Source organism: Benincasa hispida, chromosome 3 (genome assembly GCF_009727055.1).
Source record: "Benincasa hispida cultivar B227 chromosome 3, ASM972705v1, whole genome shotgun sequence".
Classification (NCBI taxonomy): domain Eukaryota; kingdom Viridiplantae; phylum Streptophyta; class Magnoliopsida; order Cucurbitales; family Cucurbitaceae; genus Benincasa; species Benincasa hispida.
Window position 1 is genome coordinate 16687243 of NC_052351.1, and position 62300 is coordinate 16749542.

At 31.8% G+C, this 62300-nt stretch overlaps 1 protein-coding gene across 1 annotated transcript; it reads right to left on the minus strand.

The window, feature by feature from the left end:
* Positions 1-34945: 34945 nt before the first annotated feature.
* On the minus strand, positions 34946-56022 carry LOC120074482 (cytochrome P450 84A1-like). Its single transcript, XM_039027617.1, has 4 exons — positions 55680-56022; positions 54807-55463; positions 53688-54135; positions 34946-35397 (listed from the first exon to the last, which is right to left on the minus strand). Exons 1-4 carry the CDS (start codon positions 55965-55967, stop codon positions 35222-35224), a joined length of 1569 nt encoding a protein of 522 aa, XP_038883545.1. The 5' UTR covers positions 55968-56022; the 3' UTR covers positions 34946-35221.
* Positions 56023-62300: the final 6278 nt, after the last annotated feature.

Sequence of the window (62300 nt, forward strand, 5' to 3'; positions counted from 1 at the left end):
CAAGACTTTAGAAAGACTTGTCAAGATGTAGGCTTGAGCCTTCTCATTCGCCCTTATCCATCGCTCGTATGCCTCCTGAACATTTTGAGCGGCATTTAGAGCTGGAATAGGAGGACAAGCCTCCATGAGAGCGAACATGAGATCCTCGATGATTAGGATCATCATGATCATGTGTTTCCATGTTGAGAAATTATCGCCAGTAAGTTTTTCGGTGATTAACAACGATAACGTGGTTGTTGCCATTTGAAAATGTTGTTGAAAATACAAACAAAACTTTATTAGATTTTGCTAAACCACTTTTAAACCAATCATTTTTGCAAAACAGTTTCAAGTACCTTAAGTTATAGACTTCTATTTTGCAATGATACCCCAGTGAGGCAGGACAAATGCCACCGGTGGGGTAATCAGTTGCCCCTTCACTGCGATGAGACATTCTCAACCATTGGGCAGAACCAACTCTTGGAACTGAACTTAACAGCCACCATTTTTCGGTAATGCAACCTCTCGCTTTTGGTGCCAGAGTCCCACCCTAATGCGCTTACCAGAATTTGGTAAAGGACGGAGGACAAACGAGTCATGTAGGTGATAAGTAAGTGGGAGAGAAAACAGTGCTATCGTATAGCAGAAATGCTTATCGCATAGAGGAGCTACACGATCGTGTAGGATTTGCTGAACGATCATTTAAGAAAAGGTATATGATCGTTTAGCTAAATCGACACACTATACGATCATTTAGAGAAGCTATCCGATCGTTTAGGAAACAGTGTGTGATCGTTTAGCGCGAGGTGGACGATCGTTTAGGCGGAGAAGATCTATCGTATAGTCTCTCGAGCGATCGTTTCACAAATCACCAGTGCGCTTTCGATTGCATGTATTTTGGTGTTGGCCCTAAGTTCGGTCATAGGCTAAAGTAAAGAAAATGGGAGATGATACCAATTTCTTAGTTAAGGTATTGTTGGTGGAGAAACTTGTTTTCCTCTTCTGAGCTTATCTTGATAGATATCCTATATGTTATTATCAAGCTTGGGAGAGTTCGAAAAAAAATATTTATGTGGAGAGTTCGAAAAAAAATATTTATGTGGAGAGTTCAAAAAAAAATATTTATGTGTATAATATTTTTTTTGGAATTATTTTTGTAGGTGGATAGAATGAGGCTTTGCATATTGATGAAGAATGAAGATGACAACTCACTTAACCCTTAAATGTTGTACTCATTACGAAAATATTAAAAAATTGGTGAATCTTGTATTTTGCTCATCACTTTGTAGGAATTACTTTGTAACTTTCTTTCATTGTATTACACTAATTAAATGTATTATGAAAGGGATTAAAAAATTTCAATTATGAGATGAGACTTGTGATAATTTACGTGTCTTGATACTTTATTATATATAATCCATGTATATTTTCTAGCTATCATTTACAAGAAATTTGTTGAATATTAGTAAAATGGTTTGCTATATTGTTATAAAATAAGGAGGCTAAAAATAGCCATTATGGCAATTTGTAATTTATCATCAATGAGAAAAGGCTATAAGTTTTTTTAATAACATTAAGAAAAGACTATAAAAGCCTCATAATAGTGTTGGGTTTTATGTCCTAAAACTCGCAGTTTATAAAATGATAAACATTTTTTTATTATCAATATACTTGTTATTGATCTCATAAATTGTATGAAAGTCTAAATCCAATAAACTAAGACCCATGACTATTATATGAGTACTTGAACTTTATGTGGAGACATAAGAGTGGATCGGGATCGAGTAAATAGTCAAAATGATCTATGGTACATGAATGAGGTTGGGTACCTTATTTTGGTAACACCATTGGATGCGGCCTACTCTTTAGTTGTTACAAAGAGTTGTAAAGTACTACATACGATGTGATCCTAATTCGTACATGTTAATGACAAGAGGAGTGAGGGTGTCCTAATGAGTTTGCATAAGATCCGGACGAAGAAATAAGTCACTCTTACTTTATAACGCTGTCTACTGTTTAAGACTGACTATTTCACCTAGATGACCTAGGTAACTCGATCTTAATCCCGATCTAACTATGAACTCCTATTTATTTGGGATTTCCCTTAGATTTATATAGTTGAGGGTTGGCTCAACAGCGCCGACTCAATAAGACTCCCATTTCAAGGGTAAGACTGGATAGATAGCTGGGGACATAGGGTGCAAGACAGAGTTCACGCCTACCCGATTTAGGGATAGAAGAAAGGTTCTTCTCTCAAGACAGAGTTCACGCCACCCTCTCACTGAGCTGAGAGAGTTTGGTTTGGTGATTGGATCACAAACCAGTTGTTCATTAGAGGATTAGAAGGGACTTGAAGAATATGACGTAATCTCGGGGGTAAAACAGATATTTGACCCAACCGTTATTACGAACAACCTGTGAAGGGTCGACTTGATGATTATGGTTAAATCATGTGGAAAAAATATATCTACAGTGAGGGGAGTGCAACTATGGGCTTTAGTGGAATGACCCATTAGTTAACGAATGGAGATTAATTTGGTCTAATGAGTTTAGCCAATTAATCTCGTATCGTTGGAGCCCATGATCTGTAGGTCTGCGAGGTCCCCTTATTAGCTTATAACGGACTAGCTCTAGAATAGCGTGATAAGTTAATTTGAAACGTTTAAATTAGAATTAAGGAAATTTGTAATTATATGAGATATAATTATGTTTAATTTTAGAATTAAACGGAATAGGAGAATTTATATATTTAAATATGATTTAAATATAAAGATGGATATGTGTTAAAATTAATTTAATATTTGATATTAAATTAATTAAGTATTATTTAATAATTAATTTATGAAATTAATTCATTTTTCATTTTAAAAATCAAATAGATTTTTTAAATAAAAATTTTATTTTTAGATAAAATTGAAAAAGGAAAAGAAAACTAAAACACAAAATGGAAAAATGGGTTTTTCCATTATCTATCTTTGAAGTAGCTCACACATGAAGCAACCATTTGCCTTGTCTTCTCCAAGCATGAGCTGCAACTCATGCAACTCTTCTCTTTGCATGTTGATCTACAATATAATGAGAAGATTGTAGTGAAAATCGGGCATGCAATCTACAGAATTTTGAGAGAAAATTCAGTTTGAAGAATGGTTCTTCAACAAGGTTGCTACAGTGAGCTTTTCTCCTTCATCCCTTGATTCAAGCTTGTTTTGAGTCCCACAACTCAATCTAGAGCACCAAGAGAATAGTGGGGAAGATCTTGTGCTGGCCTACAACAAGATATGAAGAAGAAGCTTTGAAGAAGTTCTACAAGAGGTATGTCTTGAAACCCATTTTTCTGCAGAAGCATGCTTTATATTATGCCAAAATTAGTAAATTTGAGTGCTTAGATGATTCTTGTGTTTCCGCTGCGATTGATAAAATCCTACAAATAGTGCATGCAAAAGACTTCTAAAGACTTATAATAACATAAATAAAATGCTATTACAAAGTTATAATAGCTCTCTTTATAAGCTATAGAAACTTATTATAGCTTTAACTTGTAATGGCTATAAGATATTTTCATAGCAAGGTAAATATGTTATAGTTTTTAGGTTTTCAATAGCATTTTGCATAGCTAACAAAAACTCTATCAAAAGTCTTGGACTTTTAATTACATGCACTACTACAAAATCTACATTACTTGACACTTGTAGCTTTTAATTACTTGACATTTCTGTGGAAAAAACGTCATGTAATATGATTTTGGACAAAAAAATGTCAAGTAAAAGGGTTAAAAAAGCGGAGATTGACATAATATTTTGGATATTTTCACGCGAACCTTTACTTGACACGATTTTCGTGTCAAGTAATATAAGGTTTTACTTGACACATTTCACGTGTCAAGTATAAGAAGCTCTTACTTGACATTTTTTTTGTGTCAAGTAAAAGGATTAAAAAAGCGAATATTGACGGAATATTTCGGATATTTGATAGGCCTCCAATTACGTGACAATAACAAGAAAGAAAGAATAAAGGAGAGGCAGTTGAATCGGTTAAGGAGGACGTCCAATTCCGCTGGGAGAAGTGGAGGTTTAAAAGAAGAAGGAAATGGAAAGAGAGGGCAGTGAAATCTGAATATCAAGAGTGAGGAAGGGGAGCTCTTGAGAGTGGGAGTTCAGAAGTCTCTGTCGTGTAGAAGTCATCGCAGTGTGTCGCTCATCGTCTACTTCTACTAAGAAATCGTGTAGCAAAGCTACGCAATCGTGTAGCAGAGCTCAGCGATCATGTAGCATTTGGTAGGCGATCGTATAGAAACTAGTAAGCGATTGTGTAATGTTTTGTAAGCGATCGTGTAGTTCTGGGTAAGTGATCGTGGGGTGTTTGTGGGCAATCGTCTAGTGTTACTCAACGATCGTGTAGTAGAGCTAAGCGATCGTGTAGCAGAGCTCAGCGATCATGTAGTATTTGGTAGGCGATCGTATAGCATTTGGTTGGCAATCGTTCAGAAACTGGTAAGCGATCGTGTAATGTTTTGTAAGCGATCATGTAGTTCTGGGTAAGTGATCGCGAGGTATTTATGGGCGATCGTCAAGTGTTACTCAGTGATCGTGTAGAGACTTTATGCGATCGTATAGTATCTTGTAAACGATCGTTTGGAGTTGTTAAGCGATCGTCTAGTCTCTGTTTGTCAATTATCGTTTAATAAAGAGTTCATTCATCGTTTAATTGCTATTCCGGAAGATTGTACCAACTAGTTACGACAATAAAGATTTTCAAGAATTAGTTTCCTAATAATATTTTCACGCGAACCTTTACTTGACATGATTTTCGTGTCAAGTAATATAAGGTCTTACTGACATGTTTCACGTGTCAAGTATAAGAAGTTCTTACTTGACATTTTTTTAGTTTCAAGTAAAATATATAAAAAAAATACCTAATAATATTTTTTTTCTTACTTTAATAAAAAGCCCTAAATTTATAATTCCATTTTCTCCATTTCTCTCCTTCCCCAAACCTTTGGTCGTTCGCATTTCTCCTAGTCGCCACCGTTCGTATTTCTTTAGATCGTCAATGTTGCCGTCCGTGGTCGTCCGCTGCCGATGGTGTCGTCTGGTGGGTCATCCGCTGTCGGTGGTGTCGCTGCCGCTGAGGTCTGCTGGCCGTGGTGTCGTCCGCTGCCATTGAGGTCTACTGTCGGTGGTGTCATCTGATGGGTCGTCCATTGCCGGTTGTGTCGTCTGCTGCCGGTGATGTCGTCCGATGGGTCGTTGGTCTGAGGTGCTGTTGGGATTGTTCGCATTGAGTAAGTATTTTTTTAAATATTTTTTTAAATTAAAAAAATGAGTTTAGAACTTTAGTTTGCATTTTTGTTATGTGTACATATTTTTTTAATTGAAATTTGTATATATTTGTTATGTGTATGTATCTTTTTTTTTTTTTAGTTTGAGGATGCAATTTGTGATTAGATTAGATGATGCAGTTAGGGGATGCACTTACGGATGATGTTTCGTTTTTTAGTTTGAGGATATACTTTGTGATTAGTTTGTGATCCTGAGTTTGTGATTGAGGATGCAGTTTTTTTTTTCTTTTTTTTTGTTATGTGTATGCAGTTTGGACTTTTGAGTTTGGTTGGAGTGTTGATTAGATTAGATTGGTTGTTTATTATTATTATTATTACTGATATTTTGCTGATTTGCTTGGTTTTATGGGTTTTTGTGATTCTGTTGGAATATAATGTTTGATTATTTGGACCAAATTTTGGTGGGTTGTTTATGTTTTAGATGTTAATTTTACTGATCTGCTTGGTTTTGATGTCTTCAATCACCTTCTGCAAATAAAGATTCTTAAGTTCTTTATAAATATCAATTCCATACAAATTTTATAAGTTGTATGAGTTATCTAATTTGAATTATTGTATTATTTTTTTTGTAGTTCCAAGATTAGCTTATTATAATTATGGATAAATCATAGATGACAAAGAGTAGATTATCTAAAGAGTTTGAGTTGGGTGTGGAAAGCTTCATCAAATTTAGATTTTTCAATACAAATAATATTACTATACGTTGTCCTTGTTTGAAATGTGAAAATTGTCAAAGTCATAATAGCAATGATATTAGAGATCATTTATATTTTAATGGGATTGATGAAAGTTATAAGATTTGGTTTTGGCATAGTGAGGAACTTCCTAGTTCATCCTTGCATGGAAAATCTTCCGAGTGTAGGTATGAAGAGAATGATGTTGGAAATATAAAAGAAATGGTTGAAATTGGTCATGAGCAATATTCAAAAGATCCCAATGGGTTTGAAAAGTTGTTTAATGATGTTGAGAAGCCATTGTATGAAGGATGCAAAAAGTTCACCAAGTTGTCTACATTAGTGAAGTTGTATAACTTAAAAGTTAGACATGGATGGAGTGACATTAGTTTCTCAGAACTACTAAAAGCATTAAAGGATACCTTACCTTCTACTAATGACCTCCCTACATTAATGAATGAAGCAAAGAAAATATTAGGTGCACTAGAAATGGAATATGAAAAGATTCATGCATGCCCTAATGATTGTTGCTTGTATCGAAATGATTGTTGCTTGTATCAAAAGGAATATGCCAATCCAATTGTGTTTCCTGAATGTGGTGAGTGAAGGTGGAAATATGGTAAAGACAGAAATAAGAAGAAGAAAATCCCTGCCAAAATAATGTGGTATTTTCCTCCTATACCACTTTTCAATGGATGCTTAGAAGAGTTGAATAAACCTAACTTGGCATGCTAATGAGAGGCAAATGGATGATAAATTATGTCACCCTACAGACTCCCCAGCTTGGAAGTTAGTTGACACCATGTGGCCGAACTTTAGTTTTGAACCTAGGAATCTTCGTTTAGCATTGTCAGCAAATGGAATAAATCCACATAGTGGTATAAGCTCTAAGTATAGTTGTTGGCCAATTATTATGGTCATTTATAATCTTCCTCCATGGTTGTGTATGAAAAGAAAGTTTATGATGTTATCAATATTGATTTCAGGTCTAAAACAACCAGGGATGACATTGGGATATACTTAGAGCCATTGATTGATGATTTAAAACTTCTGTGGGGAAGTATTGTGCAATATTATGATGCTTATCAAGAGGAACTATTCAACGTAAGAATAGTTCTATTGTAGATGATCAATGATTTTCCAATTCTATTGTGGATGATCTATTAGTTATGATAATTTTTAACTTGTTTAATTTGTACTGTTATATTTATATTGTAGGAGAAGGAAGTTGTTAGTACATCCACCACATATGAGGAAGGGAAGAAGGTGAAGGAGATGGAAGTTATTACTATACAACCGATCTTGAAGGTGAATTGTATTATGAGGTAAATTTATGAGGTAAATTTACTATTAGTTACTTATAAAATTATAATTTGCTATTAGTGTACCACCAATCTTGAAGGTGAATTGTATAAGCCCCATATTCTTCTATCTTATTTAGGAATGAACATTTTACTCATGTTCTATCTTCATTGTGCTAGGAAAAAGCTTCAAAGACGATGCCGAAAGAGAATGAAGTTACTAGTGCACCATCCAATTTATCAATATCCTTGAAGTCTATTCTTAGGTACGCTGAAAAGGTAATGGTTGATGGGACTAGTATTTCCTTCCAACTACCTGTTGAGCTCTTTGGTTTTGGCCGAAAGAGTTATGTTTTGCGAGAAAATGTGATCGAGTTTTGTAGCATGCAAAAAGTGTAGACTTTATCAATGGTGGCTTATATCATGTAAGTAAATGTTATTTGTTTATGATATATTATCACTTTATTAATTAGTAGTAAGTTAATGTGTTCGATCTACTATTGTAGGCACCTACACTCGTTCATTGTTGATTCAAATAAAGGGTCGAAGTATATTTTTGTAAATCCATCTCTTATATCTGCGGGCCAAAATACTCGAGAAGTTAGAGCTCGAAATCTTTGTAGTAGATTAATGGCTTTTGAACACGGTCAATTAGTTATTGCTCCTTATAATCCCGGGTAAGTATAATTAGTTATACTCATGTTCAAAACCATAAACTCATGTTCTACCTTTTCTTGTTTTGTTCCAATGTAGAATTATGTTGGGATCATTGTACTTGAAAGCTTTTTGTACTCTGTTCTATCTTAATGTAATGATCTATCTTCATGTTCCATACTAATTAGTAGTTATATTTATTTAGTGATCATTAGTCGTTAATTGTTATCAATGCGTATGATGACGTGGTGTACTACCTTGACTCATTGAGAACAAGTTCACGAGAAGATATCAAATACATAACAAATATGTAAGCTAACTTTGCTTGAGTTTTTTGTTTCGGTGTAAAGTTTATTTCATTCTGAATATTATACTATACTCTTTGACGAATGTAAAGCAATGACCATTTTTCAGTCTCAAAAAAATTTGCAAAGGACTCGAAAAACCACATTCTGGAAAACAGTAAAGGTAAGTATAAGAGCATTGAAAAAATTAATAGAATGATGTTTATTTAATGCATCTATATGATATGTGTATTAATTATTGGCTTTATATTGTAGTGTCCTTTACAAGTGGGAACTGTCGAATGTGGGTATTACGTTATGAGATATATACGAGAAATCGTGACTAAAGAGAATAATATTATAACAGATGTGGTATGTCTTTAAACTACTTAAATATATTGTAACATTATAGATAGAGTAAATAGTAAAGAAATATGTATATCTAACTTTCTATGTTTTATAGATTGATATGAGGAGCTCGTACTCGGAATGTGAAATGGGCTAAATATTTAGGTTGCTATATCTGGTGGACTTCCTATAAATTATATATGTGGCTACATGGGAATGCCCAATTTTTTTTTTGTGTAAATGTTTTGTTCAGCCATTATAGGTTATATACTTCAAAGAAATGTGTGGTAGAGGATAGAATTGTAGTCTTGTGATTTGTTGAAATGCCTTGAATTTGTTTGTTGGCGTTTTGAAACCTATTCAGATTTTGTATTCAACATATGTATTTATTTGCAGTTATTTACGATTTTGACCCTAGGGTTTAAAGTAGTGCGCTATATAAACTCTTTAACCCTAGAGGTGTTGTTTTTTATGTAATTTTGAAAACATTCTCTCAAATAATGTTGTTCTCCCTCTGTCTGTGGACGTAGCTAACACACTTAGTGAACCACGTACATCTGTGTGTCGATTTTCCCTACTCTACGTTCCTTTTATGTTCTTTAATTGTCAATTTCACAACAAACTATCAGAGCCTTGTTAGGGTTTTTTCGAAATTCCACATTTGTTCGACAATTGAAGATGTCTGGCGTGAATGTAAAGATCGACAAATTTACCAGGAGGAACATTTTTGGTTTATGGCTGATCAAGATGCGATCCCTGCTAAAGTAGCAGGGGCTGTGGGCGCCGCTGACAAGTAAGTCAAAGAAGGTTGCCGTGGATGATGAAGAGTGGCAGAATCTTGAGGAGAAGGCTCATTCGACGATTATGCTATGTTTGGCTGATGATGTCATGATCGAGGTCGCAGATGAAGAAACTGCCGCTGGTCTTTGGTTGAAGTTGGAGAGTCTTTACATGACGAAATCTTTAACCAAGAAGTTATTTTTAAAGAAACATTTGTATCATCTACGTATGCAGGAAGGTACGTCTCTACGAGATCATCTTGATCAATTAAATAAAATTTTATTAGATCTGCGTAATATAGAGGTTAAGGTTGATGATGAGGATGTTGCCCTAATTCTGTTGACATCTTTGCCATTGTCTTATGAGACTTTCATTGACTCGTATATTGGAGGAAAAAAAAACTCTGACCTTAGAAGATACAAAGTCCACGTTGCTTATGAGAGAGGACCATTAGAATGTAGGAAGTTTAGTTACAAAAAGTCAGGTATCTAGGTTAGCTATTATAGGAAGAAAGGAACATAGGAATTCTGGTAAGCAGAAGTCGAACCAGAGTAAAAGGTCTTCGAAGTTAAAGGGTTCTAGATCAGATGATATTTGTAACTACTGTAAAGAAAAGAGGCATTGGAAAACGGAATGTCCTAAGATAAAAAGGAATCAGAAAAAGAAGAAAAAGAGTAACAAAAGGGAAGCATCTGCCTCTGTTGCACAAGTTGAGATTGATTCTGAAGAAGTCGAGATCGATTCTGAAGGAGATCTAGCTTTAGTTGTGAATGAACAGTCACATTCTGATGATATGTGGGTTCTTAATTCTGAGGCATCTTATCATATGTGCCCAAATAGAGAGTGGTTATCAACCTATCAGTAAATAGATGGAGGGAATGTTAGCATGGCTAATGGTGTTGTGTGCAAGATAGTTGGAATCGGCTCAGTCAAGATACGAACACATAATAGTGCCTTCTACACTTTAAAAGAGGTTAGGCATGTTCCATTAATGAAGAAGAGTTTGATATCCTTTAGTGTACTCGTTAGTAAGGGTTACAGTTTTAAAGGTAAAGGTGGAGCAATGTATATCTATAAGGGTTCCGAGGTAGTTCTAAAAGGCATAAAGCGTGGAACACTATATTTTCTATTAGATTCTACGATAACAGGTTATGCTGTTGTTGCATCGTCGGTCGTTCACAAGGATGATATGACTAAGTTATGGCATATGAGACTTGGTCATATGAGTGAAAAAAGGATGCAAATTCTGTCAAAAATAGATCTTCTTTGTGGGTATAAGGTGCAAGATTTTGAATTTGTGAACGTTGTGTATTTGGGAAGCTTCATCGTACCAAGTTTCCAAGAGGTGTTCATCGTACAAAAGGGACACTTGATTATATTCATTCAGACTGTTGGGGACCTTCCAAAGTTGAATCTATTGGAGGCAGTAGGTATTTTTTGTCTATAATTGATAATTACTTAAGAATGACTTGGGTTTTTATGGTGAAACATAAAAGTGAAGCCTTCAAGAATTTCAAGCAGTGGAAGATATTGATTGAAAATCAAACTGGAAAGAAGATCAAAAGGCTGCGAACTGATAATAGTCTGGAATTCTGTGGATCTGAATTTAATGAGTTCTGTAAAGCTGAGGGAATTGTTCGCCATCACACTGTTAGGAATACTCCACAGCAAAATGGGGTTGCAAAACGTATGAATCAGGCGTTGTTAGAGAGAGCAAGATGCATGCTCTTTAATGCAGGGTTGGCTAGAAAGTTTTGGGCAGAAGCCGTAAATACATCATGTTATCTGATCAATCGTGGACCTCACACAGCTATGATTGTAAAACACCTTACGAGGTGTGGTTTGGTAAGCCTACAAATTATTCTTTGTTAAAAGTTTTTGGTTGTACTGTCTACTATCATGTTAATGAGGGTAAATTAGAACTGAGAGCTAGAAGGGGTATATTTGTGGGTTTTGGGGATGGAGTTAAGGGATATAGAGTCTGGTCACCTTCTGAGAATAGAGTCATACTTAGTAGAACTGTGATATTTGATGAAAATTCCATGCTTAACTCAACTGTAAAGCCTTTTGTGATGTCTACTGATGTGGAAGAAAGTAGTAGTGTTGATAAACAGGTGGAAATGTAATTCATTTCAGCTGTGAATGAATTACAACATCAAGGTGGAGAAGATCAACACGTTACTAAAGAAACTGATGTGCAACCAGAAATTAATGTGCCTAAAACATCAGAAGTTGATTTACCTGAGAATTCTAGATCACGAGTAGATCAGCCGAGCATAGCTCGTGATAGAGCTAGAAGAGTTGTTGTTGGACCTCCTATGAGGTATGGTTTTGAAGATATAGTTACTTTTGCATTGCTGGTTGCTGAAGAGGTAGATCCTTCTGAGCCATCCACCTATAGAGAACCTGTGTCATGTGGTGAGTCTGCTAAATGGCTTGCTGCTATGGGAGATGAGATGGAATCTCTTGACAAAAATCAGACTTGGGAATTAGTTAAACGACCTAAGGAAAGAAAAATTGTCACTTGTAAATGGGTCTTCAAGAAAAATGAGGGAATATCACCATCAGAGGGCATTAAATATAAAGCTCGAGTTATTGCTAGAGGGTTCACACAAAGGGAAGGAGTTGATTATAATGAGATCTTTTCACCAGTAGTCAGACATACTTCTATCAGGGTGTTACTAGCTAGTAGCACATCAGAATTTGGAACTTGAACAACTAGATGTAAAGACAGCTTTCTTACATGGAGAGTTGGAGGAAGAGATTTATATGACCCAACCAGATGGGTTCCAGTGTCCAGGTAAAGAAGATTATGTTTGCAAATTGAAGAAATCTTTTTATGGGTTAAAGCAGTCTCCAAGGCAGTGGTACAAACGTTTTAACAGCTATATGATTGGACTTGGCTATAACAGGAGTCCATATGATTGTTGTATATATCACAACAAAGCTGATGATGGTTCGATGCTTTATCTACTTTTATATGTAGATGATATGCGCATAGCTGCAAAGTTCAAGTCTGATATTCTAAAATTGAAGAATCTTCTTAATGCTGAGTTTGATATGAAAGATTTAGGTACTGCTCAAAAAATTTTGGGTATGGAGATTTATAGGGACAGAGGTAAGAATAAGTTCTTCTTGTCACAGAAAGGATATATTCAGAAAATATTGTCCAGGTTTGGTATGTCATCAGTTAAGCCTATAGATACTCCTAGTGCTGTAAATGCCCGTTTTTCATATGTGCTTTCACCACAGTCTGAAGCTGAGAAGGAGTACATGTCTCGAGTTCCTTATGCTAGTGTAGTGGGAAGTTTGATGTATGCTATGGTCTTTACTAGGCCTGATCTTGCCCATGCTGTTAATGTTGTCAGCAGGTTCATGGGTCAACCTGGGAAGGAGCATTGGCAAGCCATTAAAAGGATTTTTNCATTGGCAAGCCATTAAAAGGATTTTTCGTTACCTTAGAGGTACATCTGATGTTGGTCTTGTTTATGGGAATTTCACAGAGTGTTTGGTGACTGGTTATTTTGATTCTGACTATGCTGGAGATGTTGACAATAGAAGGTCTATGACTGGCTATGTGTTCACTCTGGGTGGTTCTGTTGTTAGTTGGAAGGCAACCTTACAGCCTACAGTTACTTTGTCTACTACTGAAACAAAGTACATGGCCTTGACGGAAGGTGCTAAAGAGGGAATATGGCTGAGGGGGTTAGTTGGTGATCTTGGTTTGCATCATAACCAGGCTATTGTATATTGTGATAGTTTGAGTGCAATATGCCTAGCCAAGGATCAAGTTCATCATGAGAGAACTAAGCACATAGATGTAAGATATCACTTCTTAAGAGGTGAGTAGAGAGTTAAAGTAATGAAAATTAGTACTGCTGATAACCCTGCTAATATGTTCACCAAACCGGTTCCACAAGGCAAGTTCCAACATTGTTTGGTCATGCTGAATGTTTTAAATTGTTAGTGATCCCTTTTGTGGGACACTTTGAGGCATGAGGGAGAAGTTTGGGTACGTCTGGCGATATTGATTTATGTTGCATTTAGTACATCTGTTATCTGGGAGAGAATTCAAGTCAAGGTGGAGATTTGTTGAAATGCCTTGAATCTGTTTGTTGGTGTTTCAAAACCTATTCAGATTTTGTATTCAACATATTTATTTATTTGCAGTTATTTACGATTTTGACCCTAGGGTTTAGAGTAGTGCGCTATATAAACTCTCTAATCCTAGAGGCACCGTTTTGATGTAATTTTAAAAACATTCTCTCAGATAATATTGTTCTCCCTCTACCCGTGGACGTAGCTAACACACTGTTAGTGAACCACGTATATCTGTGTGTCGATTTTTCCTACTCTACGTTCCTTTTGTGTTCTTTAATTGTCGATTTCGCAACATGATTTTTTAAATACATAACACATATAGATTGGTCTTATAATTGTGAAATTATCATATATTGAGGTGGGTTGATAGAGTAATGTAAAATTTTGGAATTATCGTACTGTTGTATGGTTCGTCTTGTAAATTTTGGAACCATTCATGTAGACATGAGTAATAGAAGAATAGAATTATTTATTTTAGTATTCTCAATTGTTATGTTGGATGTATTGGGCTGATATGTAGACTTGAAATATATGTGCAACTGTTTAGTTGATGGAATTGTCTTATTGGAACAAATGTAATGCAGAAAATGAGAAATGGAAATTAAATTTGAATGTTTAATTTGGAAAAAACTGACTCTTTGGATCGATAGATGAACAAAGATGTGTTTGAGCGAGAATAAGTGAACCCTAGTTTGTTAAAGCTAAGGTGTTGTTCTAGGCTTGTGGAACTATTTTAGCTTGTATATGGCCTTTTCCAATTTGCAGACATAATCCAGATATTGGTCATTATCATAGCCTGGAAGTTGACGCATGTAGACCTCTTCTGTAAGCTTGCCATTGAAAAACGCATTATTGAAATCAAGTTTCTTGAGCATCCATCCTTGGGAGACAACTACACTGAGAACTACCCGTGTCATTGATGGCTTTACAACAGGGCTGAACATCTCAAAGAAGTCTATACTAGAGTGTTGATGAAATCTCTTTGCTACTAAACGAGTTTTGTATCACTGTACCAATCCATCAGAATTGTGCTTTAGATGGAAAATCCATTTGTTGGCAACAATATTGTAGGAAGCGGAGGGAGGAACTAACCTCCACGTTTGATTTGACATTAAGGCAGAATATTCAAGGTCCATAGGTTTCTTCCATTCCAGTGTCACAAGTGCATCTTGAACTCGTGTTGGTTCTATTCAAGACCAGTCCGTTTTTGCTTGAGCTACCCAAGCTTTGGGTTTGAATGTACCAGCTTTTCCTCTGGTAATCATAGGGTGAGATGGAGCAATTGAGGGAGGTTGGTGGTAAGGAAGGGGTGGCTGATGGCAGCGAAGCGGAGAGTAAAGTGTTATCTTGAGGGTTTGCGAGTTAAGTTGTGTTGTTAGTTAAGATTGGGTTAAGGTTGTTTGGGCTTTCAAGAGTTGGATCGCATGGAATCGGGTCCTTGTTACATAGGGATAGGGTAGGGTTTGGGCTGCATTGTGTGTTGGAGTATGGGCTAGGTGCGGTGCGGGACTGGGACAAGGGTGGTAAGTTTGGTGGTTAATTGGATTCTAGGTCGTGGCTGGAGTTTGGGTTGAGGATGTTGCTTGTTGTGGGCGTAATGGTGGTGATGGGCTTAGGTGAGGGAGACTGTTGACAATCATTTGGAAGTCTGGAGCCAATTTATCAGTTGATGTGAAGTTTAATACTTTGATGTTTGCGTTGAACAATCCAGAGGCAAAGGGAAACTCGTTTTCATTGAACTTCACATGTCGATTGGTATAGATTCGACCAGAGGGGCTCAAGCGCCAGTATCCTTTGTGAAGCGAACTGGGTCCAATATATACACATTTTTGGACCCAGTTGGAACTTTTGACTGTGTATGGATGTAGATATGAGAAGCAAGCACAACCGAATGTTCTGAGGTTCATGAAATCAAGATCAGTATTGAACATTATTTTAACTTGTGATTTACCTTGTAGAACTGATGTGGGTAGTCCATTTATCAAATATGCGGCTGTGGAGAACGCATCCCACCAAAATGATAGGGGCATGGAGGGTTGGGCAAGGAGGGTAAGCCCAATTTCTATTAAATGTGTGTGTTTATGCTCTGCCCTTCCATTTTGTGCAAAAGTATAGGGGCAAGATTTCCTAGATATTATCCCCATTGATTCACATATTCGATAGGCTTTATGAGTGTTTATCCTAATTTCAATTATAATAATCTATATATCTATATACTATCTTTAAGGGGCTAGGAAGAGAAACATTTGATTTCTCCTTTTGCCCCTTTTAGTTGATGGTTATTGGGATATTTTATGTAATTTTACATTTAAATCATTAAAAAAAATCTCATTTTATCTCTAATATATACTTCATATTAAATAAACTGAAAATAAATTTTAAAAATCACATTTTATTTTCTAATCTCTAATTCATGAAAAAATATTTAGAAAAAATAATCAAATTCTATCTTAAATCCTCTCTACTTCTCTTTAAACAAGGAGATTTAAAAAAAAAAAAAAAATCATATTTATCCTCTAATCTCTTATTCATAAAAATGTTATTTTTTTTAAAATCACAATCTTTAATATCTTAAATAAAGGTAAAAAAATTTAACAAAAAAATCACATTTTATCCTCTAATCTCTTGTTCACAATTTTTTTTATAAGCACATTTTATCTTTAATAATCTCTACTTCACATTAAATAAATGTTTTTTTCATACTATTTATGATTTGAGATCTAAATTTCTCTGTAAATAGTTAATTTCTCAACCTCTCATTTTTTATCAAGTATCTTCTCTCTCTTTTATTATTTTTTTTTTTTGGTTTTTCTTAACTTTGTTAACTAGCTCTCTCAAACTTCTTCGCTTTCTTCTTCATTTTCTTTTTTAGAAAATTTGTTATAGGTATTATTTTTTTCTAATTTCGTTAATAGCAACATCTTTACCAATGTTTCTTTTCTTCTTGAAAAGTTTGATTTCTCTATTTCAAGTATTTTTTCTATCTTTTATAGGAAGATATCACATCTCTCTTTTTCTTTTCTTTCTTTCTTTTTTTTTTTTTTTTGAAATATCACCTCTCTCTTTTTGTTGATCGTATATTCTCTTTTTCAATTTTTTTCACTTTTAATTTTGTAAAAATATATAGAGTGATTTAATGTAACCTTTTTATATGCTTTTTTGTAGTTTTTTTCTACACATGTAGCAGATTCACTCATTCTCACATATTGGAGAGGGTAGAGAAAAGGGCATGCTTTTGAGGTTAAGAAATTTCTCAAATTTGAAGCAATTTAGAGACGGTCAAAGTGACAAAGAAGAAAGTGATTGTTTTAATGTTTTTTTTTTTTAGTTTTTTTTCACGTTTTAATTTGGTTCCTGTTTTTTATATGTTTCTTTTTTCTCATTTTAGATGTGTTGTAAGTATACGTTAATTCATATAGTTTTGAAATAAAGTTTAAAATTAAATTTTTAGGATTTCTGTTTACATAGAAAAAATTATATTTTTTTGAAATTAAAATTTGAAAAAAAAAAAAGAAATTAGGAGAATAATTAAATCATGAATTTTTCAACTAGGAAAGAATAATTAAGAAATTTTATACAAAAATAGAAAATAGTAATACGAATCTTCAGTTTATCCATGAGTTGTGGTGGACTCCGTTAGATGGAATGGTTGTGTGCCATATTCCTGGTCTGCCACATCTTCTCCAACCCTAAAATGTTAGATTTTCTCCATCAATTTTCACTCTCTTTTTCTACGATTTCTCCATCCCAAAATATATATGTTGGTACCGTCCACTCTACCATCTGCCATCGTCTCCGTCTCCTATTACCATACCTTTGTTTCATCTCGACCCTTAACCTAAATCCATTTTTCTTACCAGTGAAGTTTGTCAAGGAAAACGATGCATCCATTTGAAAATTTTCAAGTGATTTTGATCAGCGGTCCAATTTGAAATTTGCAGTTCAACTGCCACAAGTTCATTCGAGCAGCAGCTTTACAATGGTGGCACAAGAAATTGATTGCCAAATTTTACAAGAGTCCTGAGAGGAGTCAGCCATAATGAGAATGGAGAACACTTATCAATTTAAAATTTTCATCCCGTCAACAAGATAAAATGTGCACTATTCTAATGCATTAATGTAACACACCTACTAACATTGCATATGGTTTCAAAATTGTTAACCAACAAATTTGTTTTCCTTTTAACAACACATCCCTTTACAAAATTTGGTTTCAGATCTATAACATCATGTGCAAAACTCCAGTATGAAGAAGCCTCTAGAGAAGTCGTCTTTTCCTACAAAACAAAACTTGAATAAGCCTCAAAAAAGCCGAAATTGAAGCTTGATGCCTACTCTTTTTAAACCTGCAAAATATATTTGGTATCCCCAATATACATTTAGCTATAAAATAGCAATAGCAATTGGCTCACCAATCTGCAATTTCATTAGCCATATATCCTTTATAAAAAAAATTGCTTTCCCAAGCTAAACTGAAGTTTATCGTTTACCAAACCAAATTGTTGCTCTTGAAAAATTTCCTTCCTACCGAAAAGTAACAGAATGTGAGGCCTTAGTTCACCAGGCAATAAACAATACCTCAAAGTGGAGGAGAAGAGTGTTTGTGTAGAAGAAGATGTGGCGGGCGAAAGATGTGGCAAAGTTGACGGTAGCTTACGGATTCGACGACGGCTGACATAGTCGACGACGACGGGTGGAGTCGAAGACAATGATAAACAATTAGTATTTTAAGAGAAATCATAGGAGTAGAGGAAATCGTTAAGTTGGAGAAAATCTAATTTAGGGTTGGTTCAGATTCTTTTAATATACTATCTAACAATTTTAATTTTCATATTTTTAAAAATTAAAGTTCAATTTATTTTCCACATAATCAAATAGATTTGGCTAGGTAGTTAAATGAGGTAGCTTTGTCATCCCACAACCCAGTAAGCATTCCATCAGTTTGAAGTTAAGCCAGTGACCATTATTTAGAATCATTTTACAAACTTGAAAAATTAAAGTGTATTTTTCGAAACCTAATTGACCAAATAGACATCAACTCCAATCCTGAGGAACGAAAAATGTATTTTATCTTTTATTTTAATTAAAATTTGAAATTAAAAGGATAATCATATCATCTACATCAATTTTTTAAAAAACGATATAGATAAGATTATAATAAAAAAATAATACTTTGGTTTAAGTTAAAATTTACAATTAAAAGAATAATCAAATCATTCAATCCAAAATAAATTAAGAAAATATATTTTGGTTTAATTTAAAGTTCAGAATTAGGAGGCTAATCAGATCGTTAAATAAAAAAAAATTTAATAAGAAAAAATTATCATGATATTTTTTTTAAAAAAAAATCTTAGTCTAAGTAAAAGTTTGAAATTAACCAGATAATCAAATCATTAAATAAAAACTAAGAGATTATTATCATGAAATTAAAAAAATTATTATTTTGATTTAATTGTTTAATTTAATGTTTAAAAGTAAGATGGTAATCAAATCATCCAATAAAAAGGTTAAAAACGAAAAAAAAATATTATCACATAATTCTTTTAAAAAAATGTTGGTTTAATTTTAAATTTGAAATTAAGAAGATAATCAAATCATCAAAATTAAAATTTAAAATCTTACCTAAGAGATAATTATCATGAAAGTTAAGAAAAAATAGTACAAGATTAGAAAGATAATCAAATAATCCAAATTCAAATATCAAATATATTTTTTTAATCCAGTCACCGTGCAGTTTTAAAATATATAAATATTTTTTGTTCCTATTGAAGTTTGAAATTTAGAAGTTAATAAATCTATCCCGATTTAAAGGAAAAAAATATATATACTTTTTCTTTTATGGATGATAATTATAAAATAAAAAATAAAAAAATAGTATAAAATATTTTTAATATATTCTTTTATACCTCCTTAGTTTATAGATGGTTTTATAATACATTTTATACTCAATTAAAATAACTATTATTTTTCTGCACCCAACTTTCAAAAATTTTATAAATGTTTTTCATAACTTATTTAAAAAATAAAATATTCTTATTCATTCATTAGAGTTGTGTTATTAAAGTTTTATAACTAAATTCTTCTTTTAATATTTTATAAAATACATGTAACACATATAATATCAATCTAGCATCTAAAAAAATGACAATACTTTGAAAAAAATATAGTATATCAACGTGAGGCTATGAGTTTAACCTTCAATTTTAGAAAAATAGAATTGAATAGAGCACAACTCAATTGACATTCAAGTATGATAATAATCGCAAAATCTATTATTCGAATCCTTTACTTTTAATTATACTAAAAAAAACTTTTGAAAAATAAAAGATATTCTAACTATTGAAATATAACTGACACTGAGTTTTTGAGTTCAAATTGAAAACGGTTTTGAAATGTTAATAGTCTATTACGAAAAGGATTATCTTCTAAAAAAGAAAAGAAAAAGAAAACTGACAATCCTCATACGCAATAATATTGAAAGAATTTATTTAAAATTAAATAATAATATTGTAAAATTTTTACTGCAATTTCTCAAGTCATTTCAAGATTGAATTAAAATTGAAATTTCCTCAGAAAAAGATGAGGAAAATTCTTATAAATAGAAAATTCTTAAAAATATTTACTTCCCAAGTGCATTGTATTTTTGGAATTTTTTTGTTATAAAATATAAATATTTTTAAATATTTTTCTATATTTAAAAAGTCCATAAAAATAATAAGAAGCCACGTGGTCTTTGGCTCTACTAAGAAAATGGCCTATCGAAATTTGGAAGCATTTGGGTGGGTTGGATATAGAAAATTCTTATAAATAGAAAAATCTAAAAATATTCCAAAATACTTTGTATTTTTGGAACTTTTTGTTATAAAGTATAAATATTTTAAAATATTTTTTTATATTTAAAAAACCTCTTAAAAATATTTACCCAAAAAGTTCACAAGTGTAAATATTTTTAGATTTTTTTATTTATAAAAAAATTTCTATATATTTTGTATTTAAAAACAGTATTAAGTTGGAAATTAAAATCAAAATAATAAAAAAGTGAAATAAAAACCAGGGTGTTTGAAAAACGTAAAAAATGTATATATAAAAAACTGAAATAAAAACGTTGAAAATTATAAAATTAAAAAAAAAAAATGAACACCATGGTCGGGATCGGATGTGATAGAATTTCACACAACAAACAACCTAAGAGGAAGCACATATTAGAGAAGTATGTAAGTGATGCCAACCCAAGTAGTGTAGATCGGGGTAGAAAAATGCTGGTTAATTTTTCAAAAGATAAACTCTACAAGAGCAATAAAAGAAACGTTTTTATTGTTTTGGTTTTAAAAATGTTGGAATATGCCCAATTCCATGAAAACCTCAATATGGAGAAGGTAAAAAAATATGGAGATTTGTCTGTGTTTTCTTATGAAAAGGTTGTTTGTAGAATGGTGGAGTCTGTTGTCTGTCTGTCTGTCTTTGAAGTATTTTTTATATATCTAAAAAAGAATTTGTTTTAGAATAAAGTGGGATGTGATTTTGTTATCACAAAATTTATGTTAGAGCTTTTATGTCATGAAGGAAAATAAAATCTTCCTTTGTGACATTTCAAGGGGATAACTTTGAGACAAATCATAAAAAAGTTGCATCGCTTTTCAGAAGATTTTGTAGAGAATTTGAACAATGAGTTTCTGTTAGAAAACTATATAATCAAACTGAAGGAATTCTAAAGCCAAACAACAAAATCAAAATATTTAATAAAAAAATTAATGGGTTTGAGAAAACCTATTGAAATTGGATTGGGACATGTTGACGCTATCCTTAGAGAAGACGTGCTCCACTAACATTGAGTAATTCAGTACTCCACTCCTAGGATATAACACTCTTCAAAATCATTTATGTGTAGCTAAGCGTTCTTATGAACTTCTTTGGACTCGTAGCTCAAAAAAACTTTTGGAAACGTATACTAAAAAATCATAGATTTTTTTTTTATCTGCAAAACTATATCTACCTTATGTGAGGAAGAAGACGATTAAAAGGTCCTAACTTTCTCCATATATTATCAGATTATCCTTAAAATAGGAGTAAAAATAGACATTTTCTCACCCTTTAAAAAAATAAAATAAAATAAAATAAGAAAATCAATTAAATTATCCAACAATCCCCACATAATTTATGATTTTCAAAATATATCAATTTTTTCTTTAAAAGAAACAACAAGATGTGAACATTTTTACTATGTAATAGGTGAAGGTACTTTTTGGGTTTGAATTTTTACTTAGTGAAAATAAGTATTCATTTGATGAGCCATAGTGAACATAGTCTTGAATTAGGTCCTTTAAATCAAATTTCTACCTATCCCACACATAATACAAACCAATTTAGACGTTCTGGTTTTCATGAGTGTTTTAAAGAAGTAGCGCAATTCGCTATTGTAGCCACCTCCCTACAACACCCACATAGATGAAACCTTCAAGGGTTGTTTGTGACCAACACTCTGTATAATACATGTCTTGATTTCATTAGAGTTTAACTCTTCCAGATCGTCACATTATGAGCACTACCACCTTGGAAATGGGATAAAAATTATTTTACTTACTAGTGCTCTCACAGACACACTCCAATTTCGTTGTTATCCATTGAACCTCTTTCATGAGATCTCTAATCTTTGAGGTTGGAGGTCCATTTTGGTGATTGTACCTCTTTTATGGGATCTCTAATCTTTGAGGTTTGATGTCCATTTTGGTGACTATATTATGGACTTTAGTCCCATTTCCCTCGACATTTAGAAATTTGCTTGCACGTTGAGCCTTTCGTGAACGGATATGCTAGATTCTCTTAAGATCTGACAAAATCAAGAGAGATCACATCATGAGATAATAATTGCCTGATAGAATTATGTCTAATTTTGATATGCCTACTTTTTTCATTATATATTTTATTATAACCGTAGCTAAAGTAGTTTGACTATCACAGTGTAAAGATTAGCAGTTAAGAAAATAAGGATATTAGCAATTAAACATCTTAACCATTCTACCTCTTTACTAATTAAATCTAAGACAATAAACCCAGCTTCCATAGTGGATCTAGATATTAATGTTTGTTAAGTTGATTTCCAAGATACAACACCACCCAAAATAAAAACATAACCACTAGTTACTTTAGTTTGATCGGATTCAGCTATCCAAATGGCAACACTAAAACCTTCTATTAATGAATGAAATCCACTATAACAAATAGCAAGATTAGATGTACCCTTAAGATATGTACGCAATCTTTCAGTTGCACACCAATGATATTCATTTGGATTACAAGTATATCTACTTAACCGATTCACAACATATACAATCTCACGTCTAGCTCCTATATTCTTTTTTAACTTCAAATTTAGATTAAAAGAAATAGATACAGGACTTAAAATTAGAACAACCAAATTTTTCCAAAAGATGTTTTATATAATGTGATTGAGCCGACAAAAAATCATTATCCCTTTTAATCTTTTTAGCCCCTAAAATAACATTAGCAAGACCCAAATCTTTCATATTAAAATTATTTGATAAAAATGATTTGGTTTCATTAATAATTTGCATGCTAGTACCAAAGATAAGGATGTCATTCAAGCACAAGCATAAAATAATACATGCGTTTTCTCCCATTTTAGTGTATACACATTTATCAAAGTCATTAATTACAAAAGTATAAGAAAATTTTCATGCCATTGTTTAGGGGTTACTTAAAACCGTAAAGCGACTTAACCAATTTAAACACTTTATTTTCTTGGCCCAATTTTATAAATCCCTCAAATTGTTCCATATAAATCCCTCCTTCTAATTCACCATTTAAGAAAACTATCTTAACGTCCATTTGATGAATTTCTAACATAAGAATAGAAGTAATGGCAATTAAAACTCTAATAATGGTTATCCTAAGAACGAAAATACCATCAATAGTTTTAGATCTTAAATTTCTTTTTATTAAAACAAATATTAACTTTAGCCAGTCCCATACTTCAACGAATTTTAAGCTAGAGATTTTATTTTTCCATATTTCATAAAGGGTTTTATCAGGATTTTTGTAACCAAATCTATTCAAAATAAAACAGACAATATAAAACTTCACCTTTTTAGTAGGCATTCTAGAACTTAACACTGTAGCATTTATTGTATCTAAAAAAAAGTTCTATTTTTTTTTATCGGTCACTTCATTCATTGGAGGTGATGGAGAGTAAGTTATGAATTAAGCCATGCACACTACAACATTCATTCATATCATCTAAAGAGTACTCTCCACCCTATCACGTGTTAGAACTTTAATTTTCTTTCCCAATTAATTTTCTACCTCAACTTTAGATTTTAAAAGGATTAAATAATTCTTCATCTTTGGAGTTAAGTAAGTAGATATAACAATATTTTGAACATTCATCTATAAAAGTTACAAAATATCTTTTTCTACCATGAGTTAGGTATTATTGCAATTGCCAATATCACTATGAATTAATTATAGTACTGGTGAGTTTCTTTCTACTAATCTAAACAATTTTTTGATTGTTTAGCTTGCAATCAAATTTCACATTTATCTTTATTGTTTAACGATGATTTAGTAATTAAATTCTTATTCATCATTCTTTTTATTGAATTGAAATTCACATGACCAAGACGACCATGCGATATATCAGAACATTCCACATTGGCCACAATAGATGAACATTAATTCACCTCATTGAGTTTAAACAATCCGTTTATTAAATAGCTTTTATCATTAAAATCAACATGTTTACTAATACTAACCTATTGGACTCAAAAACAATTTTAAACCCCCACTTCTCTAATAAGAAAACACGGACTAAATCCTTAGGAATTTCTGGAACAAACATTATTTAACAGAAGTTTCTTGCTAGAAGATCCTTCTCTATTAAGAGGCCTCGTTCCCATTTCTCATTTTTAAAATGTACTTGACTCTGAAGAAAATAATTCTTTATTATAACACATGTGAATATTTGCACCAGAGTCAAACCACCGATCTTTAAAAACAAAATTTAACTCGAGATTATTAATAAACTACCTGGGAGAATGGAGTCGGCGTACAGCCACCACATTTGCTCATGGCTTTGGTGTATTTGGCTTGGAAGTTCTACCTTTGCCCTGGTAGCAATCGCTTGCCAAATAATTCGTCTTGCCACAAACCAACAGGGAGGAAGACCCAAATTTTTATGATTATCTTTTGGTTTGTTAATGTTTTGCTATTTTTTTGGTTTAGGTTTATGAGAGTTTTCTACCAACATAGCTTTGGCATGACTATTATAAACAGATATCTCTTTCAAGTTTTCACGATGTTTGTCCTTAATTCATAAGGAAACGACTAATTCATCATAAGAAAAATCCTCGAATTTTTGTTTTAAGGCTCTGAAAATCTGACCAAGAATGGAGTATTTTTTTTAATGAGGCAAACCACTAATACAACATTGTCTAGAACAATTCCCTTCATTTTCAAATCAAAGATAAGTTTTTCAAATTCATGAATCAAACCATTTTTCTACTACGTCTTTTAAAGCTCAATTCTTCTTCTTGTCTAGGGCTTCCCATAATTCTATAGAGTTTTTGGTTGTACAGAAAATTTTGTAAACATTATCTCACTAAGAATATTTTCATGACATAAAATATCTTTTTCTTCCAGACCTTTATCAAAAGAAATTACTGAATAAAGGCCTAAGGTGGTGAGCCAAAATTTCATGCCAACATTTGAAATTGATGAAATTTTTTCTATTAAATTTTTCAGGTTTGGAAGAATGATATTTTGAATCAGAAGAGGCCATGACCTAACAAACAAAACATAACAGAATTATTTTCTAAGATTGTTAGAAAACTATATAATCAACCAAATCAAATTATCAAGAATTCTAACACCAAACAAAACATTCAAAATATTTAATCAGAAAATTAAAGATTTGAGAAAGTCCGGGAAATTGGGTTGAGGCGCGTTGACGTTGTCCTTAGAGAAGACGTGCTTAGTAATTCGGCACACAAATTATTAGTAAACTATATAATCAACCAGTGAATCAAATTAATATGAATTCTAAAGCCAAACAACAAACAATTAAAATATTCAATCAGAAAATTAAGGGTTTGAGAAAGCTTGTGAAATTGGGTTGAGGAGGGTTGATGTTGTCCTTAGTGAAACGTGTCCCTACTAGTACTGAGTAATTCAGCACTTCACTCTCAAGATACAACATCCTTCAAGAATACTTATGTGCAGCTAAGCGATCTTACGAACTTCTTTGGACTTGTAGCTCACAAATACTTTTGAAAATTTATATTGAAAAATTAGAAAGTTATTTTGTATCAGTAAAACTGTATTAATCTTATCGAAGGAAGAAAATGATTAAAAGACCATAACTTTCTCCACATATAGTCAAATTATCCTTAAAATAGGAAAGTAAAAAGTGACATTTTCTCACCCTTTTAAAATAAAATCAAATAATCAAGATAAAAAATAAAATAAAATAAATAAATCAATTAAATTATCCAACCATTTCAAATTATTCAAATTTATTTGGTAGCTGGAATGATCGAAGAAAAACATAGGTATTTGCCTCTATAAAATTAGCATATCTAACACTTTAAGTACTTATATATATGTGCATATACTATACATGCAATATGTATTTACTATCATGGTCAAGATTCATATTTTAATAAGTGTCTATGAAGAAGTGTGTCTATTCTATATAACACTATTTATTATATATGTCATACTCATTTAGGAATCATACTTCAACAAGTGTTGTTTAATAAGTTTCTGAACAAATATCCATATATTATATAGAACGTGTATTTGCTATATATATATATATCGTTTATTATCAGCGACACCTGTTTTAAGAAGTGTCTAAAGGTATATAACATGTATTTACATTTATTTATTGTTCTTTAATATTGATCCCAAAAAGAGTTTTCATACGAGTTTTCTTCGTTTTTAGTTGTTCCATCAAACATCCACGTTAGCAATTATTTTGAATTAGAATAAAAAAGAATGATGTATTCGAACTAAACTGACCAAAATTTATTCATCTTGATTCACTCTCTTTTTGTAGTCTTTCTGTTAGAAGTTTAAAAGTGTGAAACTCTACCAAGGATACGTCACAATGAAATTAGAATATTCGTTGAAAGATGTGTTTAGCTATTTTCCAAATTTTGCTATTTAGATTTTAACCATTCTTGTTTTTTTCGAATAATAATCCAATCAATAATTGAATAACAAGAGCAATATTTTTTTTCTCATAATATGAACATGTCTCATCTCGATTTTGAAATATATATATATATTATAATGTTACAAAAACACTCAAAATCAAGAAAGAATAGTGCAGCTGGTTGTCGACTTTTTCTGTTAAATATTGTAACCATCAGAGCTCATCATCGTTGATCAAATTGCCTGTAGATATATAAACGAAATCAAACGAGAAATTAATGTAAGGGCGAATAGAAATCGAGAGAGCAAGACAGTTCGTTCTATAATACTTTGAAGAGTAATAAAAGAGAACCTCCCAATTTGCACAGTGGACGTAGGCCTTTGGCCAAACCACTTAAACTTCTGTGTCTTTTCTTCTTCCTCTACGATCGTTTAGATTTGGCTAAAGGATCGTTTAGACGATCGTGTAGTTCCTATCGCATCGTGTACACAATCGTTTAGCTCCGTGCTCAATCGTCTATACGACCGTCTAGCTTCAATCAACTGTCGTCTACACGATCGTTTAATGCTTCCTCTTATCGTTTACTTAATTGACCTATCGTTTAGTTATTGGTGCATCGTCTACACGATCGTGCAGACTTTTGGTAAACGATAGAAGGATTTTTCAAGCATCTACATTCTATCTCCCCTAACTTTTGAATTGTTATCAACCGTTATAACTGAGTGTATTGTGATTATTAACATGCAGATCTAGTCATCTGGTACAACATAGAAAAATGAAAATCCAAGTATTTTTAAAAAAAATTGTTCAAGAATATTCTTTCACCTCTAACATAATTGATAATTTTATCTCTGTGTATATATTGTGTATCAAGTTGAAAGTCGATATAATATATTTGAAATTATGAATCGGAAAAAATACAAAATCTTCGCCATCCCCATTATATTTTTTATATGGTTAAGTCATTTTCAAATATATGAAGGCATAAAAAAAGTTATTAGCCATTCTCAAAATCATTTTTTTTTTTTTTTTGGAATTGATGACCATATAGCTCAATTGATCAGATGTATTAGTAATCATAAATCATGTGGTTTAAATGCTATTACTTCTATCGTATTAAAAAAATTAAAAAAAATAAAACTAACAAATATGCCAATCTCTCATTCACTTAATCTTTAATATGGGATTTTTATTTAAAAAATTTCACATATGGTAAGAAAATATAATTATTTTAAGAATACGTAGTGGATCAAACCTCAAATCTCAAAGTTTGATAGTTCAGGTGAGTGCATGTCAATGATGGTTTTTTTTTATACATCTTTAAGTAGACAAAGAGATATATTTAATTAAAAAAAACATCTATATTATGGAAATTGGTCAAACCATTAAGCTCAAATGTCCATATCTATTTATTAAAAAGAGAATTTAATCCATTTTGAGTGTGCACCACATTCCATTAGTTTAATTATAAAGGAAGTTGATTTCTTAGAGCTGAAAATATGTTGATGATAAAATATAAGTGGTAAATTAAACACAATAATTGATGAATTAGACATCGATGGCCACTTTAATTCATTATAATTTGATTGCTCATAAATTAGCAAGGTGGGCCATTTCGAATATTGAGGGTGGAGTGTTAACAATCTTCCTTGTGGCTTAGGTCTAGTATTATTTATAATGCTCGGTGATTTTTATTCGATATGCTAAAATTATTCAATAATCATGTTAAAATGTTCAAAAGTATATTATCATTTGAAAAGCAAAAGTGCACATAATATTTATTACTATTAGGGTTATTTTGAGGCCAATAACATGTAGAGTGGGACTATTTAAAACATTTGACAGCTTAGGTTGTGATGTATCAAATTCAATCTCATAAAATTAGAGTGTAGCAAATAGTAGGAATGTTCAAAAAACCTGATAACCCGATCAATCCGGACTATCCAACCCAAACTGTAAGGGTTAGATTGGGTTAGATTTATTTTGGGTTGGATTGGGTTAAAAAGGTTAAAAAATATTAAATTCGGGTTGGGTCTTGGGTTACTCCATTTCATGGTTAGGTCAACCCGACCCAACCCGACCCGAAATATATATATATAATAAATAAATAAAAGTTAAAAAAAAACAGAACACCCACCAACCCAACCCGGACTATGTACACCCTTAGCAAATAGGAGTGTCATGGATTGGGTTGAAAGACTTTTAGACTCAACCCAATTATTGAGAGCGTAAATTTCTTTCAACCCAAATAACCCTTATTAAAAAATGAACCCAACCCAATCCATCATGAAATATTTGAGTGGGTTGGTTCGGGTTAATCGGGTCATTTATTTAAATTTTGTTCTAAAAAGAAAAAACGTAAATATGTAAAAATAAAATTTAATTAATTTTCATATATTGAATTAAGATTACAAACTCAATTTTAATTTATATAATATAGTAAAATTTTCTTTCTAAAGTCTAAGAAGAACATTTTAAAAGTTGTTTGAAAAGTAAATATTTAAAATATTGGAATTAAATAAAATTAAAATCAATATATGTATAAATAATTGTGTTATAAGTAATAAAAAAATATATATTTTAAAGTTAATAATAAAACCGGGTTGGTTCGGGTTTATTTGGGTTATATTAGTTGAACTCATGAACCAATCCAACCCATAAAATTTTCATTTATTTGAACCCAATCCAAATCGCACGGATTGAGTCCGATCGATTTTTTTGGATTATCGAATTTTTGAACACCCCTAATAACAAATGAAATGATCAATTAACATAATAAGAAACAAATAAAGAAGAGAAGATGATATTAAAAAGAAAAAATGATATTGGGTACGTGTAAAACACTCCGTGAGTAAGAGGTTATATGATAACAAATTAATAATTTGACATAGACGTTAAAATAGATATTGAGTCGTTATTTCTTCACATTTGTAGTATAATTCTTCATTTTTTTTGGGTGCATTAAGTTTAACCAATATGAGTTTGAATTGTTCATATATTATTAAGGGCAAAAATATGATTTAAAGAAAAATAATAAAAAAGGTAATGGTATCTGCTGGATTGAACTGAACACCACATTCTTCAATCATTGCTTCAACAAATTGTGAAAATAACATGCAACCTAAAATGGCTACCCTCGACCCAATTTTATCGTTCTGATTATTCTTTTTCCTCGTAAATTTAAAACTCTAATTTAATCATCATTTCATTGTTTTTAAAATTAAGTCTTTTAAGTATCACTTCTTTTTGTATATTTTAATGTTTTCAGAATTAAAAGTTAATTTTTTTCGATTCCGTTTGGTTTCGTCTTTTATTTTTTATTTTTGAAGATTAAGTCTATTTACTATTTATTTCTTACAATAATTTACATATTTCTTAAATATAATAATTAAATTCTTAGTTAAATTTGAAAAACAAATATTTTAAAAGCTATTTTTTATTTGATTTTTTAAACCATTGATAAAAAATAGATAACAAAAGAAGAAATTTAGAATTGAAATTAGTATCTATAGACTTAATTTTTTAAATAAAAAATTAAAAATCAAACGATTATGAAATGAGGACTTAAAAAAATAGTTTATTATATTTAATGATAAAATATGAAAAGTAGGAATAATAAATTGTGAGAATAAAAAAAACTTGAATAGTTCCCAACGCTCTCTTAATTTTTTTTTTCCATGGCTTTGTTATTGGGATTTCAATGGCCTAATGAATAATAGACGAGTGTATGAGCAAATGGAAATTATCCAATATAGTGTTTGGATTATTTATTTATTATTTTTTTTTTATGCGATGGTTCAATGAAAAATTACATAGCTTGAACTTAATTTCCCAATAACACTCAACAAGTGGGACAATTGTTGATTACTATGCTACACATCTACTTCACAATCACATCCAACTGAATGATGAATGGTTTAGTGGCTTCTTTTTCAACGTACGGATAAATTTGCTTTTCTTTTTATTTTAGGCCATATATTTCGGGGGGAAAAAAATAAAAATCTAAGTCCACGTGCTCAATTTATATGATCAATGAAATGAACTAATATATTGTTTAATTACCTATTAAATTATAAATTGGAGTACATATTGTATTAATACTAAATTTTCTTATAAATCTGTTAATTTCGTGGATAAAAGGATTATTGTATATTTGTATATTGTTTAAGCTACTTTTTAGAAAAATAGCAAATACCACAATTTCAAAATAATGTCATTCGACTAATCCTCTTCCATAACTTTGCAAGCAAAGGAATGTGCTAAGAAATTAACTTTTTTTCTTTTTTGAAAATTTATACAATGAACGTTTCATTTACAAGTTATAAACTTACTTTTTCTTTTTCTTTTTTTCCTTTTTTTTTTGTAATATTATACTTGAATTTCACATTTACAAGTTATAGACCTACTAACTTGATATAAAATATACAAATTGTTTATGAATCGTTTCCTAACTATTTTATTTTCCGTTTATTATTTTTATTTTTAAATATTAGATTAATTTGATAATCCGTTTTTTTTTTTTTTTTACTTCAAAACAGATTCTGTTGGAGAAACTCACTTTTCTTCTAACTAATACTCATACTTTTTCCTGACACATTTCTCAAAAAAAAAAAAAAAAAATTCAACTTTTCTTTGTTTATTAATAAATATTAAGGGGGCGTCTGAGATGTAGAATAGATTATTATAGTCTGGTTTATAATAATCTGTATTTGGGGTACAAGTTATTATAGTCTACTAGATTATTTTAGACAATGTGTAACTTTTTCTACTACCATATTTCATAATACTAATAATTATGCCTATGAAATATCTTCTTTTGAAAATATAATTAAGACTATATGTTCCACCAATTTATACAAAATTAATTTGATTGTAATTTATATTAAAAGCTAACCACCATTTTTTTTTTTTTTTATCATTTTAGGAGATGCCTTGGTTAACATGGCCAAAAAAGAAAAAAAAAATCATTACTTTTGGATACAATTCATGTGTTTCATATATAAAACTCTATTTTTTTAGGTACAAAAAATGTAAGACAAAATAACTAACTTATGATTGCATGATTAAAATATAAGACAAATTCTCTTTGAACTATCTCGTTCTTAATGTCATGGGTTAAAATATGTAAGAACATGGCAACCATCTCCTCTACATCTATAACTTCAGTTCCAACTAATCCGCCAGTTGTCTTAAAGTAAATGACATAAAATGGCAAAACATTATATATCCATTCTTGTACTTTGATGATAACATAAATCGGACTTATGAATGACTTAAAAGTATGCTAATTGTCTAATACGATGTCTACAGTCGTGTGATGTGTTTTCTATCCTCCTATGGTCAGTAATAACTCTAGTGTTAAAAGTAATTGACGTTGTGAAGCTATAATGCTGTTAGTATCGTAACTAGTTCTGTTGGGTCCATTATGTACTCAAAAAATTGGAACTGGTCTTGAAAGAAAAATTTTAGATCATAAGATAATTACAATACCGATTTCTTAGTCAAATTCCAAAAATATTTCTTAGTCATGTTAACATTGTTTATTTTTCCATGTTACCAACACTTAAAAAACAACACTTTGTATATTACTTTTTTTTTTTTAATATCCAATCCTAAAAAGGAAAATTTATACGAATGACCTATTTTTTGGGTCCAAAATGTTAAATGACCCATTTTTTAAAAATGAATGTCAATTGACCCTCTGCTGACATTATCGCCGTACCATATTACATAAATACCCTCAACTCTTTGTCTTCTTACCCTTTTACTGAAAACCAAAACAAAACTAAAACTCTTCAAAGGTAACGACTTGCAAAATCCATAATTTGAAATCCATCATTTGGGCTTGCAAAATCTTCCACTGCCACTGACAAATCAAATTTGATCGAAAAGTGATTTCAATCTGTGTCAATTGTGTCTTAAACCGATTGATAATGGGGATAGGGTGGGTCGTTCTGGTGTTTAGAAATACTGTGAAACCTATGGTTTTTTTTTCGTTTGATTTTTTTGGTTTTCGATGTGTTCTGAGGTTGAAGATGAGTAGAAAGAGAGAATGTGAGCGAGATAAGTGAGAGTGAAATCGACGAAAGCGAGACTAGCGAGACAATGTCTAAAGAAAATCTTTCTCTTTTTTTCTTCTTGGTGACATTGAAAATCCAACCTATAAAGCATAAACTGTTCTTCTTCTCCACCGATGATGCTCATGACTTCTTCTTTGACCAACTTCAACAAAACTAAAGTTGATAAAACTAAAGAAAGTGAGAGAGAGTGAGACTGAGACTAAGAGAGAATGAGAGAGAGAGAGAGAAAGGAAGAGAGTACGAGATATATGAAAAGAAAGGGAGACAGAGAGATTTATAAAGGGAGAGTGGGAGATAACGAGAGATATCGAGGGAGAGAGAGCGAGAGAATGAAGAGGTATGAAAAGAGAGAGACAGAGCGAGAGGGAGGGAGAGAGAGTGAGAAGGAAGGAGAGGGAGACATATGGAGGGAGAAAGAGAGAGAGATATGGAGTGAGAGGGAGAGGAAGAGAGAGGGAGAGATATCGAGAGAGTGAGAGTTATGGAGAGAGAGCGAAACTTGATCATAGCATTCGATCGGACAAGAAATGTGAGAAATCGAGGGAGAACGATCGAACAAGAAAGGAGACAGAAATTCGATGGAGAACAGAGTATGCTAACAGTGAATAGTGGGGTTGAGAACAGTTCCCCTAGGGATATAATCTAATAATATAATTGGAGCTCTAACTAAAAATAGTTGGAGCCCTAAACGATGAGCTACTCTTGGACCCAAACATACCCTAAAACTTTTCTTTCCCTCTTAGTTACCTCTTTTCCTAATAAAAATCCTTTTTTATTTTTCTCTTTGGAACAATCTCTCTAAATTTTTCGTGCTTCACAATTTTTTTTTCTATGATACAATTTTCTCATTAACTTAACTTTATTTTATTTTCTCTAACTAATATTTTTTTTTACAAGTCTAACTAATATCCTCCCTCTATATATATAAATCTCTTTAAAATTGCTATATTTAACCTTTTCACCAAACTATCTCCATGTCTCCAAAATTATATCATAATATCTACTCATATTATTCTCTAGATAAAGCATATGTTCGGATATATTTAAAATGCATTTTCAAGTGTTTAATTTAAAAAACAAGTCATTTTGAAAAAAAATAGAGTATTTGATAACCACTCAAGATAGCTTTTGAAGAGTATTTTCAATAATTTTTGTCAAAAATGTTTTAATAAGAATAAACTTTTTTAAAAAATATTTTTTCCTTAAGTCAATCCAAACAAGATCTTAATCTATCCAATTAGAAAAAATTGAAAACTGAAATTAATTATCAACTATTTGATTCTTGCCTTTCTAGTTTACATTAACAACTAATTTTAAGAAAGTTTTATATATATGCGCGTAAAAGTTATGCATTAACAATTTCAAAACCAAAACTTTAATGGAGAGTCTATATTTAATTAAGAAAGTTTAAGCTTTGATACAATCCTTATTTATTATTTTGTAGTCTTAATTTATACAACTCTAAAATTTAGGAGTAAACATTAATTGCTATTTGCCAAATAATTTTTTTTAATATAATTAGAGATAGAATGATTCAAACCACAATCTTCGTGGTTACTAGCACACTCTTATATCAATTCAACTATGTTTCTTTTGGCTATTTACCAATAATTTAATCAGTAGATTTATCGTGCTCACCAATTAAATAGATTTAATGTGTAACATCAATGTCAACTTTTTCAATACACAATCAGAAAACATACCTTCATTTTCAGCTGTGTTTTTTTTTTTTTTTTTTTTTCTCATTCTTGTTTTGTTTTACATCAATGTCAACTTTCTCATAAATTCCAAGGTAGACATTTGATCTCCTCCTCACATATTGCAAGAAAATGGAAAAGTGTTATAGCTCAAATAACATTTTTTTTTCTTTTTTTTCTTAAAAAAAAAAAATAATAATTCTTTTGGTCGAGTGACTATAGTATTTACATTTTTAATTCCTATATTTTCAATTACTAATTTTAGTCCTTGAATTTTTAATAAACCTTAAATTTAGTCCTTAATGTTAGTTATTATTGATATTTTAAAGAGTTTTGTGGTATCTATAACATTTTTACTAAAAAATTTGAACATATATTCATATATTTTATTTTATTTTCTACCTAAAAATTATTATTATTATTTAATCAATTTCAGTGAAAATTAATTTTAAGAAATTGAATTTAAGGTTTTTTTGAAAGTACAAAACTAAAATTAAATAAATTTCAAAGCATGGGACAATACTTTAACAAGAAGGGAAAAAACCAATTAATCATTTTCAATTTATTCAAAGGATAAAAAAGGAGTCCATAAACGCAAAATACAATTACTGGTTGATTAAAATGAAAAAAAAAAAAGAAAAAAAAGATTGAAATGGACATTTTTACATCCATATACACAATCATCAAACCCAGCTTGATTTTCAAATGTGATTTTTGCTCATTCCTTTATTATTGTTTTTGTTTTTGGTTTTCTTATAATTATTATTAATAGTTTTGGTAATTAAAATAAAAGATTCCATTCCTAAATTGTCCTTCACGGAAGTGGACACAGAACCCGTTTCGTGGGCACCGCCACAAGCCGGGTCGCTCTCGGAGCGGTGAGCCCGAAGGAATCGGTCATGTCCATTTCGCTTGGCTTCATCCCGTCGGGCAGTTCCCAATTGAAACAGTGCAACAAGTGGGCCACCGCCATCTCAAGTCCGTACAAACCCAATTGCATTCCGGGGCAAATCGACGACCCGACCCGAACGGAATGAACTCGAAATATGTTCCCTTTAAAAATCCGGGACTCCCTGTTCCAGAAACCTCGCCGGCCGGAATGTTTCGGCGTCGTCCCATGACGCCGGATCCCTCCCGATGGCCCACGCGTTCACCATGACCCGAGATTTCGCCGGAATGAAGTAGCCAGCGACCACCGCATCCTCCGCTGTCTCGTGGAGGAGGAGCGGGATCGGCCGGTGCAGGCGAAGAGTCTCTTTGAGGCAGCATTTGAAAAAGGTAAATTCTCGAAGTCGGATTCTTCGACACGTCGTTCGAGACCAACGACTTGGGCGAGTTCTTGCTGGGCCTCTTCTTTAAATCTTCTGGGCTTCTCATTAGCTCCGACATGGCCCACTCTATCGCCGACGCTACCGTCTCCGTTCCACCAAACATAACATCCTGCCGTTTGTATTTTAATTTCCAACAAAATTAAAACGGGTTCACACAATAGTAAGAAAAAGTAACTTGATTTGTCAAATCACAATTTTCTTTTTCATATATATATAATTTAAAAATTCTACCGAATATTTAATATTGTCAAAAAGAAAATAAATGGTTGCAGCAGAGCTAACAACAAAATATTATTCTTCACAACCACCAAGAAGCAACAGCCATTTTTGTGGGTTTTTCCAAAAAAAAAAAAAATCTGTTAAGAAAATAGATTCTAAAAACTTTGGCCAACAAGAAAAGAAAGCTACACAAGAGAACCCAGAAATTTCTAAAAACGTAAGTCTACAAAACAAAAAACGTGACGTGTAAACAAAATAATTTATAGTAATTAAAGCCTAGGAACTCTTGGGAAAAAGTCAAAATATTAACTGTAAAATTGGGAAGAAATATATATAAGGTAGAAAAGAAAATATATATATATATATATATGATTCCTTCAGATGAAAGAGTTGCCCAAAATAAAACTCGATTAAATGCCTATTATGTATTGCCCAAAAAAGTAAATATTTTTTCCAACTTTTTTCCTTAGGGGCAATTTTGTTAAATTTTGACTATGATCACTATGATTTATGAAAGGTTAATATATTTGATACTGAACTAATTTTAATTACCATGATGATAGCTTTGATGTTGTCACGGTTGAGTTTGAAATTATTTTGTAGATCCTCCGATGTATTTGATGCTGTTGAATCCTCACTGTAAAAAGCCAGTAACTCATCCACCATAATCACTATCAATCTCATGGTCTTTGACGTAATTTGGTAATTTAGATGTGGTTTTCTATTTGTGTGATCGTCGATTATGGAGTCGATAAATTTATCGAGCGATCGACGAGCCTTCACAAAGCCTGTTGTTTAAGCCTGAGGGTCAATCCAACCGAGCATCGGAATAAAATCCGTGATATTGAAAGCTCCGAAAAGTTGAGAGAATCTTTGCAAGATCTTATAAACTCGCTTGACCTTGCTCCGCGCTAGTTCCAAAAGCGGCTCTATAAATAATATCTCTTGTCAGCTCAAAACACTAGCTCCCCGATGTTCACGGCGGTTCCTGTCCGGACAGCAACTTTCCAATGGTGTTGTCCACCTCATCTCGAACAGACTCCCACGATTCAGCTCGCTTCCGGCTGAATTATATTTCAGACGCAAAGCTACGCATCTGCCGCCAGAATGGGCCGTAATGAGCGAAAGCCATGTCGGCACGGTTGTATGTTAAGTAAGCTATGCAATGGTGGCAGGACGGTTAGAACAAATACCATCATGTACCTAGTTGACAATATAATAAATATATCAATAAAACATTTCACTTCGATTTTTTTTTTCATTTTTAAAAAAGATAATTGTGATTAATCTAATAATTAATAATTAAATATATAACAATTTTTTTTAAAAAAAAGAAAGTTTGTCAACCTCAAAATTGAATGAACAAAAAAAAGTGTAGGACAAGATTTTGTTTGAGAGTAGTTTTGAATATAAGAGGAACCTGAAGAACTTGGCGTGCGATATCGGGGGTTGGAGACGGTAACCATGTGAGAAGAAGCCCATGCGCATATGGAAGATTCCGCCGTAGCGGGCGGCGAGACGGGCGAGTCCACGATGGGTGAGCTGATCCATCATCAGCATGTTACCGATGAAGGGGAGGCCTTTTGGGCCGGGTGGTAAGGGTAGTTTTCGCCGGAAAGGTGGGAAAGCAGTGTAAGAAGAAACAGAAGAGGAAGTGTGAAAAAGAAAAGCATATTGAGAGGTTGAAAAGAAGGAATATTGAAATCCATATGGAGTTATGAAACAGAGATATATGTATTTTGCTAAGTTAAAAGGGGATATTTCAATGGGTTTTTATACAAGGATAGTGGGCAAATATTTAGCTTAATTCTTATTATCAGTACTGAATTTTTAAATTTTAATGTCGTTTTTTTCTTTGAAAATGAAAAGACGACAGTAGAGTTTAAAAATTACTACTAATAATAAAAAGAATTAAGCTTAATACTTGCCCACTATCCTTCTTTTCATTTTCAAAAGATATTTTATTCGTTTCTGAATTTGACTGTTCTTACCTACAAAGCCGATAATCACAACATCTCTCTCTCATATTAACTATTTTTTTTTTTTTTAAAGGAAAATTTCTCTTCACATTACCACACACTCAGGGGCCACGCTTATGCAATAATATAAATTTGAAAAGTACTTCTAACAACTTTTTTTAATAGGGAAGATAGTTGTCTCTTTCGACTAAATTTAATGTAGAATTATTTTTTGAAAAAACTATTTTAAAATGGTAAACGGTTGAGAAATATTTATAAAATATAGTAAAGAATTTTAAACTATCAATAATAATGATTTGATAACATTGATAAGACTTTGATTGATATTGATAAACATGATAGAAAGTCTTGTTCAGTGTTTATTCAACAGTAATCATCGAAATAGTTTTAAAATTTTTGTTATATTTGTGTAAAATTTTGGTTTATTTTTTATTTTAAAAACAATCCATTATTTTAATTAAACTTTTAAATTTTATAAGATGAATCGAAATTTTAGAAATTTTATGAAAAATGGTATATAAAAATAGTCTGTGCATTCCAATTATCTTACCATGTGCTATAAATTTCATCAAGTTAAGTTACATCATCCTTAATAAAAATTGCAGTAAACATTGCGATTAGAATTCTATAGATATGTGTATCGTTTTCATTATTATAATGTCAATTCTTTATTACTTATAATTAACATAAGAGAGATGCTACTATCATTTAAGATACGTCTATAATCAGACATTGTTTAAGGTTTTACTATTATAAAACAATTTTTAATTCTGATTGTGGTTTACATAAGTTTATTTCGTGTTTGTACACCTTACCTCACATATTTTTACTCATTTGTAACCAATGACGGTCCTATTTTATCAATTTTCTAAGTGCAAATTGCGCCACCTCTTATGTCATACTTGTCTATAGTCACATATTTTAAGAAGAGACTATCAAAATTCCAGATATATTTTCGAAAATTATATTTTTTTTGCTTAGTTTGTTAATTTAAAAACTTGTCTTTGATTTGGGATAGATAACATTACTAATGTATAGAACACAAAGGCTAGTAGAAATCAATAATAGAAAGTGTTCTGATATTGTATTAATTGTAATAAATATATAAAATATCAAATGTTACCAGAGGCCTTTAAGAAATTATATACTCACACCAATCATATCCAAAACGAAAACGTAATGAATAGGTGTAAGTGTGAATACACTTGCCAAAAGTGTAGAATTTGAATTGAACAATATTTAGTTTAAATTAAATGAAACCAACTCAAATTTAAGGTTTAACATTGATCTTTTCATGTATTTTTTTTTAATCGATATACATTTATGTATTATACTAATTAAAACTAATTTCGACAATTTTCTTTTTTAAAAAAATATAAGCTCGAGAATAATTATATTGCAATGATACTTTTTCAAGGAAAAGTTGGAAAGACAAAGAGGGGAAGAAAAATATGGCGAGATGTTATACTAAATGGTGCGTGACATGTCGAACTCAAAAGATCACACGATGCAAACTCACTACACGGCAATCTTCTTAAGAGCATTGCATGAGAATACAACGGTTCACGCAATAACCAGTAATATTTTGCACAACGCGAATTAATTGTCACTTGTATAATTTCACGAGAAATTCAAACACCACAATCATAATTACCTCTCACATTATTTATTTACCTTAGTATGTTCACACGAGAACATAGGATGGGAGAAACGAATGTTTCCTCAAAGATCCGAGTACATTATGTGAGGTTCTCAACGCTTACTGTTATCGTCTCACTTTTTGACATAACATTTCATATTAGAGCTTTTAACTTATATGGATTGTCTTGAATCTATATATGGACGCTATCGATATGAACTAACTATGGGTCTTGTCTGAAATGCTATATTTTATTTATTATTAATTTGTAACATACTCACTAATAAAAGCGTCCTATCTTCTACCCTTCTACACGTATGCTAACCACACTGTAGTGAAACTATGTAAATATTCTGATTTGATTATTCCTAAGATGACAGATACAAACAAGAATACAAGATACAGATACATTATACGGATACGATACGACAAACTACTCAATTTCTAAAAAAAAATTATAAATATATGGTACGTTGTAATAATAATAACTGTATCTATATAATATATATATATATATATAATAATGTCTAATAAATTGCTATAATACTTATTTTAAGTTAGATTAAAATAGATTCAAGAAGAGAGTGAAAACTTGAAAAAAAAATCCAGTAACGTCAAGTGATTGTTGAGCGACAAGAGTAGATGATAGGAAAGAAGTAGAAGATGAAGATTGAAGAATGAAGTTGAAGATGAAGAGGTGTGAATTTTGATTTACATAGTGAGAGAGAAGGGAAGAATGAAGATTTAGTTACGTTTTATTTTTTTTTTTTTATGTTTTTATCATTTTTAATTTATTTTGTTTTGAATTCCTCAATTTAAGTGGACTTTTATGTTTGGAAGTGATCTTAAAATGATTGAAATCACTTTTTTCATTTTCAAAATTATCGTGAAACATGTTTAATTCTTCAAAACTAATTTTAACGATATGAAAATTTCATTTAAAAGTATAAAATTGAAAATTAGATTAATTTTGAGTAATTAAAAGTGTGTTTTCAAGTGATTTTAAAAATGAAAAAGTGATTTTTGATTATTTTAAAATCACTCTTAAACATGCATTGAAATAAAATGGGTTGTGGGTTGGCCTTTTTAAATAGTTGGCTTAAATTTGAAAAAAAAAATAAAATTGACACATGTATCCCCTTCACATATCTGGAAACAGATACGTGTGTCTTAAAATTAAAAAAATAGATACTTCAAATCACGTATCAAACACGTATCTGAACGTATCCATATCGTATCTGTATCTAATACGATTAGATATCTGTGCTTCCTAGGTCGATTCTCTATTCTTTTTACATTTTCTGTATTCTTTAATTGTCAGTTTCGTAATACTTATCATTTAATCTTTCTACATAACGATTTTACTAATGCATTTAACTACTTTGTGTTTCCAAATAAGTTAGTTTTGCATACTTCCAATTCAAATAAGTTAATGGGTCTATTGAAGGATACTTTCCTAATAGAAGAGAACTTCGACAAAGGGACCCACTATCACAATATCTCTTTGTAATTGACATAGAAGTGTTGTCTCATTTGTAGAATTTTCCATCTCATTTCTTTCGATTTCATGATTGGGTTTGACTCACTCATTTATGTTTTGCTGATTTGTTAATATTTAGTGCTAGAGAACATTGTTCTTTGAATTTCATACAAACAGTTTTGAGAATGTTTCAAGTGTTATTATGTCTTGTTGCAAATGGTGATAAGAATTCGATGTTTTGTGTTGACATGTCTCTTGGTGAGGATGAGGGGTTTTCAGAGTTTAAGGGATTCCCATCCTTCCTTGTTTGTTATCTTGGTTTGCCTCTAATTTTGAAAAAAAAAATGTATACTTATTATTTGCCTTTGTTGAAAAGAGTTACTACCCATGTGAAAAGTTGGTCCATATGGCTTTATCTTATGCTAGTCAGTTATAATTTGTTCATTCTGCTCTTCTAAGCTTTCAAGTCTATTGAGCCAGTTTGTTTGTTCTTTTCAGTGAAAGTTGTTCAAGACTTTGATTAGTTGCTTCGCTCCTATCTTTGGAAGGGAAGTTAGACAATGTTGGTGGGGAAAAAGTAGTTAGGTCTAATATTTGTCTTCCGTATTGTGAGAGTGATCTTGGCATCTATTATATTCCTTCTTAAAGTATTATTGATATCATGAAGTTGTTGTGACTTATTTTGATTCAATTTTGGATCTTTTGTAGGTCGCACGAGTGGAGGCTCATTGTATGCGAGGGTTGGAATATCTGGGTGGTATGTACTTCTAATTCTTCATCTTGGTGTTGGCGGGCTGTCCTTTATGTTTGAGATAGTTTGTATCCTTCGTACATTTTTCTATTGGTGATGGACAACATTGTTCAATTTTGTATGACACTTAGTTATAAGAGAACCCTATCCTTCAATAGTTTAGAGCAATTATTTTGGATGCAAATAGTCACCTTCATGCAAAGATTAGTAATTTCCTCCATCCTCATGAGATTTAGGAATGGCCTTCTACCTTTAGAGAGTTTGTGAGCTCTATACACTGGTACAATTGATTATGGCAGTGATGGAACGATAGGATAGTGTAACCAATTGACTCCTTTGTTGTTCTAGACTATTTTCAGTTGCCTATGCTTGGGAGTCCTTGCATCCTATGTATCTTGTGGTATCTTAGGCTAGCCTCCTTTAGTTTGGAGGTAAAAATCCTAGACATTCATTCATTGCATGGTTTATTCTTTGAAATCGATTATAGATGCGTAATTGTATTAATAGGTGATATTCCAATATTATTAGTGATTTCATTACGTGCACTGGCAGAGTTGAGCCTCGACATCATTTATTCCTTGAGTACCTTTTTGTGACTTTTTTATGTGCATCTTGGGCTAGCCTCCTTTATTTTTATTCTTTGTGGGAGGGTGATCCTACTTGATCTCTCATTAGAATACGAAGCTCAATTGAATTTATCACTTTAATGCATGTAAGCAGTTGAGGTGTAAGGTCAGAAGAGCCGTTTGTTATATTGTTATTTATAATATTTGTCACTGGCATAGTATGCATGTCCATGGAGCTCACCTTGTATCCTCCCTAAGTAGTTAGTCAGACTATTTGGTAGGAGACTTTATTATTTTGTTATTGTTGTATATGATGGAGTTGACATTCAACATATAGAAGCAATTTAGATCCTAAGCACTTTAACTATATGACATTTAGATAAATAGCATGTATGTTCATATTTTCCAGAAAATAGAGTTTAGTTTAACAATATTTGTAGAAACCTCCAATTGATGCAATCTCCAGCTGTAATATGCTCATCAAGATATTGTAGACTACCACAAAGACCTTCTTTACTATCCTGAGGCCCTGGATTGGATGGTGGAATCCAAAATGAGAACAGTTTGAATCCAAAATGAGAACAGTTTGAAGGAAATTTTGAGAGTTTGGAAAACTTTTGTACCAACCAATTGATGAACAAAATAACCCAAAAATTTCTAAAGTTGTATAAAATCTGAACTTTTCCAACTTCGCCCAATTTATAGAGTATTTTCATGCATATCAAATGCATTAAAACATGACACCGAAACAAATGGAATAATAGGTGTTTAATTATGATGAAAATGAAAAAAGTGGGAATTTCCCACTTTCCATTTTAAATTCTTTTTAATGGTTTTTCTCAAAATTCTAATTTAAAAGAATTTTTCTTAATTAATCTTAATTAAAATTAATTAAAATAAATAATTTTAGATAAAATTAATTTTAATTAGTTAAACAATTTAATTAATTTAATTTAATATCAAAATATTAAATTAATACAACATCTATTCCGAACATGAATCCCTATTCATGCATGCTATGTTTAAATCATATTTAAGTTTTGTTTAATTTAATAATTAAATGTTTAATTATATCCTACATAAATAATAATTCCCTTAACCTGAATTTGAATGTTTCAAATTTTTTCATCACACTATTCTAAGATTTAAATCCATTTATGAGCTAGCAGGGAAACCTAATGGTCCTACAGATCATGAGCTTCAACGATCCAAAATTAATTGGCTAAACTCTTTTAACCGAATTAACCAACATTCTTTAACTACCGGGACACTTCATTAAATCCCACTAGTTGCACTCTCCTCACTGCAGATTATTTCCGTCCACTTGATTTAACCATAATCAGTAAGTCAATCATTCACAGGCTGTTCATATTCACAATTGGGTCAAAATTACCGTTTTACCTCTGTAATACATCTTGCTCCTTAAGTCTCCACTGATTCACTAATGAACAATTGATTTATAGTCCTACCAATAAACTGAGTCCCTCTCAATCATAAAGAGAGTGGGACCCCTTGTTTAAGACTAGGAGTCAGTATTTAAGGAACAATCTTTCTGCTAACCCTAAAATTAGGTAGGAGTAAATTCTATCTTGTAGGACTATGTTCCCAGCTATTTACCTAGTTTTGCCCCTAAAATGAGAGGCTTATTGAGAAGTGATGCTAAGCTATTCTCACCCATGTAGATTAAAAGATAATCTCGAATAAATAAGAGTTCATAGTTAAATCATGATTGAGATCGAGTTACCTTAGGTCATCGAATTAAAATAGTCAGTTTTATCAATAAATGACATTATAAAGAAAAGTGACTATTTCGTGGTCCGATCTGATGCAAACATCTTTTGCATAGGATGCTCCCACTTGCATGTCTCATGAACGATTTCGGGATCACATCGTTTGTATGAAATACAAAATGGGGGCATTAATAGTGTCCTTAGGATAAGGTACCCAACTCTATCCTAATACTTATAGACCATTTTGGCATATAATCAAACTGGATCCACTTTTATACTATACTCAGGGGTTTTTGTCAACTATATGCAAAAGATGATTCATACTATACTCAGGGGTTTGTTAGTTTATTGAATTTAAACTTTAATAAGTGCAATTTACATATTCAATAACAATTTTATTGAATAAATATCAATAATAACTTTATTGTCAATAGAATAAGATTAAAGATTACAAGATGGGAGTTTTAGGAAATACAACCCAATATGATGTAGCTTGAGACTTTTATTGAGGGAACCTAAGACAGTTCTTCTCCACGGGACATTTTTCTTAGTTGCGTATATTTTATTCTTTTGTGTTTAAGTTGGTTTTTGTCAACTATATGTTTCCTTTCTAATTTGGTTGTGTTTTGTTTGTATCTTGATTTCCATGCTTTATTATCAATTTTTTTTCTTGCAATCCAATATCTTTGGCCAAAAAAAAATCAAACAGTTTATATGATGACGCGGTTAATCTTTTTTCATCTTCTTATAAAATTTCAAATGTCTAAAATCTTTACATCTATCATGTTTTATTTAACATAAAAAATGGCACTTCATTTCGAATTAATTATTACTGAATATATTAATTTATATATGATATTTTTTTTAAAAAAAACTTTACTCTTCTTAAATTATTCTGAGAATCACAATAAATTATCTACAGTTCTAAATTATTTTTGGATTAAAATTTGAAAGTACTGTTAAAATAAAGTATATATTAATTTGAATAAAATATAAAGAAACAAACCCGTTATATCTCTCTAATCCATTTTAAAGATTGGACTTAATTAATTTTAATTATATTTTATAATTTTGTATTAAAAATATATACAAATGGATAAAAATGAGAATGAAAGAAAATATCGATGAACTTCCTATTTTTGTTAAATTGTTATAAATAGGTCTCATACTATATGAGTAGAAAGGTATTATAAATAGATAACATACTATATATCAGTAGAAGTATTATAATTTTGTCCCTCCTTTTATTAATAGCGATACGATGAGTTGAAAATTGAAATAATAACTCGATTCAATATAATATTTTAGAATAAATAATGTAAGTTTCTGGACGAAGAAAACAAAAAACCTTAAAAAAAGCAAAACAAGATGTTTCAAATCAGTTGCATATTCTAGAATTTCTATGCGCATTGTATTACAAATTTTTTTCTTTGAGAAAATTGTATTACTTTCTTTAAAACAAAATTATTCATGTATCGAATAATTTTAAAGTTATTTTTAAATAAAAGAAGATGAGTCAATTTGTTTATAAATATAGCAAAATATCATAGTTTATCATGAATATAAGAAAATGAGTCAATTTATTTATAAATATAGCAGAATATCGTTATTTATCCGTGATAGATATTGATAAACATGATATCTATGGATGAAATTGATGTTAAAAAAGACATAGGTAACAAATTCTTGCTATAACCAAAATAGAAATTTGAAAGCCTTTGTAGATATTTTCACTCCTAAACGATTTTTCATCCACCTGTTTTTTAAAAGACGAGATTCTGTATTAAATGAATGTCGTTTCTTGGGAATTGAGTACCAAATAACTCGGTATAGTGGACGCACACATCGTCTTTATGAACAAAAAAAAAATTATTAACGTGTCTCAATCCATATATTACAAGCTTTTCTAATATCTTATTTTGTATTTATTATGTTTACTGATGAATACATGTATATTTCAGAAATTTCTAATTTCCTTTTAATTTATTTCTTTAGGATTAATTAATATTTTAGGTTAATATAAATAATTATTTATCTTATTTTCTTATAATGCGGCATAAATAGTCACTTTAGTATTTGAGAGTTTCTTGAACGTACAAATTTCAACAACACATTCTAGCAGTAGTTTATACCAAATTTATCGTGTCATTCTACTCTTAATTTTCTACCTCAAAATGGTTTTAGAGGACAAAGAACTTGGGCAATGACAAATGGATGTGATAGAGAGAGGAAAAATGTAACTAATCTACATTAACAACTAAATTAATATAAATTAAATTATATATTGATAAATTTTCGCATATAAAAAAATGACAAACTATTTATAAAAAAAAAAAAATAATAATGGTAGACTTCGTATATTATCTAAGTGCATATCTTTCATCCCATCTAAATTGTATTATATATTTTTATTTGTCATAAATTTATCTAATATTTATATCAATTTACGTTATGCTAAAGTGAACTTAGCTCAACAATAATATGACATATACATCATCATTAAAGTCGAAGGTTCGGCCTCCATCTCACAAATATTTGTTTCTAAAAAATAAAAATTTCAATATATATTCTAAGAGGCAAACATTTCTCTCTCATGGATAACCTCATTTAATTTTACCAATTTATTTACATGTTCGCCATAGCAAAAAGGGCGTGTTACAATTTGGTTTTTGTTTTACTTACTCAAATATTTTCTTATATGATGGAATGACAATTAAAATGAGGTAATTGCAATATGACTACAAATGCATGTGAAGAAGATTATTATCAAGGACACTGATAAAAGAGTACCTGTCAATAAAAGATAATGTTTTGTGCCTTTAAATTCAAATATGAATTTCTACAATAACTATATCTTTTGAGATCGTCAATATATCAAGATAGTGACAATTCAGAATTTAATGTTTAGGAGGCTTATATATAAAGACAACTTTCGTTGCATTAGTGGTATATATTTATATTAATTTGTATCCAATTTTTATGGTAGGTGTTGCAATTTAACCTAAATTTGAAAAAAAAAATTGTAATTTTTATCTTACGATATATTCTTTCTTCTAAAATCATGAGAAAAAAGCATAAATATGATGTAAAAGTCAGTAAGATTTTAGAGAAGAATGGCACTAGAATTAAATTTTAGTTAAAATTAATGAGTTTTAAAAAAGGGTCTTTTTAAAATATAAAAAATATTTAAAAATATTTATACTTTATAGTAAAATGTTTCAAAAATACAAAGTATTTTTGGAACTTTTTGTTATAAAATGTAAACTCTTTGCTATTCAATGGTTTATTAGTTTATATGTACACTAAAAAAACTCAATTATGTGGCGTGACAATAAAGAAATATTCCTTTTAAAAAGAAAACACATGTTCTTAAAATTAAAAAAATATATATAGGGAAAAGGGAAAAAGGAAAAATTAGTGGTTATGTTTCTGTTTTTTTTTTTTTTTTTTTAATTCATTGAAATGTGTTTTTTGAATAGACCAACCAACTGAAAGTATGACCAAATATTTTTTATTAATTTTTTTATCGCACATTTTTTTTAATTATCATTAATTTATGGGAAACTCTTTTTACTATTTTCTAATTAATTACGATGGATTGCAAATTGCTAATGTTTTTTTAAAAAAATAACATTAAAACTACAAAATGATCCTACTTTTTAAATTGTCATTAAAAGTGGAATAAATAAAGAAGGAGAATAACTTGTTGGAAAATATCTCCTAATTATACCACAGGAATAAGAAAAAAATAATAGAGAAATCAAAAGAAAATAATAAAACTAGAAACAAAAGAATTTACGTGAAAAACTTCTAACTTAGAGAAAAACCATGATCCACAAAAAGAGATTCACTTTGTGAAAAATTGTTACAATCACACAAATAATTCTCTCCCCACACTAAGCTAAAGTATTTCTAATTGAGACCATTTGAAACTAGAGGCTTATGCTCCTTTTATAGGCTTGGAGTCCATCCTTATTCTTTAATTTAACTAATGTGAGATAAGCTGCATTTCTAATATTTTGCCAAAAATCCAAGAAATTCTATCTTGGCAAGATATTTAAAGAATCCATAGCTTTTGCAACATTCATTGTTTTCACCGATAATCATGTCTCATAAAGGACAAGGCTATGGGCAGAACACTACTGAAAAGGGAGCTTGACAAGGGATTTTATTGCCTATTGGGAGTAGGAGTACTGAAGACTGATACTAAAGATGGAAGTCCAGCTCCGTGCAAAAATAACGACTCGGCTGCTTTTATTCTGTCAGGAGTCAGGATTAGTATAGTTGAATCAAGAGCCACTCGACACAAAAGGCTAGGTCACCCGTCGTAAAAAACATTAGAATATGTTATTAGAGGATGTAATTTGCCTTCCAAATCTAATGAAGGCAAATGAGTTTTGTGATTCATGTCAGTTAGGCAAAGCAAGTGCCTTACCTTTCCTCATTCTAAATCACGACCATTAAACAAGTTTGAGTTAATTCATATGGATGTATGGGGTCCAGCCCTAATAACCTCCACAGATGGATACAGATACTATGTGTTATTTTTGGATTATCACAGTCGTTACCTATGGATTTACCCTCTCAAACAGAAAAATGATACATTATCTGCCTTTAGTCACTTTGTTAAATTCATCCATACTCAGTTCAATTCAGTAATCAAAGCCCTTCAATCGGATAATGGAGGAGAATACGACAAAGTCCATCGAATATGTGAATCAATGAGGATAATATCTAGAAAATCTTGCCCCTATACTTCTGCACAAAATGGAAGGGTAGAGCACAAACACAGACATTCAATAGAAACTGGGCTTACCCTCAAAGCCTTCATGCCCCTGTTATTCTGGTGGGATGCGTTCTCCACAGTCGAATATTTGATGAATGGACTACCCACAAGAGCTCTACAAGATAAATCACCAGTTAAAATAATGTTCAACACTGATCTTGATTTCATGAACCTCAGAACATTCGGTTGTCATTGCTTCTCATATCTATGTCCATACCACAATCAAAATTTCCAACTACACTTAGAAAAATGTGTATACATTGGATCCAGCTCGCTTCACAAAATATACTGGTGCCTTAGCCCTGTTGGTCGAATCTATACTAGTCTGCATGTGAAGTTCAATGAAAACGAGTTTCCCTTTGCCTCTAGATCGTTCAATGCAAACATCAAATTATCAAACTCCACATTAACTGATAAACTGGCTCTAGACTTCCAAATGATTGTCAACAGTCTCCCTCTCCTAAGCCCATTGCCAGCATTATGCCTACAACAAGCAACATACTCGGCTCAAACTCTAGCCACAGCCCAGAATCCAATTAACCACCAATCCTACCACCATTGTCCCAGTCCTGCACCGCACCTGGCCCATACTCCGACACATAGTCCAGCCCAAAGCCCTACCCTATCCCCATGTCACAATGACCTGATTCCATGTGAACCAACTCTTGAAAGCCCAAACAACCCTAACCCAGTCTTAACTGACAACACAACTCAACTCGCAAACCCTCGGGATAACACTTCACTCTCCGCTTTGCTGGCAAAAACCACCCCTTCCTCACCTCAACCTTCCCTAATTGCTCTATCTCACCCCATGATTACCAGAGGAAATGCTGGTATATTAAAACCCAAAGCCTGGGTTTAAGCAAAAATAGACTGTTTTCGAACAAAACCAACACAAGTTCAAGATGCACTTGTGACACCGAAATGGAAGAAAGCTATGGACCTTGAATATTCTTCCTTGATGTCAAATCAAACGTGGAGGTTGGTTCCTCCCTCCCCATCCTACAATATTGTTGGCAACAAATGGATTTTCCGTCTAAAGCGCAATTATGATGGATCGGTACAGCGATACAAAGCCCATTTAATAGCAAAGAGATTTCATCAACACACTGGTATAAACTTCTTTGAGATGTTCAGCCCTGTTGTAAAGCCATCAACGATACAGGTAGTTCTCATGGTGGTTGTCTCTCAAGGATGGATGCTCAAACAACTTGATTTCAATAATGTGTTTTTGAATGGCAAGCTTACAAAAGAGGTTTACATGTGTCAACCTCCAGGCTATGTTGATGACCGATATCCAGATTATGTCTGTAAATTAGAAAAGGCAATATACAGGTTGAAACAAGTTCCACGAGCCAGGACCAACACCTTACGTTTAGCTTTAACAAACTGGGGGTTCACTCATTCTCGCTCGGACACATCTTTGTTCATCTATCGATCCAAAGAGTCAATAATCTTTTTACTTGTCTATGTGGACGACATAATAATCACAGGTAATAATCCGACATTAATTAACTAGCTCGTCACTGCTCTAGACGATCATTTTGCTTTGAAGGATTTGGGGAAGTTACACTACTTTCTAGGAATCCAAGTTGGCTACCTTGATTTTGGGTTTCTGATCAACCAATCTAAATATGTAGATAATCTTCTATTCAAGTTAAACATGACTGATGCCAAATCGACATCCTCACCGTGTGTTCAAGGCAGAAAGTTATCAAATCGGATGGATAACCCCTCATAGATTCGTTTATCTACCAGAGCACAATAGAGGCACTACAATATCTTACTCACACACGTCCCAATATCACGTATATCGTCAATCAACTTAGTCAGTTCCTCCAACATCCAACTGATATGCATTGGAAGGCTACAAAACGTTGAAGGAACTCGTTTACAAGAGATCCATGAGTGGAAGCGAATCGTCCAAATTCCATTTTAATTGAAAACATAAATTTACAGTAAACAAATAGATTATGCATTCTAAGTAAAATTACAGCATGCCTTTTAAATAAGAAATTGAGTTAAGAGATTATACCTTTGAAGAACACTTCTTTGTGTAAACCCCTCAAACAGTTACGAACTCTTCAAACAACAATAAGAACTTGAAGAACTTCTTCAAGAAAATCAGGAACCAAAAAGTAGACACAACCACTTGGATTCTTCAGTATACTCGGGGTGAGAACCCAGGAGTTATGGGCTCTTACTATTTTGGTTAGGAGGGAGTTTGAGAGTTTAGAGAAGGAAGACGATTGAGGAAGAAGCACTATCGTATAATTTCTACTTCAATCATTTAGTGTCTCAATATGTCGTGTAGTCTTGTTTACACGTCTGTTAGGAAGAAAAGAATTATAAAATCTTTTATTCCATTTTACCATTAAAAACCAACTAACCACCCACTAAAATGGTTGGAGAGAAAATAGGATTATTATTCAAAATAATAAAAAATATAAATAAATATGATAACCAACTTATCATATTATATTTATAACCTATAGTTTTAATATTGCATCATATACAATATAAAGTATAGTTATTTTTCTCTATTTTATGACATTTAATATAAATCATATTTAATAAAATTTAACAATTATGAATCTCATTCATAGAATATATATTTGAATCACATTCAAATAGTTATCCCTCCAATTAAACTATAATGTATCAAATACATTATATCAATTATATCATATATAATTAAATTCCCTCTTATTAATTTGAACAATTCAAATTAACCCAAAAATTGATTCTCAACTAAATCCTTTTGAGCTATCAAAGGGACCTTATGGACCTGTAGCTTGAAAGTTCAATGGTACGTGAATAATTAATTAAACTCTTTAATTACATTATCCACCATCCGTTAACTGTCGAACACTCCATTAAAGACCGACAGTTGCACTCTTTGTACTACAGATATATTTCTGTGTCCATCGGATATAACCAATCAACGTACGATGACCCTTCACAAATTGCTCATAAGTACAGTTGGGCCAAATTATCATTTTGCCCCTATAGTTACATCTAACTCTTTAAGTACCACTGATTCTTCTAATGAACAAGAGATCATAGTTCTACTATGACTAAACCCTTCTTAGGTCAGGAGAGGGTGTGGCACCACATTGTTCAAGACCCGACATCAACCTTTCAAAGAGCAATTTATCTACTTACCCTTGATTCGAGAAAGGAGTGAATTCTATATTGAATAGCTGAGTTCCCAGCTCCCCAATTAGACGAGTCCCCAAAATGGTAGGCTTGTTGAGTCAGTGATCTTGTCACTCTCACCCATACAAATCAAAGGACCGCCCTTATAGGCAGGAGTTCACAACTCACTCAGGATTACGATCATGTTACCTATGGTCATCCTAGTGAAATGAAAGTCTCTATTATAAACGGTATTATATAATGAGACTAAACATTTCATGGTCTGGTCTTTACAAATTTCTTTGTATAGAATATCCCCGCTCGCATGTCTAATACATGAATGATCAGGATCAGATCATTTGTAGCACTTTACAACATTTGTAACATCTACAAAACGAGCCATACTCGTAGTGTTATCACGATACGGTACCCAACCTTATCCATATACTATAGACTATTTAGGTTATCACTTAAACATGATCCACTTGTATGTCTCCACATACATGTTTAAGTTACAACGATAACCTTGGATGTTAGTTTATTGGTTTGTGGTTAATGCAATTAAAATATCACATATTTCATAGACAAAGTGAATAAAATATCAAATGTTATTAATCACATATAAGTTTTTTCATACAAGGCTTACAAACTATAGAACCCTACAAGATTTAGGGCATCAACCTCAACAATCTCCCACTTGTTCTAAAGCCAGTGGGGGCGTACAAGGTAATAAAATACAAGTACACAAAACAATAAACTAGGGCATAACACGCCCAGTACAAGATCTTCCACCTGCCTTAGTCCAGTCGTGGTCTATCCCATAGACCCATACTCTACAGGTGACCCTTAAACACTGTAGCCGTGATGGCCTTCGTAAACGAATCAGCAACGTTGTGCTCCGAAGCTATCTTCTTGAAAATCACATCCCCTCGATGCACAATCTCTTGGATGAGATGATACTTCCGCTATATGTGCTTACCGCGCTTATGACTCTGAGGCTCACGAAAATTAGCCACAACACCACTATTATCACAATAAAGTGTGATGGGCTTTGACATGTCTAGAACAACTTCCAGATCAGTCAGGAATTTCCTGAGCCAAACGACCTCCTTAGCAACTTCACAAGCTGCTACATACTTAGCCTCCATGGTGGAGTCCGCGATACACCCCTGCTTAGTGCTTCACCGTACTACTGCCTCTCTGTTAAGAGTGAACACTGATCCTGATGTGGATTTCCAAGAATCCCTATCAGTCTGAAAATCAAAGTCTGTGTATTCTATAAGGATCAAATCCTTAAAACCATATACAAGCATGTAGTCTCTCGTTCTCCATAGATACTTGAGGATGTTTTTAACGGTTATCTAGTGATCATATCCTAGATTAGATTGATATCTACTGATTATCCCTACTACATAACAGATGTTAGGTTTAGTACATAACATCGAATACATCAAACTGCCCACGGCAGATGCATAGGGGACCTGTCTCATATCCTCAACCTCTCAGGTGTCATAGGACATTGTTCCTTAGACAAAGTAACTCCGTGTTGGGATTGGTGTCCTAATTCTCCCAGAGTCTCGTTGTTTTGTAAAGATACACATTGTTCAATGAATAAAATAAGTGTTATTTAATTATGGCATTTACTCANAGTCCGTACAAACCCAATTGCATTCCGGGGCAAGATCGACGACCCGACCCGAACGGAATGAACTCGAAATTGTTCCCTTTAAAATCCGGGACTCCCTGTTCCAGAAACCTCGCCGGCCGGAATGTTTCGGCGTCGTCCCATGACGCCGGATCCCTCCCGATGGCCCACGCGTTCACCATGACCCGAGATTTCGCCGGAATGAAGTAGCCAGCGACCACCGCATCCTCCGCTGTCTCGTGGAGGAGGAGCGGGATCGGCGGGTGCAGGCGAAGAGTCTCTTTGAGGCAGCATTTGAAAAAGGTCAAATTCTCGAAGTCGGATTCTTCGACACGTCGTTCGAGACCAACGACTTGGGCGAGTTCTTGCTGGGCCTTCTTTAAATCTTCTGGGCTTCTCATTAGCTCCGACATGGCCCACTCTATCGCCGACGCTACCGTCTCCGTTCCACCAAACATAACATCCTGCCGTTTGTATTTTAATTTCCAACAAAATTAAAACGGGTTCACACAATAGTAAGAAAAATAGTAACTTGATTTGTCAAATCACAATTTTCTTTTTTCATATATATATATTTAAAATTTTCTACCGAATATTTAATATTGTCAAAAAGAAAATAAATGGTTGCAGCAGAGCTAACAACAAAATATTATTCTTCACAACCACCAAGAAGCAACAGCCTATTTTGTGGGGTTTTTCCAAAAAAAAAAAAAATCTGTTAAGAAAAATAGATTCTTAAAAACTTTGGCCAACAAGAAAAGAAAGCTACACAAGAGAACCCAGAAATTTCTAAAAACGTAAGTCTACAAAACAAAAAACGTGACGTGTAAACAAAATAAATTTATAGTAATTAAAGCCTAGGAACTCTTGGGAAAAAGTCAAAATATTAACTGTAAAATTGGGGGAAGAAATATATATAAGGGTAGAAAAGAAAATATATATATATATATATGATTCCTTCAGATGAAAGAGTTGCCCAAAATAAAACTCGATTAAATGCCATATTATGTATTGCCCAAAAAAGTAAATATTTTTTCCAACTTTTTTCCTAGTGGGGCAATTTTGTAAATGTTGACTATGATCACTATGATTTATGAAAGGTTAATATATTTGATACTGAACTAATTTTAATTACCATGATGATAGCTTTGATGTTGTCACGGTTGAGTTTGAAATTATTTTGTAGATCCTCCGATGTATTTGATGCTGTTGAATCCTCACTGTAAAAAGCCAGTAACTCATCCACCATATCACTATCAATCTCATGGTCTTTGACGTAATTTGGTAATTTAGATGTGGTTTTTTTTCTATTTGTGTGATCGTCGATTATGGAGTCGATAAATTTATCGAGCGATCGACGAGCCTTCACAAGCCTGTTGTTTAAGCCTTGAGGGTCAATCCAACCGAGCATCGGAATAAAATCCGTGATATTGAAAGCTCCGAAAAGTTGAGAGAATTCTTGCAAGATTCTTATAAACTCGTCTTGACCTTGCTCCGCGCTAGTTCCAAAAGCGGCTCTATAAATAATATCTCTTGTCAGCTCAAACACTAGCTCCCCGATGTTCACGGCGGTTCCTGTCCGGACAGCAACTTTTCCAATGGTGTTGTCCACCTCATCTCGAACAGACTCCCACGATTCAGCTCGCTTCCGGCTGAATAATTTCATGACGCAAAGCTTACGCATCTGCCGCCAGAATGGGCCGTAATGAGCGAAAGCCATGTCGGCACGGTTGTATGTTAAGTAAGCTATGGCAATGGTGGCAGGACGGTTAGAACAAATACCATCATGTACCTAGTTGACAATATAAATAAATATATCAATAAAACATTTCACTTCGATTTTTTTTTTCATTTTTAAAAAAGATAATTGTGATTAATCTAATAATTAATAATTAAATATATAACAATTTTTTTTAAAAAAAAGAAGTTTGTCAACCTCAAATTGAATGAACAAAAAAAAGTGTAGGACAAGATTTTGTTTGAGAGTAGTTTTGAATATAAGAGGAACCTGAAGAACTTGGCGTGCGATATCGGGGTTGGAGACGGTAACCATGTGAAGGAAGCCCATGCGCATATGGAAGATTCCGCCGTAGCGGGCGGCGAGACGGGCGAGTCCACGATGGGTGAGCTGATCCATCATCAGCATGTTACCGATGAAGGGGAGGCCTTTTGGGCCGGGTGGTAAGGGTAGTTTTCGCCGGAAAGGTGGGAAAAGCAGTGTAAGAAGAAACAGAAGAGGAAGTGTGAAAAAGAAAAGCATATTGAGAGGTTGAAGAAGAGAATATTGAGAATCCATATGGAGTTTGAAACAGAGAGATATTGTATTGTTGCTAAGTTAAAAGGGGATATTTCAATGGGTTTTTATACAAGGATAGTGGGCAAATATTTAGCTTAATTCTTTTTATTATCAGTACTAATTTTTAAATTTTAATGTCGTTTTTTTCTTTGAAAATGAAAAGACGACAGTAGAGTTTAAAAATTACTACTAATAATAAAAAGAATTAAGCTTAATACTTGCCCACTATCCTTCTTTTCATTTTCAAAGATATTTTATTCGTTTCTGAATTTGACTGTTCTACCTACAAAGCCGATAATCACAACATCTCTCTCTCATATTAACTATTTTTTTTTTTTTTAAAGGAAAATTTCTCTTCACATATCCCACACACTCAGGGGCCAGCGCTATGCAATAATATAAATTTGAAAAGTACTTCTAACTTTTTTTAATAGGGAAAGATAGTTGTCTCTTTCGACTAAATTTAATGTAGAATTATTTTTGAAAAACTATTTTAAATGGTAAAACGGTTGAAAATATTTATAAAATATAGTAAAATTTTAAAACTATCAATAATAGATATTGATAGACATTGATAAGACTTTATTGATATTGATAAACACTGATAGAAGTCTTTCAGTGTTTATCAACATTTATCATTGATAGTTTTAAAATTTTGTTATATTTTGTAAATATTTTGGTTTATTTTTTTATTTTTAAAAACAATCCATTATTTTAATTAAACTTTTAAATTGTTATAAGTGAATCGATTTTAGAATATTTATGAAAATTGTATATAAAAATAGTTCGTGCATCCAATTCTTACCATGTGTAAAGTTCTTCAAGTGTCAAATTAATAAAATGGGCGATTTAGAATTTGATGTATGGATTTTATTTATTTTTTTTTTTTAAAAACATTAATTGAGAGCTCAAATTGTTTCGCTTATAAAAGTTTAGAGGTTTCATTCATAACAATTTTGTTTTTCGTTTTGGTTTTTAAAATTTGTACTTACCTTATCACAATTTTTTACTCATGGTTTTTACATTTTCTAGCAGATGAGTTCTTAGCCAATTTTAAAAAACAAACATAAATTTTCGAAAATTATATTTTTTTTCTAGTTTTTAAAACTTGTCTTTGATTTGGAAAATACATCTTAAGTGTAGACAACAAAGCGTAGAAATCAATAAATAGAAGTGGTGTCTATATGATTAATTTTAAAAAATAAAAAAATCAAATTGTTACCAAAGAGGCCTAAAATTATATACTCACACAATGTTCATATCCAAACAAAACGTAATGAAAAGTGTAAGTGAATACACTTGCAAAAGTTTAGAATTTGAATTGATACAATTATTAGTTTAAGATTTAAATGGAAACCAACTCAAATTTTAAGGGTTTAAATTGATCTTTTCATTGTATTTTTTTTAATCGATATAACATTATTATACTAATTAAAACTATATTCGACAATTTTCTTTTTTTAAAAAAATATAAGCTCGAGAATAATATATTGCATGAATACTTTTCAAGGAAAAGTTGGAAGACAAAGAGGGAAGAAAATATGGCAAGATAGTTTATATAAATGGTGGTGACATGTCGAACTCAAAAGATCACACGATGAACTCACTACACGCAATCTTCTAAGAGCATTGCATTGAGAATACAAGGTCACGCTAACGTAATGATTTTTGCCAACGCGATTAAATTGCATTTATAATACACGAGAAATTCAACACCAAATCATAATAACCTCTCACATTATTTATTTACCTTTAGTATTGGTACTACTAGAACATAGGAGGGAGAACGAATTTTTTCCCTCAAAGTCCGTAGTACATTATGGAGGTTAAGTTCTGTTACGCTCATTTTGACATAACATTTCATATTAGAGCTTTTAACTTATTATTGGAATGTCTTGAATCTATTATATGACGCTTCGAATGACTAACTATGGGGTCTTGCTGAGATGCTATATTATTATATAATTTGTAACATACTCACTAATAAAATCGTCCTATCTCTACCCTCTACACGTAGCTAACACACTGTTAGTGAACTATGTAAATCTGTGTGTTGATTCCTAAGATGTACAGATACAGATACAAGAAGTACAGATACAGATACATGATACGGATACGATACGACAATACGTTAATTTCTAAAAAATTAAGATATGGATACGTTGAATATTTATATATATATATATATATAATATTATATATATATATAATGTCTAATAAATTGCTATAATACTTATTTTAAGTTAGATTAAAATAGATTCAAGAAGAGAGTGAAAACTTGAAAAAAAAATCCAGTAACGTCAAGTGATTGTTGAGCGACAAGAGTAGATGATAGGAAAGAAGTAGAAGATGAAGATTGAAGAATGAAGTTGAAGATGAAGAGGTGTGAATTTTGATTTACATAGTGAGAGAGAAGGGAAGAATGAAGATTTAGTTACGTTTTATTTTTTTTTTTTTTATGTTTTTATCATTTTTAATTTATTTTGTTTTGAATTCCTCAATTTAAGTGGACTTTTATGTTTGGAAGTGATCTTAAAATGATTGAAATCACTTTTTTCATTTTCAAAATTATCGTGAAACATGTTAAATTCTTCAAAACTAATTTTAACGATATGAAATTTTCATTTAAAAGTATAAAATTGAAAATTAGATTAATTTTGAGTAATTAAAAGTGTGTTTTCAAGTGATTTTAAAAATGAAAAAGTGATTTTTGATTATTTTAAAATCACTCTTAAACATGCATTGAAATAAAATGGGTTGTGGGTTGGCCTTTTTAAATAGTTGGCTTAAATTTGAAAAAAAAAAATAAAATTGACACATGTATCCCCTTCACATATCTGGAAACAGATACGTGTGTCTTAAAATTAAAAAATAGATACTTCAAATCACGTATCAAACACGTATCTGAACGTATCCATATCGTATCTGTATCTAATACGATTAGATATCTGTGCTTCCTAGGTCGATTCTCTATTCTTTTTACATTTTCTGTATTCTTTAATTGTCAGTTTCGTAATACTTATCATTTAATCTTTCTACATAACGATTTTACTAATGCATTTAACTACTTTGTGTTTCCAAATAAGTTAGTTTTGCATACTTCCAATTCAAATAAGTTAATGGGTCTATTGAAGGATACTTTCCTAATAGAAGAGAACTTCGAAAAAGGGACCCACTATCACAATATCTCTTTGTAATTGACATAGAAGTGTTGTCTCATTTGTAGAATTTTCCATCTCATTTCTTTCGATTTCATGATTGGGTTTGACTCACTCATTTATGTTTTGCTGATTTGTTAATATTTAGTGCTAGAGAACATTGTTCTTTGAATTTCATAAAAACAGTTTTGAGAATGTTTCAAGTGTTATTATGTCTTTGTTGCAAATGGTGATAAGAATTCGATGTTTTGTGTTGAATGTCTCTTGGTGAGGATGAGGGGTTTTCAGGAGTTTAAGGGATTCCCATCCTTCCTTGTTTGTTATCTTGGTTTGCCTCTAATTTGAAAAAAAAAATGTATACTTATTATTTGCCTTTGTTGAAAAGAGTTACTACCCATGTGAAAAGTTGGTCCATATGGCTTTATCTTATGCTAGTCAGTTATAATTTGTTCATTCTGCTCTTCTAAGCTTTCAAGTCTATTGAGCCAGTTTGTTTGTTCTTTTCAGTGAAAGTTGTTCAAGACTTTGATTAGTTGCTTCGCTCCTATCTTTGGAAGGGAAGTTAGACAATGTTGGTGGGGAAAAAGTAGTTAGGTCTAATATTTGTCTTCCGTATTGTGAGAGTGATCTTGGCATCTATTATATTCCTTCTTAAAGTATTATTGATATCATGAAGTTGTTGTGACTTATTTTGATTCAATTTTGGATCTTTTGTAGGTCGCACGAGTGGAGGCTCATTGTATGCGAGGGTTGGAATATCTGGGTGGTATGTACTTCTAATTCTTCATCTTGGTGTTGGCGGGCTGTCCTTTATGTTTGAGATAGTTTGTATCCTTCGTACATTTTTCTATTGGTGATGGACAACATTGTTCAATTTTGTATGACACTTAGTTATAAGAGAACCCTATCCTTCAATAGTTTAGAGCAATTATTTTGGATGCAAATAGTCACCTTCATGCAAAGATTAGTAATTTCCTCCATCCTCATGAGATTTAGGAATGGCCTTCTACCTTTAGAGAGTTTGTGAGCTCTATACACTGGTACAATTGATTATGGCAGTGATGGAACGATAGGATAGTGTAACCAATTGACTCCTTTGTTGTTCTAGACTATTTTCAGTTGCCTATGCTTGGGAGTCCTTGCATCCTATGTATCTTGTGGTATCTTAGGCTAGCCTCCTTTAAGTTTGGAGGTAAAAAATCCTAGACATTCATTCATTGCATGGTTTATTCTTTGAAATCGATTATAGATGCGTAATTGTATTAATAGGTGATATTCCAATATTATTAGTGATTTCATTACGTGCACTGGCAGAGTTGAGCCTCGACATCATTTATTCCTTGAGTACCTTTTTGTGACTTTTTTATGTGCATCTTGGGCTAGCCTCCTTTATTTTTATCTTTGTGGGAGGGTGATCCTACTTGATCTCTCATTAGAATACGAAGCTCAATTGAATTATCACTTTAATGCATGTAAGCAGTTGAGGTGTAAGGTCAGAAGAGCCGTTTGTTATATTGTTATTTTATAATATTTGTCACTGGCATAGTATGCATGTCCATGGAGCTCACCTTGTATCCTCCCTAAGTAGTTAGTCAGACTATTTGGTAGGAGACTTTATTATTTTGTTATTGTTGTATATGATGGAGTTGACAATTCAACATATAGAAGCAATTTAGATCCTAAGCACTTTAACTATATGACATTTAGATAAATAGCATGTATGTTCATATTTTCCAGAAAATAGAGTTTAGTTTAAAAATATTTGTAGAAACCTCCAATTGATGCAATCTCCAGCTGTAATATGCTCATCAAGATATTGTAGACTACCACAAAGACCTTCTTTACTATCCTGAGGCCCTGGATTGGATGGTGGAATCCAAAATGAGAAAGTTTGAATCCAAAATGAGAACAGTTTGAAGGAAATTTTGAGAGTTTGGAAAACTTTTGTACCAACCAATTGATGAACAAATAACCCAAAAATTTCTAAAGTTGTATAAAATCTGAACTTTTCCAAATTCGCCCAATTTATAGAGTATTTTCATGCATATCAAATGCATTAAAACATGACACCGAAACAAATGGAATAATAGGTGTTTAATTATGATGAAATGAAAAAAGGTGGGAATTTCCCACTTTCCATTTTAAATTCTTTTTAATGGTTTTTCTCAAAATTCTAATTTAAAAGAATTTTTCTTAATTAATCTTAATTAAAATTAATTAAAATAAATAATTTTAGATAAAATTAATTTTAATTAGTTAAACAATTTAATTATTTAATTTAATATCAAAATATTAAATTAATACAACATCTATTCCGAACATGAATCCCTATTCATGCATGCTATGTTTAAATCATATTTAAGTTTTGTTTAATTTAATAATTAAATGTTTAATTATATCCTACATAAATAATAATTCCTTAACCTGAATTTGAATGTTTCAATTTTTTTCATCACACTATTCTAAGATTTAAATCCATTTATGAGCTAGCAGGGAAACCTAATGGTCCTACAGATCATGAGCTTCAACGATCCAAAATTAATTGGCTAAACTCTTTTAACCGAATTAACCACATTCTTTAACTACCGGACACTTCATTAAATCCCACTAGTTGCACTCTCCTCACTGCAGATTATTTCCGTCCACTTGATTTAACCATAATCAGTAAGTCAATCATTCACAGGCTGTTCATATTCACAATTGGGTCAAAATTACCGTTTTACCTCTGTAATACATCTTGCTCCTTAAGTCTCCACTGATTCACTAATGAACAATTGATTTATAGTCCTACCAATAAACTGAGTCCCTCTCAATCATAAAGAGAGTGGGACCCTTGTTTAAGACTAGGAGTCAGTATTTAAGGAACAATCTTTCTGCTAACCTAAAAATTAGGTAGGAGTAAATTCTATCTTGTAGGACTATGTTCCCAGCTATTTACCTAGTTTTGCCCCTAAAATGAGAGGCTTATTGAGAAGTGATGCTAAGCTATTCTCACCCATGTAGATTAAAAGATAATCTCGAATAAATAAGAGTTCATAGTTAAATCATGATTGAGATCGAGTTAACCTTAGGTCATCGAATTAAAATAGTCAGTTTTATCAATAAATGACATTATAAAGAAAAAGTGACTATTTCGTGGTCCGATCTGATGCAAACAATCTTTTGCATAGGATGC

Bases quoted from the DNA above. Each gene is read 5' to 3' on its own strand.
- LOC120074482 (XM_039027617.1), bottom strand. From the start codon at position 55,967: ATGGATTCTCAATATTCTCTTCTTCAACCTCTCAATATGCTTTTCTTT. The intron at 55,464-55,679 runs GTTCCTCTTATA...ATTGTCAACTAG, and splicing joins TCGCACGCCAAGTTCTTCAG to GTACATGATGGTATTTGTTC. The intron at 35,398-53,687 runs GTTTGTACGGAC...GAATGCAATTGG, and splicing joins TTGCCCCGGAATGCAATTGG to GTTTGTACGGACTTGAGATG.